The 61,377-nt window shown below is 35.4% G+C and overlaps 3 protein-coding genes and 2 pseudogenes across 6 annotated transcripts; 3 read left to right on the forward strand and 2 right to left on the reverse strand.

Moving 5' to 3' along the window:
• The first annotated feature begins 20,782 nt into the window (after window positions 1-20,782).
• LOC133861505 (plastidial pyruvate kinase 4, chloroplastic-like) lies at window positions 20,783-22,377 on the forward strand (annotated as a pseudogene).
• Window positions 22,378-22,498: 121 nt separating this feature from the next.
• Window positions 22,499-36,069, reverse strand: LOC133861514 (cyclic nucleotide-gated ion channel 1-like; annotated as a pseudogene).
• Window positions 36,070-37,439: 1,370 nt separating this feature from the next.
• On the forward strand, window positions 37,440-43,754 carry LOC133862317 (uncharacterized). Of its 2 annotated transcripts, none has more exons than XM_062298101.1 (8): window positions 37,440-37,717; window positions 42,104-42,148; window positions 42,235-42,307; window positions 42,419-42,476; window positions 42,815-42,922; window positions 43,109-43,273; window positions 43,503-43,562; window positions 43,661-43,754. In XM_062298101.1, exons 2-8 carry the CDS (start codon window positions 42,114-42,116, stop codon window positions 43,702-43,704), a joined length of 543 nt encoding a protein of 180 aa, XP_062154085.1. In that variant the 5' UTR covers window positions 37,440-37,717; window positions 42,104-42,113; the 3' UTR covers window positions 43,705-43,754. The 2 variants fall into 2 exon arrangements, with proteins under 2 accessions (XP_062154085.1, XP_062154094.1); XM_062298110.1 differs by having other exon boundaries at window positions 43,115-43,273.
• A 182-nt stretch (window positions 43,755-43,936) lies between these two features.
• On the forward strand, window positions 43,937-45,834 carry LOC133862330 (uncharacterized). Of its 3 annotated transcripts, none has more exons than XR_009899207.1 (3): window positions 43,937-44,036; window positions 44,297-44,403; window positions 45,613-45,834. XR_009899207.1 is itself a non-coding variant. In XM_062298121.1 (3 exons), exons 1-3 carry the CDS (start codon window positions 43,944-43,946, stop codon window positions 44,883-44,885), a joined length of 459 nt encoding a protein of 152 aa, XP_062154105.1. In that variant the 5' UTR covers window positions 43,937-43,943; the 3' UTR covers window positions 44,886-44,966. The 3 variants fall into 3 exon arrangements, 1 of the variants encoding a protein (XP_062154105.1); XR_009899206.1 differs by lacking the exon at window positions 45,613-45,834 and adding an exon at window positions 45,371-45,552; XM_062298121.1 differs by lacking the exon at window positions 45,613-45,834 and adding an exon at window positions 44,627-44,966.
• Window positions 45,835-54,611: 8,777 nt separating this feature from the next.
• On the reverse strand, window positions 54,612-57,984 carry LOC133862348 (cyclic nucleotide-gated ion channel 1-like). Its single transcript, XM_062298135.1, has 4 exons — window positions 57,911-57,984; window positions 56,394-56,639; window positions 55,000-55,600; window positions 54,612-54,903 (listed from the first exon to the last, which is right to left on the reverse strand). Exons 2-4 carry the CDS (start codon window positions 56,631-56,633, stop codon window positions 54,860-54,862), a joined length of 885 nt encoding a protein of 294 aa, XP_062154119.1. The 5' UTR covers window positions 56,634-56,639; window positions 57,911-57,984; the 3' UTR covers window positions 54,612-54,859.
• Between the last annotated feature and the right edge of the window lie 3,393 nt (window positions 57,985-61,377).

Genomic DNA, 61,377 nt, shown 5'->3' on the forward strand with positions numbered 1-61,377 from the left:
TTTTTTTTGTTCTTTTTATATACTATATTTTTATCATTCATGATGTTTAATTTTAGTATTGGGTTGGGTTTTCTTAGTTCAACACCAGCCCAAATTTGAGGATAATTTCTATTTTTTAAGGGTCTATTGCCGCTGGGTTGAGGCTGGGTTAAGCTGTCTTGATTTTTTTTTCCTAAGCAAATACAGGAAAATGAATATTTTGATTTAATTTGTAGGGCCGGGGCTTGTAGCCTTGTAGAGGCATTATTGTAGACGCAGAATAAAGTTTAAATTAAAAAATTATATAATCTTTTTTTTCCAGACATTTAGGAGGGCGGGCACCCTTGCCATCCCCCCTTTATCTCCGCCACTAGCTAGATTAATATGACTAGTAAATTATAAGTTATTGGCTACATGAGATGTCCATACCACGTCAGGCAAAGTAAAGATCACGTTGATCGAGTTGCTATTAATTAATTTGCTTGGATTTATTATTATAATTAGCATAGTTTTTGGGGTTTTAGTTGGGGATCGAGATTATCCAATCTTGCAGGCTGCAATTGATAAAGAGTGTGAAGTGTAGGTTGAGCGCTTCTAGCTATATATTGTACGTTGGACTTGTGACAGATAACGGAAACGGAGGCCTTTGATATGGTTGTAGACTCCAAATTTAGATAGACTATATCCACATTTACAGAAACAATATGCATATATAATGCATATTGCATACGCCTAGCTTGTACTATTTAAGGAAGCTTAATAACCTATTTTTGGGTCTCAAAGGCTTATTCCCCATTTAGAGAAATATTTTTAATTTCTTTTCTTCAGTCTCTTAGTTTGTGTTCTCCGAAGTAATTCTTGAACTAAATCAGCATGTCTTTTTTCCAATAGAAGTAAAGCATAAATTTAAAAATTGAACTATATATAGTTTGACCTTGACGATCTAGCGGCCTAAAACTGTTTGCTCTTTAATTTGAATGGTATATATTTTTGCACCCATTTACGGTGCTTAAGAAAAAAGAACCTCATGTTGTTGAGCCATGTGAATTACATCGGTTGTTATGGCATGTTGCTCTACTGATGAGCCGCCCCTTCTCCTTTGTACACCTAAGAAGGCATCTCTACCGCAGGTTTGGTTCTATTCATTGAGGCCATCTTTGATGTTCCATATACAGAAAATAACAATCTGTTGAAATTCAACAATTTTTATAAATTAACAAGTTGTACGTTCCATCATTTCCTAATTCTACCTTCACCATTCAGAATTCAGACAACTAGCAAACTCTAACTAACGGACAACCCAGTGGAGTATACAACTTAATACTGATACAAAGACCTTCTGAACAAACTACTGCTTTTCAACACCAGTGGGTGGCAGTACTGCTGGTCTTGAATTATCCAAATGATCGCTAGTACTGTTTTGCTTAGCCATTTTAGGAGAATTTTCATTCTTATTTTCCGTAAGGTGCTGGAAAACTCCTTGTAGAAAGCCTTTTGCAGCAGAAGCTGCTCGGGCATGCATGGGAACTAGATTTTTCAAGTCATTGGCCGTCAGAGCAAAGGCTTCAACTTTTGAGTGGGTTTTGACTGTTTTGGTGGAGGTTGGGACCCATTTTTTGTGTGAGGGGGAGCGGTTGAATCTCCACTCTAGAAGTTCTTCTCCGTAGAGCTCAAATTTTTCAATAGACTGATCAGCACCGTCTGCAACGGTTCCTTCACCATTCTCACCACTACTGGTTTTGAAGCACCATACACTGCTTTGCGTGATGAAGAGCATCGCAGTAAGTGGTTCTCCCTCCCGGAGAATGTAGATGTACGTCCTCGTTGTAGTACTTTAGCTTGAGAGATTCGCAGATCGGTTCCAACAGATTTTCACCATGATTTTCAAGATTTGGAACCACCTAGCTTGCAAACAATCGATCGAGAAGAATAATGAGAAGAAGTCCAATATAGAAATGATCGATTAGATGTGGGTGTATGCATGGATATTCAACTGTCAAGCACTAAAACAACTTGCAATGGTCAAGCCACTTCTATCATCAAGCATCAGTTACTTTAAAAAAAAAAAAAAAAAAAGAATGTCAACGGTCTTCAACATCAATGCTAAAATAAAATCATATTGCCTATCCATTTTTATATACTAGTTTACATATTCCCAACTTTTTATATTATGCTTTCTTTCTTTTTTTCTTTTTACATTTCTTCCCAGGAAAAATAATTATTATAGTTTTGAATTGAACGCAACTATATATTTTGCTTAAAAGGAAACAATCTGTTGATAAGCATTATACGTGTACATGTATGTGTGTATACATAAACATACATATGCATGTAAATGTGTTAAGTATATGTGGTTAACAATGACAATAAGATATAGTAATAATAAATAAACAAGATAAGACGCAAACCTATAACTAATGACTAATCTAATAATAACTTAAGGTGTTTAGCTAGCTTTAGAAGCGAGTGACGTGACGTGACGTGACGTGACGTGACGTGACATGTGAGCATGCGGGTAGTTTATGTGTCATAGAGTATAGAATTCCATAGCATAGTCTAACGTTATAAGTATTTGCAGGAGCGTGTCATAGTTGGAGACTTCAACGGGTTCTCCAATGTAGAGTTTGAGTCGGGAGTCCAATGCAGCCAAGGTGGGTATTCCACTCACTGAGAAAATATATATTTTTATACGTATTGGATTGATAAAAATATATATATTGTTTATGAAACCGAACCAACCATATGATGAAATGTATATACTTTGAGATTATTTGATTAGTTTCGATTATGTTTAAACTATATCAATGATGTTTAAGAAATAGTGCAAGAGTGAAAATTATTGAATTGATTTAAGTGTTAAGTTCTGTGATTGGGATTTAAATTATGCAAAATTGTTTGAGAACATGTCATGTTGAAACTGTTTATGTTTTATGAAACGATGTTTTGAATTTGAGAACATGTCATGTTGAAATTGTTTAGATTTTATGCAGAAACTAAGTTTTGAATGATTTCAAAGTGTTAGATAAAATGTTAGATTTGTTTAGTTTTAAGAGAACGTGATTTAGCAACTGCATGATTTCAGCATGATATAGTAGTGAAAAATATACTGGTCAGCACGGAACATAGAGCATGTAGAATAGAGCATACATACCAGCAGTATCAGTATATCAGCAGCATAACAGTATCCGCAACATATCAGTATCAGCAGCATAACAGTATTAGCAGCATATTAGTATTAGCAGCATAACAGTATCAGCAGCATATCAGTATCAGCAGCATTATTAGCCCCAGTTCATGCATAGCATGTATAGCATAGTTTTATGAGTGATGTTTTTATGTTATGAGTAGTTTTTACTAGACGTGTTGATATGCATAAGTGTTTTAAATGAAAAGCGCTTATGTATGTTTCTATCAGATAGTCATGTATTAAGATGTCATACATTGAACTTGAAAGTACATGGATACATGATTGCCCATACGCGAGTAATGACATGTCTATGAGTAAGAAAGTTGACTGTTATTGTTCTTCAGGATAGACGTGTTAGCATGATTGAGTTTAACTCTAGTGCTCTCATGATCTACTGACGTTCAAGGCATGACGTTGAAATACGGTTAGAGATGGTGTTGTGAGTGTTTTGTTGAAGGATGTTATCCTAGTATGGAAGAGTAAGATGCCATGTTCCTTGCTTAAGACTTATGTGTATACGTGATATCTGTGATGGAGTGATCGTGTGCACATATGTCTGAGCGACCAATGAAAAGTATTATCATAGAGGGGTCTGTATGTGGAAACTTCTAAGGAGGGATGACTAGAACTTCTACATATTTTTCCAGTTATTTAGTATGTTTTAAATGTGTTCTAAATAGTCGGTGTTTGCTGCATTAGCTATTGGTAAATTGTGGCTAATATAGTGCTCGCACGACTAAAAATAAAATAGAGGTTGGTTCTTTGTGAAAACTCAGTTAGTCTTATACCACTGAGGTCTTAGTATGTTTCATGCTAAGGCGGTGAACTCATTCTTTCACCTATACGGATGTGGATACCACCACAACCGTATAGATAATGTTTCTTTGGCTGCAGGTACTTCGGTATAATTGATGGGTTGGTAGCAGTGTACTTGAGATATTATGGCTAAAGCCTGCAGCGACGGTTGTAATTGTCGGACCACGGGTTGTCCACTATTTTATAGGTTTGGTATAACTTGTGACGTTTGTGTCACTTATTCTTTGTAAAGCTATAGTTGTTTTGTAATTATTGTGTTAATAAGACTCAGACAGATAAATGTTAAATGGCTCTTTGTTGTAATTAATTTGTGATAGATGTATAAGTTGTAATTTCCACTATTCAGATTTATGTTTTCCGCTGCATAGATAGATATATGTTATACTCTGATTATCAGGTGCATGTTATGGGGCATATGCCATATGTTGGCTTGCAACATATCGTCGTGCCACTGTGAGGGCTCGTTTTACATTTTGTATAAAAAAAAAAAAAAAAAAAGGGTCGTCACATCTCAGTTGCCTTCTTAACCTCCATCTCCAACTTCTCAGCTGCCTTCCTTCCATCTCCTTCTTTTTAGCTTCCATCTCTACCTTCTTAGCTGCCTTCTTAGCTTCCATCTTCGGCTTTTTTTGGCTTCCTTCTCAGTTGCCATCTGCATGTATGTCTATTGCACAAGTTCGATTAATTTATCAAATTACAGAAAAATGATGAATTTAATCATTTATATTAATATATACGATTGACTTTCTCATAACTAATATTGTATATAGTCTATTAAAAACTTTTAACTATCAAAATTACTATATATTAATAAAATTTGTTGTCGAATTTCCGAAATTTTTGAATCTACTAGACACCTACACAAAAATTAGTCTATGTAGTTAACTTTCAACTCTTATTAGCCTTTCAAAAAATAGAAATAGCACAAATTACATAGTCGAAACATAAAAAGAAATTTTTAATGTCTTTTCCCAATGGAGAAGGCCGACCATTTTTTGCTAGTTCGTGCCTTGTCCTCCCTTGTAACAGCTTGTTACTAAGCTGTGGCAGTATCTTCCTTAAAACAATAATTGATCTTAATTGGAACAATCTACGTATATACGTAAGAAAAACTTGAACCAAGTATAGTACTGTAGCAAGGTATAAAGAGGAAAAGAAAAAGAAAAAACGTATAGGATGAGTAGAAAAAAAGTGGTAAAAGTAAAAAAGAGGAGGTTCAAAGGTATCATTTAAAGAGGAAATTTCGGAATCCTTTTAATCATGTAAACAAAAGTCCATGTCAGGACTGATATATCTTGAAGAAAAGAATCTTCTTTGTCCAGAAATAAGGGTAAATAATTTTATAAATCTATACTATATTTAAAAATTGTTTTTATTTTTTCCTCTTATATTTATTTGTTCACTAATTTTTATAAACATTAATAACTAAGTGCTAGAACTATTAACTATACGCCAAAGGACGAAATTGATTTCTCAATATGTTAATTAATTGTAAGAATTATATATCGAATTGTAGGAGAGGGTCAACTTTGTTGGCATCGTAAAGGAGTTTGTGTCCATAGGCCATACCATCTCATGCATTAATAAGCATGTACAGAGATGAGGAGGGGATGGTTTGATAATGGATTTGTATAATTTTTCTGAATTTTAAGAAAAGAGAAAAAAAAAAAAAAAAAATGTCGAGCACCAACCTGAGCTTTACCGATCAAGTACAAAAGAAGTAGCAAACCACATATCGAAATAAAAATTGCGAAGCAGTTTTCCCAGAAGTAAGTGCTTGTTTGAAGGTTTTGACCAAGAGAATTGCAAAAATTGGACAACTATATTAATGTAACATGACATGTGTATTGATAACATGCAAACACTGATAAAAACTATTCGATCTGGAGTGACAAAGAGTCTAATATATGCGCAAACCTCAAATTTCGGAGGCCCCACCAAAAACAGTACAAGATCTTTTGCGGAATAGTTGTGGACGACACAGTATCAGATTGAAGAGCTTCGAGGAATATTCCAAAATTAACGAGCGTTGTATTTGGTGTGTGTATAGGACAATTATCATCTAAAAATGTGTAATTCCCTAAATTGTGACCACAACTAAAAGAAATTGGGGTACATCCAATATGATTTTCACAAGCTTCATGCCAGCAAGTCATCTCTCGTTGGATAGAAAAAAAGTACCAAAGGGCACCAAATACCTAAAAGACCAGCAAGACAGTTATGAAATAATGTAGACAGTTATGATTGGAAAATGAGAAATCCTTCTATTCGGATGGGCTGTAAAACTGAAGTTTTACAGCTTCCAATAATAGGGTGACACATCATTTAAAAACACCAAACATAATATACGTAATAAACATAAAAACACTCGATCATAAGACAAATTTTCCCCTTCCAAAAGACCCCACCGGATCTATTCAGTAGCTCTGTTCGTGGGTGGCGGTGGCCTTCGGCGCAATCCGGCGGTGGCGTTGGGCTGAGGAGGGTGATGGGCTGTGGGCCGGGGTGGTTTGTTCTGTGGTGGGCTGAAGCTTAGGCAGTGCATCACAACTTACTCTCGGCGCGCTGCCATGGAAATTTTCCTGTGGAGATCTGAACCTCAGTTTTTAATTTAACTGCAGTTCCTCCTACGCAAATTTTTTGGGACACCTTCGGTCTTTTCGTAAAAGCTAGGCGGTGGATTTCTCTAGAATTCATTTGACTGTTGTTCGGACTGCATAATAATTTTAAGTGGTGAAACAATTTCTGGAATACACTTGAACAATCTACACTGCACTACAGTCTCCAAGTACACGTGTATTGCCCTTGAGAAATATGTGCCTTCCATAGGGTGCTTGGGGGGATCATATAATGGGAACCAGTCTTTTGGTTTTGTGGAGGGGGGAGAGACGGCAGCGGGGTTTGAATGGGCAAGTGTTTGCAATGAGAAAGTGGTGGCGACTGTGATGAGGACGGAGATCGATCTTGGCAATCTGAGTGGTGCGTTTGTTGGGGCCATAAAAAATGGGTTTGTGCTTGATTGGAAGCCGCTTCAAGATGTTATGAACTTAGTTGATTTAGAAGTAAAGAAGTCGGATCTCCGACCAAGGCCATAACACAAGATTGCGGTACCTGTGACAGCTCCGGTGGGTATTGTGGGTTCAAAAGTATAGGCGATCGAGGACGCCAAGTTCCTGTGCTGTTGCGAGGATGCATGGCAGCATCAGTGGTGAAAGTTGCAAAGGTGGCTCTGTTTGTGGGTGGCAGTGGCTTTCGGTGGAATCCCTCGGCGGAGTTGGGCTGAGGAGGCGACGGTTTTTTAGTGACGGATGGGCTCTTGAAAGGGAAACTGTGATTTTCTTTGTACTGACTTTTTTTTTTATTTTAAATAAGATTTTGTGCTTTCATGATTATTATATTTAATCCTTTTAAATGATGTGTCAATTTTTTGTTGGAAGCTATAAAACATCACTTTTACTGCCATTATAGAAGGGGTTATCTTGAAAAATCCTTAAAAGAATTTGAATATGAATTCTATTATGTTGACCAAATTTCAATAGTTCTTCAAAGGGGCAGACTTACAACACGATTTCTAAATTGGGTTCAGCTCCTGTATAGTCTCGCTCGTGTGTCACAATCTCATTTTTTGCGTTTAGGCTTTAGAGAGGAGAGGGCGTGCATGGTATCACGTATATACCGGACCCAAATTTGTAGGGTTTCAACGGGTTTCATAAGCATAAGCCGTTGGAAATTCCATATATGATCCTAATGGTACATCAATAAATATGACTTATTCTAACTGCATCAGATCACAGGAGATCATTCGGATCATGGGAATCATTTATTGTGATAGTTTGCTGATTTTTCTCCTTGATGGGAGGAGAAAAATCAGTCATCACTCACCAAATTCTTCATTGAAGAGTTACCTGATCTAGCCTATAAATACATAGCATGTGTACTTTATCAGTATGACATTCAGATAGACACAGATCAGAAGACTCTCTCTAAAACTTCTTTTGTAGAATTTCTTATTATTGTTAAAGGTTTCTTCATACGTACGTTTGAGCAAAGAATGGCTGGATGTAATTATGGTCAATTATTTTGCTTACATTATTAATTAGCATTTTAGTTTTATAATATGCTAATTAACATAAGTTACAATTATACATGGATAAAAAAATAGTAATATTATTTAGTAGACTAGTGTTATAGGTTCTTAAAAAAAAAAAAAAAAAAAAGAGAAAAAGACCAGTGTTATAGGACTAAACTAACATATAACTGAAAAGATGTGGCAATAAAAACTAGTCATTAATTATTTTTATTTATTTATTTATTTTTTAAATGCTCATCAAAATGTTAATTTTCACCGCCACATCATCAAATTGTTTGAAAATAATATAGCAATTTTCTAAATAGCATTATTCAAAAATGAATAAGCACAATGCATGCTTCATGCTTGTGATTAATTATCAAGGTATTTTCATCTGAAATGTAAAGTTTTATAAAGAAATTCAGCGAAACTTTAAAAAAAAAAAAAAAAAATTATTATTAAAGCAAAACTGAAATAATTATAAGCATTAAAATAATTAAGATATATGGGACAATCAAACTTACATTGCTGAAAAGGATATATTGAAAAATTTTGAATGTAGCCCATACTCTTTTAGAGAATTTTCTGGAACTTTTGTAATATTCCCTCCATGATAGGTAGATTCGAAGACCTCTTGGCACATATTGCAGGAGAACAAAGAGGCATAGGATCCTCATGTCCAAAATTTTTGATCTTGTCATTTTAGAAAAAATAATTGGAATGAAAACCTGGACAAATTACAACGAGCATGCGTAAGATCACGTGTCTAACCAAATTGCTGAAAAAGAAAAGGGATTTGATTATTGCACTACACCATCACAACAATTGCACAATAACCCTTCACATTAAACATAAGATAAAAATGTTATTTATTTTTTTAATTATATTTTGAATGTAATATATATATATATATATAAAATAAGTAATTAGTGAAGCATTAATCAAAGTTAGATGGGAGAGCAAACTTTTTATTAGAATTAAAAGGACTTGACCGTATGTATTAGGAATTATTATAATTTTATGAATAATATTTTTGTCATTAAGGGATATTGACAGTTTTTGGTAATTTACAAGAGACATTAACATAATTGATAGTTTGAGAATATTGACAATGAGGTGATAGTTTGAATGAAATATGTGTATTTTCTCTGGTTAATTTAATGAATAAACTTAGTAGACATGTTGGTTTTAAAGTTCAGACAAAATTATGAGTTTAGTTAATGTTTTAGAGGTGCCATTAATGTGGGATTTAATTTTTTATAAAGTCTCAATATCTTGTAATTTAATTTTTTCTAATGCTTTTTTTTAATCTTAATTTCGGCCTTACTTAAAGAGCATCGACTATCTTTACTATAATTGGGGCATTAAAATTTTATTTTCAAATCTTATAGAAGGGAACTTAATTAATTAAACTATTACTATTTGGGGCTTTAGGTGAAAAATATCACTTCCCGACACACGGATATTTGACACCTCAAAAATGCCAACTTTTTTGTGTTTTTTTTTTTTTGACATGTCCACACAAGAAGGGGAAGGGGAAATTCGAACTAGTGACCTCCGCTTCATGAGGCGTGGTCCACAATTGATTGAATTACTCCTTAAAAACACTTTTCTATGTGTTTATTGACCAAATCTTTCTTTTTTTTTGGTGATGATAGGGCTTGCGCGTCTTGTGAGTCCATGCTAAATTGTCCCAGTGTATGGGGTTTATCCTCATGTGAGGGGTTGTTGTACAATTATTGTATTGGTGTTGTAAATTTAACATTTTCCAAAAGAAAATCATAAAAACAAAACTGCAGTTTAGAAGCAGAAAGGTCTCCCTTACCTGTGGGATTGGAAGAATAGCAAAGATGTCAATTGCGAATTCGTACGGCCTCAAGGAGTACTTCTTTTTCTTTTTCATTGTTCGTCCAAATCTACGACTGTTGTATCCCAAAATGATATTTGCAACATAAATCATATCGAAAACAGATCGTAAACAAATAGCAGTGATCATTAATCTTCTATCTAACGCAAGACACTTGTCATCTTGGTTGATCACAGGAAAGTAAAAGAACAATGGGTCCACGCATTGTACTGCAATCACACACGACACTAGAAACATTACATTCCACTTAAACATGAAATCTCCCTTTGGGTCAAGAATTTTGTTTATGCAACCAACTCCATCATCCTGGCCATGAAATTGCCTCTCAATATCTAAAATATTCCTGATTGAGCAGAATATAACAAGCAAAAAATCATTAGGGAAAAAAAAAAAAAGAAAGAAAAAAAGGCAAAATTAAAGTACTTTTTTATAGTCCCTTGGAGGCTTATGCCACTACTAGATGATTGTATTGGGGTTTCTCGGCCTCTTTTTCTTCTCTTGTGGTTGGGCTCACAAGAGCCAAAAAAAAAGAAAAAGAAAAAAAACACTAGTGTTATAATTTTTCAAATTGTTAAATAACGCACTAAAAATAATAATATTACATTTTTTTAACATTTTCAATAATTTTAGAGTGGCTAAAATTGTTAAATAGTGTAAAATTTCCATCATATCTGGATGCATATACGTTCATTGATATGCACAAATTCCAATAAGAATGGTTAGTAAAAAGTATAATAAAAAATTAATATTTAATATATAAAATAATTTTAGGATGGTTAAATCTGTGACAAGTAGCATTTTATAACTATTATTTGTTGTTTAATGTTAGTATATTAGATCTATCTAACCATCACTATATATAGACGTTTGTTTAAATTTAATCAATTCCTTTATAACATTTATTTTCTTTTTTTTTTAATATTATTTTTATTTATGTTTTTAGCTTTTTTTTTTTTAGAGTGTTTTAACAAAAATATATTTTGTAAGATGCCATAATGGGATCTTGCTTGCATGCCGTAGACTTTCTGCTATTATTTTAATCTACGGTCCCGATTAAAACATTCATCTTTTCAACCTCAACGACGTAGGTTTAAAGAGAATTAACGGAAATGTTTTAAACGCCGTTTTTTGCTTGTCCTCCTCTTCCTTCTTCACACACTTTCACATTCTCTCTCTTTCTGCAAATTCTTCATAACCATTTTCAGCAAAACAACTACGAATCACCCCCCAAATTAAACCCAACCGAAAATTATACTTCCAAATCGATCTTTTAAAACTGAAATCAAGAACAAATAGAATTACCCCCAACTAAAGACCCAAAATAACCTCATCCCTGATTCACAACAAAACCAACAAAATTCCTCTTAATCGGCCATCACAACCAAAATCACCAAATAGAGTAACCCAACACAAATTCTCAACAAAAAATACAACTAGAACCGAAATCGAAACCCACACATTTGATCAATCACCCATAGCCACCGAACCCCAAAATTAAAGCCCCAATTCGGAAATCCTAAACCCATCATCAATCCAAAAAATGCTCAGTAAATCATCACCAAATTCAGTTTCTTCATAGAGATCCCAAAACCCATCAACGCGACGAGATGCTTAGTGTTAGGAAATTTGTTTTACTGTGCAATATGACTTGTTGCCATTTTGCTGAAAATGGTTACGAAGAATTTGCAAAAAGAGAGAGAAAGTGAAAGTGAGTGAAGAAGGAGAGGAGGACAAGTAGCAACAGTGTTTAGAAAACTTCGGTTAGTTTAATTTAAAATTACGTCAGTTGAAAATCGGGAGTTTTAATCTAAACCGTAGATTAAAACAACTGCAGATAGTGCTATTATTTTTTTTACAGCATGCAAGCCGGATCCGTCATAATGGTGCCTTTCAGCCATACAGAATTAGTGAAAAATGTTTACAATAATAATTATTATATAAATGTAGAGATAGTTAATTATATAGCACATACGTACCCATTCTCTTGCTCATGCCTGTGTTGACTCATATCTAAAGCTTATCGATCGGTGATATAATAATGTCCAAACTGAAGAATCAACCTCCAAAATACTACTTTTAAAAAAACCTCCAAAATATATACTTCCTTTAGTGCCACAAAAAGTTGAATTCTGGTTCCTAAAAAAAATGGAAAATTGATTAGACAATCGACACACCATTTTTCATCAATTAATTCTAAGAGCAATCACCCCATATTTTGCACGGCTATAGCTAGGAATTTTTTCAGAGCAGAAGCAAAAATAATTTTCACTGTAAATCTGTGTAGCATATATAAGACATGATGATGAAAAAACAAAGGTTAATTTTTTTAAAAAAAAGTTACTTCTACCAGTTTCAAATGGTCAAAGCAAGAAAATAATGCGCGCTAGATATTAGATGGATATTTAATTTGTAATAGGAAAACCCAAAAATAATAATTTTTAAAAAATAAAAAATAAAAAAAATCCATTATCATACATTGCAATATATAAATATATAGCATATATGTGGGAAGTTACGAAATAAAAAAAAATAAAAATAAAAAATAAAAAAAGTAAAAACGTAAAAAATCCAACCTCGAGTATACTTACTAGCTAGTTGATTAAAAGTAAAATAAAATCAGTTCCTGTTCATATTAAAGAATAATTTAAAAGTAATCGTACGGAATGGTTGTAGCATTGTCTATATCCATTTGTTCTATAATAATAAAGTACCATTTAATTAATTTCAAATAGAATATTGTATAAGATAGAAAAACTACAGAGCTCGCAAAAATAAAAGAAAAAAAGAACAACTGCGAAAACAATAAAATCTTTAATTATCTGATCATCACTTTGATTTTCTTTTATTTCAGCATTTCTTCTGATTCATATATATATATATATATATATATATATATATATATATATATTTAACTGTGAACTGCGCACATGCAGCAGAAGAGATTATCAGAATTACATATACCAAATATAATAAGAGTAAACAATAAATAGTTATAAATATGTGTTTCTTTTAGAGAGAAAGAGAGAATGTGTATATATATAAGAGTGAATTGAACCTGATAAAGTCGAGGGACCGAGTGAGCCAGAGCAAAGAGTGGCTGAGATCGAGTGGATTCGTTGTAGGATTGTAGAAATGAAAATTCAAGGAATTCGGTAATTCAAGGAATTTGGTAATTGACAAAGGGTAAGATATAGAAGTTCACATGAAAAAAAATCACGTGTGGAGCACGTGAGGCCCTTTCTGTCAGAGCAGACAGAAATTATTAACGGATTGGCCACATTGAAAAATTTGAAAACTTTGTTATGACACATTACAAATTAATTTATTGGAAAGTCACGTTGGTAAGCTAAACCCCAAGGGGTTGGCTTGATGGTTAACGCCTAGGACAATAGGGCATCTCTCCTATCTGATCTTAGGTTAGAAGCTTGAAGGAACAACTCCTCCTCTTGGAGCCAGCCATCGGGTGTAACCAGTGATTTAAGGCCCATTGCTTGAAGTGGCATCAGACATTGGGCCAGGAATCAGTCTGTGGCTCTTGGCATAAGGCCTCTGTACTCGGTTATACTACCACTGTGTGTGAAATAGTGCTGGGTTGAGGCACGTCTGACTATAGGATCGTGGGATATCCTATATCAAACTAAAAAAAAAGAAAAGAAGAAGCTAAACATATGTCCACATCCCACATCGGCGAGGCATAATGATTAAACATCTATAATTATTTAATTAATATTGTAATATCCACAACCTATCTTATGTTTACTGTATGGATTAAATCAAATTTTAAGGTTGCATGAATTTAAATTTAGTAATTAAACTCATACTTTCCAATTTGAAGAGAGAGAAAAAATTATGTCGTCAATAATTAATAGTGAATGCCACATAATATAATTAAAAAGGTAAAAGCATGCTAACAAATTTTAAGAATTTGAAGATCGCTTGGGTAATATGATCACACAAGTTTTTCTACAATTAGGCAAGAAGTAAGACGAAACCACGGAAACATATATATAATCTGAAGGAAAGAGATTGCTAACAGGATGGAATCCTCCTTGCAGTTAAACTTGAAACAACATTCGCAAAACAATTCAGAAGTACGCAGAAAAGTGTCACTTACCTGTGGGAGGGGAAGAATATATACCGAGAAGCCGAGAACATCAATTATATAGTACCGCGAGAAGCTTTGCTATTTGCCGAGGATCATTAACGTACTACGTACGTACCTTAGTTCGTCCAAGCTTAAGAGAGGCCTAGTTGATGTAAGGACAAATAAATTGCAAAATGATATCCAAAAGATAAATCAAATTCAATCTTTTATCTAACCACAGGCATTTGTTATCTTCCATTAATGACGATATATAGGAAGGTAAAAGAATAAAGGGTCTACCTTTATTCGAAGCAGCCGCCGTAGGTCAAGAATTGTTTTTGTTCTTCTTCTCTTTCGTCAGTTTTGGAAACTTGTCCCCGATATCTTGATCCCAGAACACACTACATATATAACAAGAAAAGAATATTCAAATTAATGATTGATACGACATCTTTTTACTTTCTCCTTTCAAGTCATATGATGTAATAGAGGGACCATGTCTTGTGACAAAATTAAATTTGGGAATTTTTAATAAAGCAGAAAATAGTATAATAAAAAAAACACAATCACACTAAATATTAAGATTTAAGTAATTTGACTTAATAAGTTTACATTTATGCGGAAACGACCCGTAGAATATTTATTAACAAAAGGTAAAGTACAAAGAGTAATATAAAGAAAAATTACTCAAATCCAAAAGCTTCAATATACTCATATCACATTCATTCAAAAGAGAAAAATATACAAAAAAGAGAAACTCCATTTTTCTCTAAGTGCCTTACGGCACCTCAAACATGAAAAAACACAAGTAAAAATGTGTATTCTGCAACTCAAATTTCTGCCTCTCTGCATCTCAAAATGACTGAATGTGTCTTCAATATATATATTATCTACGTCGGTTAAAATACTTCACCATGACGGAAAGTAAAAAAACATCTAAGAGAGAACCTGGCATGGCTAAGGAAAAAATCACAATACACCTACCATGAAATGGGCCCACCAGAAGACTTGTGAAATACAAGTCATTCTCGCTACACCATGTAAACGAAACTTGTTTTTCTATTCTTCAATCTAGTTGCCAATTCGAATTTGCCTGGCTCTGAAAATATACAGAAAATATAGAAGTTTATATTGATTCACAAGAAGTTATAGAAGTTTTCACTAATCCATTATTCACCATAGAAAATATACAGAAAAACACAAAAGATCTTCAGGTGTGTTACAACACTTTTGCTTTCTTTCTCTCATTTCCTCTTTTTCTTTTTCTTTCCTTTTTTTTTTTTTTTTTTTTCTCTTTTAAAGTTCATATATTAAGGAAAAAGTCACCGTGGTCCGTATATATCTCCTTAAAAGCTCAAACCATCACTCAAGAGATATCAAGATATAGAGCCGTTTATAAGATTGAGAATTGGAGACTTACTAGTAAATATCAAGAGATAGCTTATGTGAATAGGATGAGTTTTCTAGGCCAACATGTGCTGCTCATAGAATAGTTTGTTCTTTTGGCCTTCTATTTGATTCTGTCAAACTTGGAGATCCTGTAGAGAAATACGGTGTCCAAATATTAGGAACAACCGATTCTCAAGTAGTGCAACAAAGTTACACTAGCCCAAGGACTCACAACCAAAAGTAGAAGAATGATCAAAACTAAATGGAAAATGTACTTCTTATTTATGAAATAATACAACAATAGAAAAAACTTGGGTTGGACAACACTTGCACAAGATAGAAGAAGGTTTTGGTGGGATATGATGGAATGAGAGACTTGAAAGCATGGCTAGGGTATATATAAGGGTTAGGGAAGGGTTCTAGAGTATTCTTACACTTAACTTAAGAAGATAAGAATGACTTTTCATGTGACCAAGGAAGAACAACGAATTTGTACATGAAATGATAATAATGTTCCTTGGGAAGGTATAAGGTTGTATTGAAAGATGAAATGGGTTGAATGAGGGTAGTGATGGTTAGATGACCAAGGTAGAAGATGGTAGGGTGGAAAGGCTAAGAAGGAGAGAATGACATGTGTCATCCATCATGTGCAAGTAAGTCCCCCCACATTTAAAATTACATTAATTCCTCACTACATCACTCAAAACAAGAAAATTAATAACTATGGATTCTAGAAAATACACTTTAAAATTTAACACTCCCCCTTAAAGTGATTTTCTAGAAATGATACTAAGCTTCTCTCTTAGGGATTCAAACGGACCTTTGGAAAGCGACTTGGTGAAGATGTCAGCAATGTTCTCCTTACTTCTCACCTCCAAAACTTCAATTAAACCCATTAACACCTTTTCACGAATAAAATGATGCTCAATCTCAATATGCTTCGTCCTTGCGTGACAAACCGGATTTGTTGCGAGCTTTAAAGCACTTTGATTGTCACCATAGATAATTGTTGGTTTGTGAATTGGTGAATAAATATCCTCGATCAGCCGACGTAGCCAAACACATTCTTGTGCAGCAAGAGAAGCCGCTTTGTACTCTGCTTCAGTTGTTGAAAGAGATACTGAATCTTGTTTCTTACTACACCAAGAAATATAAGATGAACCACATGAGAAAGCATAACCGGATGTAGACTTCCGGTCATCCAAGTCACCACCCAAATCAGCATCGAAAAATCCATGTAGCTCAAAGGCACCTCCATTCTTGAAGAAAAGACCCATATCAATTGTAGAATATACATACTTCAAGATACGTTTTGCCGCCTCCAAATGTGGTTTTCGTGGCTCTTGCATGTAACGACTAACAAGGCCAACCGAGAATGCAATGTCGGGTCTTGTAATAGTTAAGTAAATCAAACTTCCTACAAGAGCCCGATAAGGGTGAGGATCGGGAAGAAGCTTGCCCTCTTCACGCCTTAGCTTAATGTTTGTATCAAGAGGAGTGGAGCACCACTTGCTTTGGTTCAACCCAAATCTTCCCACAAGCTTCTTTGCATAACTTTGTTGTGACACAAATATTCCACCCTTGAGAGAGCTAACTTCCAAACCAAGAAAGTGACTAAGCTCCCCCAAATCTTTCATCTCAAACCGAATAGAAAGTTCAGCTCGAAGCTTTGCAATTTCTTCATCATCGTTGCCGGTAACAATCATGTCATCAACGTACAAGAGACCAATGACATGCACCTTGCTTTGCTTCTTAACAAACAAACTAGAATCTGAATTAGAAGCAAAATAGCCACAAAATTGTAAGTATTCGGCAATCTTACCATACCAGGCTCTAGGTGCTTGCTTTAATCCATATAAGGCCTTCTTCAGCTTGCATACATATTCTGGGTGCAACTGAGAAACATAACCATCAGGCTGCTCCATGTAGATATCTTTGTCAATTTCACCATATAAAAAAGCATTTTTTACATCAAGCTGCCATAGCTTCCATTCATGATGTGCTGCCAAGGAAATAACAACTCTAACGGAAATCATCTTTGCAACCGGACTAAATGTCTCATCATAATCCTCCCCATACTTTTGAGAGAATCCGCGAGCAACTAGCCTTGCCTTGTATCTATCAACACTGCCATCTGCCTTACGTTTGATTTTGTAAACCCATTTGCAAGTGATAGGCTTCACTTCCTTAGGCTTTGGCACAAGATCCCATGTTTGATTTTTTATGAGAGCATTCATTTCATCATTCATAGCACTATCCCACTCCTTAACACCTGTGGCTTCATCAAAACAAGAAGGTTCACAATCATCAATAGGATTAGCAAGAAAACATGAGTGCATGCTCACAAAATTTCCATCCCTATATCGAGTCGGCAATACGACTTTCCTCTTAGATCTCCTAAGAGGTGGTACATTTTCTACTTCCTCATCAACATTTTGTCCTTCCAGCTCACGGCAATCAACACTACTCCCCCTATTGGATTGCTCATCTGTAGGTGAAAAAGAAGAAGACGAAGAGCTGTCTGATGGCATAGGAGCATTAGACGATACTGGTAAACTGATTTCTGTATGCGGCTGATTGTGAACACTAGTGTCACCACCAGTACTCCCAATAATAGCACCTTCCGCCTTATAATATGAAGAGACTTCATCAAATACAACATCTCGAGAAACAATAAATTTATGGGTCTCGGGATCCATGCACTTCCACCCTTTTTTTCTTTCATCATATCCAATAAAGATGCATTTATGAGCCTTGGCATCCAATTTAGTTCTTTTTGCATCCGGCACATGAACATAACAAATAGAGCCAAAAACCTTGAAGTGCTTGACACTAGGCTTTTCTTCAAACATTAGCTCATATGGTGATTTCATGTTTATCGGGCTAAGAGGCACCCGATTAATCACATAAGCAGCACATGCCATACCCTCCGCCCATAAGGCTTTGGGTAAGTTCTTTGCATAAAGCCAACTCTTGCAAGTCTCCACCAAGTGCCGAATCTTCCTTTCTGCAACACCATTTTGTTGCGGTGTATATGCACATGAAAGTTCCCTTCGAATGCCGTGCTCCTGACAAAAATTGTGAAAATTGATAAAAGTGAACTCTCCCCCATTATCGGTTCGAAACCTTTTAATCTTCTTGTTGAGCACACTTTCCACAGTTGCTTTGAACTCTTTGAACCTGGAGAATACTTCGGATTTCTCTTTCATAAAATATACCCACGTAAATCGTGTATAATCATCAACAAGAACAAGCATATAAAGAGAACCCGAGTATGATGGTGTAGTAGAAGGCCCCATCAAATCACCATGAATAAGTTCTAAAGATGATTTGCACCGTGACAAAGATTTGTCAAATGGAAGACGATGTGCTCTTCCATATTGACAACCCTCGCATACTTCATCCTTACCAAAAGTAGTCAACATGGGCAACCCATTCACCAAATTTTTTAGAACCATAACTTTTAATTTATCCATGCTAAGATGTCCCAATCTAGCATGCCAAATTGATGCTCCATCATTTGTACTCATTTTATCAATATAAGAAACTGTAGATGCTAAAACAAATAAGTCTTTAATTCTCTTACCCGTATGAACGACATCTGCATCTAAGATTCTGATATTCTGAAGAAACTTCACATCCTTTGGCCCAAACAAGACATAATGACCAGCATCAACAGCATTGACCACTGAAAAGAGGTTCTTTTTCATCCCGGGAACTTGAAACACACTTTTAAGTGTGATTTGTTCATCTCCATCGCCTTTGATAGTCACGACCCCTTCCTTCTCAACAGGATGAATGGAATTGTCCGCTATGACGATTGCATCATTTCCTTTGTAATCTCGAAAGCTTGAGAATTTGGATTCGTCGCCAGTGAGATGATGCCCGCAACCTGAATCAACGACCCAATCATTTTTATAATCGATTGATGACAAGGCATCAATCGTAGTGGTTCCTGCCATAAAGCACTTTCCCCACTCTTCTTCATGTTCAGGTTCACCGTCCTTCTTGGCTACATATCCTCCTTTGAGTTTCACGCGGCAATTCTTCTTTATGTGTCCAAGTTTACCACATCGATAACACTTGACACCTTTTTTATTTACATATCGCTTCTCGAACGATTCTCCACCATCTTCATGCTTGCTAGAACCATCGTTTTTACTTTTGCTGAAATTTTTCTTTTTATTGGAAAAGAGCGCATCTCCTTCATTTCCCGAAATGGAGCATCCCGCCATTTGTCGAGCCAATGATTCTTGTGATGTGAGAAGACTTTCAAACTCTACCAAGGTGGGTTGAACAGCCCATCCTTGGATAGACGTAACATAGGGGATATATTCCCTTTTTAAACCACGAATAATATGACGCTTCATTCGTGCCTCCGATATAGGTTCTTCTGGATCAAGGGCTGAAATCTCCGAACAAAGATTTTTAATCTTCAAGAAAAACTGAGAAATAGAGAGATCGCCTTGAGTTGTATTTGCCAACTCATTCTCCATTAGTTGCAATCGAGCCACATCCTTTTTATTGAACAACCCATCAAGGGTAGTCCAAATATCTCCGGCCGACTTACACCTAATGATATGCTCAAATAGCCCATGGGAAATAGATCTCTTCAAGATAGATTCTGCCTTTGCATTCGCTATCCGCCATTTCTTCAAGTTATCAACGTTCTCTGGAGCATCTTCCGGAGGATTCACATCACCACCACCAACAACCTCCCATAAGTCTTCTCCAACAAGATAAGACTCCATGCATGATCTCCATATCTTGTAGTTAGAATGGTTGAGCACCTCAACCCCAAAATCGTTAAACTGTCCACCCGAATCCATTTCCACACCACCAATTGATCTTCTTCACCAAGGATGAATCACCACCACCCTTGAAGCTCTGATACCATGTAGAGAAATACGGTGTCCAAATATTAGGAACAACCGATTCTCAAGTAGTGCAACAAAGTTACACTAGCCCAAGGACTCACAACCAAAAGTAGAAGAATGATCAAAACTAAATGGAAAATGTACTTCTTATTTATGAAATAATACAACAATAGAAAAAACTTGGGTTGGACAACACTTGCACAAGATAGAAGAATGTTTTGGTGGGATATGATGGAATGAGAGACTTGAAAGCATGGCTAGGGTATATATAAGGGTTAGGGAAGGGTTCTAGAGTATTCTTACACTTAACTTAAGAAGATAAGAATGACTTTTCATGTGACCAAGGAAGAACAACGAATTTGTACATGAAATGATAATAATGTTCCTTGGGAAGGTATAAGGTTGTATTGAAAGATGAAATGGGTTGAATGAGGGTAGTGATGGTTAGATGACCAAGGTAGAAGATGGTAGGGTGGAAAGGCTAAGAAGGAGAGAATGACATGTGTCATCCATCATGTGCAAGTGAGTCCCCCCACATTTAAAATTACATTAATTCCTCACTACATCACTCAAAACAAGAAAATTAATAACTATGGATTCTAGAAAATACACTTTAAAATTTAACAGATCCCATTGCTTTTGATGATGGAAAGATTTGGGGAGTAACCCAGGGAACTAGTATCTCCGACATTATTGTCTCAATCACTCATGCTGGTCCAAGAGGTGCTAAGCTTGGATTTGAGAAATCCATCTACTTTCCAGAGTTGGAGATCCCATTGCTTTTGATGATGGAAAGATTTGGGGAGTAACCCAGGGAACTAGTATCTCCGACATTATTGTCTCAATCACTCATGCTGGTCCAAGAGGTGCTAAGCTTGGATTTGAGAAATCCATCTACTTTCCAGAGAGCAATGTATGGGTTGAAGGCCTCACTTCCAAGGATCTTATGGATCTTGATTTTGTTGCCGCTCATGCTGACATGGTTGGGGTTTCATTTGTCCGAGATGTTCATGATATTGTCTTGCACCACCAAGAATTGGAGAAGCGGAAGCTTCGGAACCTAGGAATTGTTCTCGAGATTGAGACAAAGAGTGCATTTGAGAAATTGCCTCTCTTGCTGTTGGAGGCAATGAAGTCTCCCATTCCTCTCGGGGTGATGATTACTAGAGGAGATCTTGCGGTTGAGTGTGGGTAGGAAAAGTTGGCTGATATGCAAGAGGAAATTCTATCTATTTGTGGCGCTGCGCATGTGCCAGTCATTTGGGCAAGTCAAGTCCTGGAGTCACTTGTCAAGTCTGGTGTGCCTGCCAGAACTGAGATAACTAATGTGGCCAATGGAAGGAGGTAAGGGTGACTTAATATTTCATTTACTGGTCTCGACTTACTCTAAAGTTGCATGAGTATTATTGATTTCTTCTTTGTGAATGTTTGGTGACTGTAGATACTGTTATTTGTGACACATACAGCTAAACTTTGAATATGTTAGCCTTTAGATGGCAATATTGATAACTTCCTAGAGATTACACTACTGTTCTTCTAGTCCATCGCTTTGGTTGGTCCCAGAGCCTACATTGCTACGTCAAACATTCATTTTCAATAGTCGTATGAATCACCTACTCCTTATTCAATGCTGGGCAATTATTACTATAATTCTCTCGAGTCTCATAACAGTTGTCAGCGGATTTCTTTTAATCCTCTATTTCGGGTGTGTCTGCACGTGTGCATGCATGTGTGTTTTGTTTTCTTTCCTCCCTGCTTTTTGCAGGGTAGAAATGCACATGAATAATAAATGTTGAGTGGATTAAATTAAGGGCTTGGGATTTGCTATGCAGGGCAAGTTGCATCATATTGAACAAAGGAAAACATATTGTGAAGGCTGTTTCATTCTTGAATGGGATCTTACACAGCAGCTCCATAAAGATGAAGGCAGAATTGAAGCCTCTTGTACTGTCCAGCCACCTGTTTTAGTGTAAGCCCATCTCTGCTCATACTCAGTAAATAATTCTCCTTGTATTATATGCAGCAACATTAGAGGGTCTCAAGATGTTGATGTGTTAATTAGTTGAACTTGTGGAGTATACAACTTAACACAAAGACCTTCAGAACAAACTACTGCTTTTCAACAACAATACTGCTATGCTAAGCCATTTTGAGAGAATTTAATTTCATTCATCTTTTCATTAAGGCGCCCACGAGTTGCTTGTGCAAACCATTTTGCAATGGAAGCTGCTCACCTAGAAACTAGAATTTTCCATTTGTCGGCCGTTAGAGCAAAGGCTTCAACTTTTGTTAGGGTTTTGACAGTTTTGGTGGAGATTGGGAGGTTCGATTCCCACTCTAGAAGTTCTTCTCCGTAGAACTCACCTTTATCAATACACTGAGGGCTTGAGGCGGTTCCCTCATCATTCTCACCATTATTGGTTTTGAAGCACCATAAACTACCTTGCGTGATGAAGATCATCGCATTAAGTGGTTCTCCCTCTCGGAAAATGTAGTTGTTTTCATTGTAGTACAATGGCTTGAGAGATTCTCAGATCAATAGCAGCAGATATTCACTTTCATTATTAAGGATTTGCACCTAGATTGCAAAGAACGAGGATAATAATGAGAAGAAGTCCAATATAAAAATGAGTAAATGAGGGTGCATGGATTATTGATCGTAAAGAACTAAAACAACTTGCAATGTCCAAGGCCAGTTCTATCATCGACTTTTGTTTACTTTTTTCAAATCAAAGAATGTGCCAACTCTTAACATATCACAAAGTTAGTCTCCCATTAAAAAGATTAATTATTCACATGGAAAGTGGATGAATTATAAAGAGCTCGTAGGTATTGAGTCTCATACTAGTTATTTATTAGATAAGTTTGGGCTTTATAATTAATTCTAATTAGAAAGCTTGAATTACAACTTACTAATCTTTTTAGAGTGATAAAGCAAATGTGGTTAATACTTTCTCTAATTCGTGGTCTTCAATAGGAATGCTAAAATGGGGTTCTTGCTTAATGAACAACTGCACCCGAAATATCTAATTCAATTCATTTAAAATAAAATCATATTGTCTATCCATTTTTATACTAGTTCACATATTTTCAACTTTTTATTTTATTTTTTCTTTTTTCTTTTTTCTTTTACATTTCTTCACAAGAAAAATAATATAGTTTTCAATTGAACGTCTATTTTACTCTATTCGAAAGATTAAAAAGAAAAGAAAAAAAAAAGACTCACTTTTCATAGCAGGGTTAAGCAAAGATGACGTTTAATCTCATTTTTTGCAAGATAATTGGGAAATTGAGAGATTGGTTTCTCCATAACAAAATCTTAATTTTCTTCCAATCTGTGTTGTATGTAGGAGACGATATGTCCTATCATATCAGAAGGGAGCTGGTTTCTAGTTATCCAAAATTTTATAGGTTTCATTTTGCATTTAATCACCTCCGACTTCTCAGCTTCCATTTTTAACATTTTTAAATTCACAGCTGCCATTTTTAAATTCACAACTTCAATTTCTAACTTCTCAGCTTCTGTCTCTGACTTTTTACACAACAAGTTTAGTTTATCAAATTATAGAAAAATAATGAATTTAATCATTTATTTTACTGAGTTATGCTATATATTATGCCGCATCCCATCAATATCCCACTACGCTGATGTGATACTGTCGATTCACCTTTAGATTAACCATTGTTTTTTTAATATTTTTTTAAAAAAAAAATAAATAAATAAGTAAATTAGCAATGGTAAACATATTAGAATAGTGGCAAAATGTGAGTGTAGTATATAAGATTACTCATATACAGTTGGCCTTCTCATAACTAATATTGTGGTCTATAAAAAACTTTTAAACATCAAAATTACTAATTAATAAAACCTTCTGTCGAATTTAAGAAATTTTTTAATGTACAAGACTTCTACGGTTCTACCCAAAAACTAGTCCATGTAGAAAACTTTCAACTCTTATTAACCTTTCCAAAAATAGAAATGACACAAAATTACGTACTCTAAACTTATATTAAAAAAGAAAGAAAAAAAAAAAAGATGTCGAGAACCAACCTGCACATGACCGATGAAGTACAAAAACAATAGCAAACCAAAGATCGTAATAAAAACTGCAAAGCAGTTTTCCTAAAAATAGGCACTTGTTTGAAGGTTTTGACCCAGAGAACTACAAAAATTGGACAATTATATTAATGTATATATGAGATAATAACCTAATTCAATTAATGTGTAACAAGACATGGTTATTAATAACATGCAAGCACTTATAGAAATTATTCGATCTGGAGCAACAAATTAACAGTCTAATATATATGTGCAAACCTCAAATTTCGGAGGTCCCACCAGAAGTAGTGCATGATCTTTTGTGGAATATTTGTGGACGATATAGTACTAGATTGAAGGGCTTCAAGGAACATTCCAAAATCAACGAGTGTTGCATTTGGTGTTTGTATAGAGCAAACATCATCTAGAAATGTGTAATTTCCTAAACTGCGACCACATTTAAAAGAACTTGGGCTACTTCCAATATGATTTTCACAAGCTCTATGCCAGCAAGACATCTATCGTTCGATAGAGAAAAAGTACCAAGAGGCACCAAATACCTAAAAGTGTGATCATGTGACATATATAAAGAATGAGTGCAATGCATTCTTGTGATTAATTCCCAAGGTATTTTCATTTGAAATGTAAAGTTTAGGAAAAACTTTACGTATAGCCCCTAATCTTTCATTACTTTTGCATTTAAATACTCAAACCTTTAAAAGTGTCAATTTATGGTATCAATCTTTCATTTTATTTTATTTCAATTTTAATTTCAATCATCTATTAGAATTTTTCGTTAAATCCAGTCAAAATTCTCAAAATACCTCTCTTTTCTTTTCTTCTTCTTCTTTTTTTTTTTTTAAATTTTTTTTTTATTTTTATTTTTAAGGAAAAAAAATTGCAAGGATTTAGCCATTTAAGTGTTGGTAAGAATTTAAAAGAATTTGTAAAAATACTTATGCTTGAATTTTTGAAAAATTTTATAATTTTTTTTAAGGGGTATTTTGAGAATTTTGATAGAATTTAACGAAAAATTCTAACGGATTGTTGAAATTGAAACAAATTAGAAGATGAATACCCTAAATTAACACTTTTAGAGCTAGCTTGTATACTTATTTGTAAAAATGATGAAAGATCAGAGGTTATAAGTAAAGTTTTCGTAAAGTTTTATTAAAGCAAAACTGAAATAAACATTAAAAAAATTAAGATGGGTTAATCAAACTTACATGGTTGGCAAGGATATATATAAAAAAAATTGAATGCAGCTTTAATCCATACTCTTCTAACGAGTTTTCCGGAAATTTCGATATGCATCTTCCATGATAGGTAGATTCGAAGGACTCTTGGCACATATTGCAGAACAACACATGCGTTTAGGAACTTCCTTACTTCAAAAAATTCCGAGCTTGTCATTTTTGAAACAATAATTGGAACTAAAACCTGGGCAAATTACAATGAACAAGCATGTGTAGTAAGATCTACTTCATTAATATAGGGGAAGAAATTGCTGAAAAAAACCCACTGACCTCATTGTGAGAAATGCTAAATCATAGACTTTTCTACAACTACCATACGACTCTGATGTGAAAGTAAAATTCAGACCTTAGATCAGTATTTGGATTTTTTTTTTATTTTTTATTTTTATTAGTGTTAATCTAAGGGCTGTTTTTTACTGTCACGGCATCCAGTTGTATGACAAACCTAAATCATAGACCTAAAGTTAGCTCGACTCACCGATTTAGATTGGGATATTAAAATGTAACTATATAGGGGTGGACACGAGGGTAAGAGTCGTCACCCCCAAAAATTTGGAAATTTCTCTTCAAATATGTAAATTTTTAATTTTGTCCCCCCCAAAAAATTTGTTTTTGTCCCCCTTAAAAAAATATTTTTACATTTTAACCTCATATTTTGTCCCCCCCCCCCCCCCCCCCCCCCCCCCCCCCCACGATCTCACGCACTTCTCACTTTACGTGTATGTTACCTTTTCAGTTTTTTTTTTTTTTTTTTTTTTTTTTGCCTTTTTTACCCTTTTTACCTTTGAAAAACAATTCCACCCATCTCCTTTTTCAGCTTTCCCTCCTTTCCCCCACGTAGGATTAGGATCCACGGCAAATTGCTGGATCCCAATTTTAACAATCTGGGGTGTTCGTTACATCGAACTGCCTAGAAAATGACACGTGTTAAACATTTTGATTTTTAAAATTTTGAACCAGTACCCTTGGACAAAAACCACTCGCCTGCTCAGTTTATCTTCCATCTCTCTCTCATTCTCCTGCTCCCTCTCTCCATTTTTTCCATTGCAAACAATTCACGCCACAATCAATTCACAGTGGTGAGCTTTTCTCTCTCTTTATTTATTTATTTTATTTTTTCCTCTTTGGTTTCCTTTTGATCTGATTTTTTCTTTTTTGGTTTATGGGTTTTTAACTTTTTCTTAGATTCTCTCTCATTCTCTAAAAATTTTAAGGCCTTCCTTTAGATATGATTTTTTTCCACAAACCTTTTTTATTTGAATTTTTCGCCGACTATTTTTCTTGTTGCAAAACAACTGATTTTCTTGAGAGATGAAGGGCTGATTTGAGGCACTGTAAAATTGTCGTCACTCCATTTTCGGCTGCTCATTTTCTCATTAGTTGCTAATTCGTTAAATCCAATATCCAATATATCAGAAAATCAGTCTGGTGAAGAAGACACAAAAGAAATGGGGGGTTGAGGTGAAACTTGAGTACCCAGGGTGCCAAATCGACTCTCAAAGCTACCCTATTTCTTGAACCCTATAAATTGTTAGTTTATTTTACTAGTAGTTTATACTATTGTGTTTGTGATATTATGAAAAATTGAAATCATAATTTTGAAACGAATGGATGAATGGGTACTTTGATGTAAAAAAATTATACAAGTTTGTCACCCCTTACCAAAAATCCTGATATAAAGTCTCCCTTACCTGTGGGATGGGAAGAATAGCAAGGATGTCAATTATGCAGTAGGAGCTCAAGTACCTCTTTGCTATTTGCGGAGCACCTATAATTAACACAATTCGTTCGCATCTACGACCAGCGTCCTCTTCTTTATAAGGACAAGGAAATCCCAAAATGATATTTACAAGATAAATCAAATCGAAGACCGATCGGATACAAACAGCAGTGACCTTTAATCTTCTATCTAACGCAAGAAACTTGTGATCTTGGTTGATCACAGGAAGGTAAAAGAACAAAGGGTCCACACATAGTACTGCAATCACACCCGGCCGGCGCTACAAACATCGCATGCCGGCCAGTACTTAAAAATGATCCCCCCCGACGTTGGATCGACTCCATAATTTTGGGGACTTGATTGCTGCTCAATATCCGAATTCCTGATCGAGCATAATGTAATTAACAAGCAAAGAATCGAATTAATATTTGCATGTATATTGTCATTTTCTTTCTTCAACTCATGCAATAGTGGGACCATATATAGAATGTGTGAAAGCCTATATAATCTAAGGTGCTAATTACAATTAATATATAACAAACAAATTGATTATACTTTGTAATTATAAGATGCTATAATGGTGCCTTTCAGCCGTACAGAATCAGTGAAATTTATATAGATGTGAGTAATTAATTAGCACATCTAGAGGATTAGGAAGAAGAAGATGCTAACCTCTCCTCATTCTTTTGCTGTCGCCCGCGTTGACGCATAACTGACCTAGTCCGTTATATAATTAATATCCAAAATGAAGAATATTCAACCTCCAAATTATTAATTAGTAGACACCACGAACTTCTTTTGGTGCCACAAAAGGCTGAAATTTGGTTCCTAAAAAAATGGGAAATATTTGATTAAACACACCATTTTTCATCTATTCTAAGTGCAACTTCCCCATGTACGTTGTGCATCATAGGAATTTTTACTAGTTGATTAAAAGTAAATATCAGTTCGTGTTCATATTAAAAAATAATTTAAAAGTAAACGGAATCGTTGTAGCATGGTCTATATCCGTATAAAAAAAAAAAACTGCAGAAACAATAAATCCTTGACTATATATCTGATCAGCACTTGATTTTCTTTAATTTTAGGCATTTCTTCCTGCTCATATTCTCTTCTAGAAAATGAAGAAGATAATTATCTTAATTTTCTCCAAATTGAGGAATCAAAATTCCTAGAAAATGAAAAAAAAAAAAAAAAAAAAAAAAAAAAAAAAAAGAAGAAGAAGAAGAAGAAGAAGAAGAAATTTTTCAGTGCAGAAGCAAAAATATTTGAGTAATGCTACACATCATCCCCTTGTCCTCTTTTTCCTAAAATTGATGTGACTCTTAAAATTACCATTGGATCAAAATCTAAGAGTAATATATCAAAAATTCAATGGTGATTTTAAGAGCCACCTCAATTTTGAAGAGACAAAAGGAGAAAAAAGGGATGATGTGTAGCATTACTCTTTTTTAATTTATTTTCTTTTCTTGTGTACATAATTAAGAAAGTTTAATTAACTTGTTACAAAGTCAACACGGCCACCTAAAATAGGCGGTGTAAATAGCTAGCTAGGACAAATGCTTAAATCCAATATGTTATTAATTAAAGGAGGGGTTGGATTGGGAGACACTATGGATATATGAGGTGATGCGAGCATGTGGATCTCCATGGTGGCTCAAGGAAAACTGAGGCCCAACGCAAAAAAGTTAAAATGAGGTTTTTAATTTTAAATATATATTATTATAATAAATTTTATATAATGAATATTAAAAAATATTTTTCTAGCCTTTTGAGATGTAAAATTACTAATAAAAATTTTAAAATTGTAACTAAGATTTAGTTAATTTTGTTCTAAAATCAATGGCATGGTGATGATAAACAATCGAAACTCGTAACAATAACCCATTAAAATTAATGGCGCCTAATAGTAAGCATGAAATATGAAATATTAAAGAAATGAAAAAAAATTATAGAACCAAGAAATAAGAGACTAAAAGTGATGAAACAAAATAAAAGGGAAAAAAAAATACAAAAAGAAAGTAGGTCCTGCTTTAATTTGGAATTTTACTCCAAGAATGGTGATCATTATACTTTGACTCGAAAGTGGTGCTTTATCGAAGTGAGAGTCGTCTGAGCCTGGGGGTGCATGGAATCAGGCCGACTGAATATATTTCGAGGCCTAAGAATATAATTTTAGATGAGGTATTTTTATATTTAATAAGTTTTTTTTTTAAAAAAAAAATAATTTTTATATTATATTTAAATATAAAATTTAATTTTTTTTTTTCAATTTTTAGATACAACTTTATCATATTGATAGTAATAAATTTGTTAAAAATTATTTTTTAGATTCAATTAATTTTTTATTATTTTATTTTTAACGTTTTTCATATCTAACGCATATTTTTAGTTAACATTTATAAATAAAAATTTTACCCTAGAAAATAATTGAACCTGGTTTATCAGCTTAATTTCATAACAAAATAATACAACACTTTAGACCTGCCTAATAATTTGTAATCCGCGCATTAATTAATAATTGACTAGAATCATTTCATCTTGCTAATATTAATTTAGGAATTTAAGTTTTTATTGACAAAAATAAAACATAATACTATTTTATAAAAATATAAAAATGTAAAATGTATTGTTTATGTTTATGAATAATAACACTTCAATAACCCCTTTTACGTAATTACATCTTTAATATTAATTTGCTAATTTAATTTTTATTGACAAAAATAACATAATACTATTTTATAAAAATAAAAAATAAAAATAAAGTGTGGCTATTAACACAGCCACAAATGACATTGAAAAGTTACTAAAAAAAAAGAATACAATTTAATAAAATTAATACCATTTTGAAATGATTGTATCGCCTTAAGCCTCCAAATCCTTCTTCCTTGTCAGCTTTCTATTGTTTCCATCACTTCAGCCCACTTCACGCACTGCTCGATGCTAGACTATTTGAACACTCAAACTCAAATCCGAACGTCCACCTGCTACTCTCTTCTTCTTATCTCTCTTTTTTCTCGTCTTCTTTCTTCCTCTTACAAAACTGAAAGCTTACGTACAGTGCGAGAGATTTTCAAAAGGGGAGGCGGAGAGGCTGACGCGAGAGTTGGCCGGCTGTGGTCAAGCGAGCGAGCTCGTAGCGGTGGTTATACGTATCTTACTTTCTGATTGTCGGGGAAAATTGCAATGCATTTTAGAGAGTTATTTTGGTAATTTGCTAGAGAGAGACCGTTGATTTGTGTGTTTGTCTTTTTTTAAAAAAAGTATATATTTGTGTTATTGGATTCTAATAGTTGATTTTTTTTTTCTATGTTGGAGTTCTTGAGTCGCCGAATGGGCAATGATTTTTTTTTTACAAAATCATTGTGTTCCAAACAAATAATGGTTGGTTTTTCTATGTGGGAGTTATAGAGTCTGCAGAGAGATAAATCTCTTTTTTTTTTTTTTTTTGCAAAATTATGTTTATGAGCCTTGATTGTTGGTTTTCTCGTGAAGAAATAAAGCACCTGTTCTATTTCATTTACAAAATCCTTTGTGTATTGTAAATTGGGCCTTTTTTTTCCTCTCCCTCTCCTCATTGGAAAAATAAACGGGCCATTTTTAATTTTTTTACTACCTTGTTCCTTTTTTTTTTTTTTTTTTTTTATTTCTACTAATATAAATTTTATTATTGGGGCTTTCTTCTCTTGGGAGCCTTAGACGACCGCTTAAGTCGCCTAAGGGTAGAGCCGGGCCAATGTGGATTTATTATAGGGCAGCTCATGATGTTCATATTAGTTGTTTAGTGTATAAGCAGTTATTTAGTGGCCACACCAAAAGGTATGTACGGTAGAGGTTGGTTGAATTAAGATGATGTTATGCAGCATTCAAAACCAACCTTGAAGTGAATGAATTAAAAAAGAATGAAGAAGGCCGGCCTCTTCAACGCGCGCATAATATTGAGAATACTCATTGAATGAGCAATTCAGTAAGGGGAACCTTAACTGGGCCGATTATCCAACCCCATACGGAGATGCCTTCATGCCTAGAGAAGGAGTAGGAGTCATTTTTTTTTTTCATCCTAAACTCTCATAGCATTTCAAACGGTCTCCTCTCATTTTATTTTTTCTCAGGCATTTCACTTTTTTATTTTTATTTGTTTGGACAAATTTAATATAAAAAGCTTTTTTTTAGGGGGCTTTTATAAATTGAGGGGCGTTAGGCGATAGGCGATAGGCGGATTCCTAGTTGGCTTATCATTGAACCGGCCTAGCAGTTAACCAATTCCTTAGGCAAATTGTGGCTAGTCGAATGAGAATAATTTTTGTTACAAGACTAACCAAAAAAGCTAATAGGCTATAAAGGACGCCAGCTCCTGTAGGGTCTGAGCCCTCCCTACATGCAGGGGCAAAATAAGGATTTGAGATGATGGGGCGAAACTAAAAATAAAGATATTTAAAGGTAAACAATTAATTTTTAGGGGCCAAACTCATTAAAAACATGAAATTTAAGAGAATTTAAAAAAAAATTGGGGGGACTTCTGTCCCTCAAGCTCAAGGGCATTTCCACTCTTGCCTACGTGCTAAACTAGGCCCTATACATTGGACAATCTTTATTTGTAAATAAAATTAAAAAAAAATTAAGAACATTTCAAAGCATAAAAGTTTTTAAGAGTATTAGTAACAGTTACTCTAAAATAGTTCCCCTCCTTAGATCTAAGAAAAATTTCAGAAAATACGTCAAAAAAAACACTCCACATCAAACACCCTATATATACATATTTTGATTCCCAACTTATTATTTTAATAAAAAAAAAACCATCTCTCTCCTCTCTCCTCCCAAAGCCCACCGGCTGTTCCTTTATTCCGGCGAATACAAATGTCGAAGACGAGCGTTGAGTAGCCGCCGATCCGTGCAATCCAATGCTCGGCGAAACCAAATGACCAAGTTACCCTGAGAACGTGCAAGAATTGCAATACCCAGTACGACCCCGCTCTCAATCACCCTCGCGCCTGCAGCTTCGTGCTTGCCCGGCGAATCCTTCGATTTGAACGGAGATCAGTCGATTGAGCCCCATCCAACCAGTAACGACGGGATTTACCTCTCACCCGCTTCTTCCTATGGCTTTCTAACATGCATGGATCAAATTAGCTGTAGCTATCTCTCTCCTTTTAGCCTGTAGTCATCTTGCCGAAACTGAAACAGTCATTGAAGTAGAGCTCAAGATCGAAGAATCTCCCCGAAACAACTTGGCTACCATTTGGATAACTGGAAACAAAACAAAACGAAAACAAACCGCCATTTGGTGTGACGGAGAAGATGAGAGAGCAATTGTGAGAAGAAAATAAATGAATAAAAAAATAAAAGTAGGAAACAGAAAAAATAATAGAATAAGAGTAAAAAAAAAAGTATTTAATTGGTATAGGAAAAATTAAGAGAGTCTATTTTGGAGATTTTTTTTTATAGGAAAGTAAAAAAATAATTTTGTTTCCTAAATATAAGAAAAACGGTTAAAAAATTGCTACTAGTTCTCTAAGTTATGGTCCATTAACCAATTTAATAAACTAAGGCTAACTTATAAATAGGCCTACACACACTAATACCCAAAATAGTAAGCTTAACTAAGGTCCAACATTTTCTGAGACGTAATACTTACATGTTTGGACAGAGTGGGGGAGCAAGCAAGATCAGGATTTGGACAAAGCAAAGAATGGCAGAGAGTGGCTTTAAAAATTCAACAATGTATCATAAATTTAATTATAATTTTAAAAGTCATATTAGTTGTAAAAAAAATATATATATATTTGAATAACGTTTAGCATTACTCTCCCAACTATATATATGCTTGTCCATTTTATTGAGATTGCATGCGACAAGCTAACCAGTTTCTTCATTTTTTTCACCACTAGGTAGTCTGATCATATTGGCGGTTCACCTTATTTAATGAAAAAACACTATCAGTTTCTCTTCATTTTAAAGTATTAGAATGGATTTCTTGCCATGTTTTTCAATATAATAGATAGATTTTTTTATTATTATTATTAATTCGTTTGTTTCGACGTAAAATGTTTTTCGCCGTAAAATATTTTCTAGCATTTGGCTCGTACGAAAAAATCACCAACAGCGTAAAACAAAATCCGTCAACCGTTGCCGGAATCTGGCAACGTCTGGCCATTGCTGCCAGATTTTGGCGAACCGGATTTCGGCCAAACTAGTTGGAATTCGGCCAGTTTGGCTGAAATCCGACTGTACTGGCTAGATTCCACTTTGGCCGGAATTTGGTATGCTGGAATTCGAACAAAATGTATAGAATCTGACTGTACTAGCTGGTTTCCGATCGACCGTATTGGTAAGATTTTAGTTAGTTTGGCCGGAATCTGGTCCGCCGAAATTCGACTAGTACTGCCGAATTCCGGCAATCGGATACAAAAATTTAGGGATCTTTGGCGATAGAGTTGGCTTACCAACAAACTCCAGTACCCGACGGTGGTGGATTCCCACACACGTGCATGAAAATATAAAGAGTTTAAACCTAGAAAATGATTTACTGCTTTTAAAACTGTAAATTGTTTCAAAAAATTAAAGAGGCCTTTACAGTCAAACTAAAAATAATTTCCGTTGACCATTATTTTCGCTCCTACCAAACACCGAAAAATGCTGAAAATATTTTTCAGAAAACAATTTACGCCGAAACGAAGCATTAAGTATTGTCCTTTTCTTTTTTCTTTTTTATAAGTGATTTTTTTTTTTTTTTTAACACGAGTAAGAACGTTCATTATTGAAAAGAGCCCCAAAGAGAAATACACTTGGCCAAAAGCCAACACTTACATAGGCACAAAAGGCTAATATAAAGCCCGAAGGCGAAATCTCATCTGCCCGAAGGCCATCACAGTGGCTAGAGATGAGGAATCTCTACCCACTAAATTAGGGAAATCCTGACTTAAAAGTAGCTACCAACGGTAGACTGTGATAAAAATTAAGAATATACAAAAACAACAGCTATCCAGATCATAAACAAATGTTACAAAGAGCACATAACAGATCCCCATAATGTCTGAAAATTACAAAGGTACACTGTTAAAAAACACAAGCAGAAACACAACTTCGAGCCGACAATGACAGAAAAATCACCTCGGAGGAGGCGCGTGTTTTACAGGAGTCCCCTTCTGTAGCCGAAACTCCAGCTGATCCGAAAACACCCACAACCCGGCTGGAAAAATTGGATCATGGGCCTCACACCCAGCCTCAACCAAGACGTGTACAAGCCACGCTACGAGCATTGAGGTCCAACACCACCGATAGTTGAGGTGGTGAAATCAGAGGTTGACGGCGAGCAACAAAAAGGGGAACGTGTCGCAATATTTTCGGCGTATCAACTCAGTTCTACTCAAAAAATGACTGGAAAAATCACAAAACGGTCACTCCCCCTTGGACGTCTCAAAAGATATGTTTTGCACCAAAACACAAATACAAAGCAAATAACCAAGCTCCATAGCTTCGAAAAGCTGGAGACCAACTACCTCCACCGGATCTAACCGGGAGGACCAAAAACTCTATAACCCAAAAGTTGGGAGAACAAACAGCACCTACCACTCGAACCAGTGAGGTGAACAAAAACCACACTAGCCCATAAAGACTAGGTAGAAAACCAGGGCCGGCTTCCCCTCCGGGCGAACACACACTTTCTGGAGAGTTTCTAGATGAGAGAGAAAAGGAGTTCGCCAAGAGTTTCGGGTGGAGCTGCTCTAGTTGGTCGCTTGACCATAATCTTTTTTTGTAAGTGAATTATTTAAGCAGGTAGGGACCTAAAAGTTTAATTTTAGAGGTCAGGCTCCATTAAAATTTTTCAGAAGCCAAAGTAAAGAAAATAAATACCTAACTTTTTAATAAAAATTAAAAGCTAAAAAGTTTTTGAAGAAATTTTGTTTGGTGGGAGGCTGGAGGAATGAATCCATCGTAATACTTGGGAAAAGTCCACAAAGATAAAAGGAGAAATTACACTTTATCTTTTTTAAGTTGACAGTAATTTGTAATTTACTTACCAATATTTTAATTTCATTAATTGGACCTCATAAAATTGTAAAGATTTTTAATGTACCCCTTCTGTCCATTATTGCTGTTCGAAGAGACGGAAGTGACTCACGTGCACGGCGCTTGCAATTTTTTAGACATATGTAGACAAAAATACCCTCCTTTCTATTTAAAACGCAGCGTTTTCTAACCTTTCTTAAAACACTTGTACTCGTCCATTGTACTCCACGTCGTCTTCGTCCGCGTGTGGCTTCGGTGTTTCACTCTACCGTGCACGTTTGTACCGTAACACCGACGGCCACGATTCTGAGTCTTTCAGCATCTTGCTCGTACACAAGACGGATTCTAGGATCCTATTCCCTCTTCTAGAGTCCATACTTCTCGAGAGAATCATTAAACACCCACGTGGGTGAGCCTTGAAAAGGCTCTCCATCGCCAAGAACTCTCTCCTTCTGAACGACCCCGCCCGTGAAATCCACGTCATGAAGAACCGAACCTCGTAGTCACGGTTGAAAAACTCCAGAACGCAACCGTGCATGAAACAGCTGTGTAATGTTGTTTGGCTTGAATATCTCAAACTTCGGCAGCTTTTGCCGCAACCAAGCAATTCTTTCTCCTTCTCGGACATTGACGGCTAGTAGCCGTTGCTCGGTGTAGTTCTTCACGAAAGAACCCACCCAGCAAAACCCACTGAGCAAGTGGCAAGTTGTTACCTGTTGCTTCGCCAATTGGGGATCATCTCCAGCAAAACCAACAATTTTTTGTACCAAATGCATGATGATGACAGGTTTTGTAACATCAAAAGTAGCATGTTGTGGGCAAGGGCCCTTCAACGGGATAGGACAATGTAACCCATTGTCAAACCTCTGCCCAACCGGAGCATTTACGCGTTTTGGAACGCTTTTTGTTGGTACAGTTTTCGGTATGGTGTGAATCTGTACGCTCTTCTAATGTTCTTCGTGCTTCTCAATAATTTTGCAAAACAACAAAAATTAGGGATCCTTCCGGGGATCCCGCTCCGATGCCTAAGTTAGCTTCTGTGAGAAAATAATGTTCTATGTATGAAATTGAGTCTTAGTTTATACCTGGAGTATGGACCTATTTATAGGCAAAGAGGTGGAGTTAAAACTGGATTAGAATTCCTGCTCCTTATCGATCTAGAACTGTTGTCAGAGTTCTAATCGAGATCTAGAATTGATGTCAGAGTTCTAATTGGACTCTGATCTTTTATTAGACTTCTAATCTGATATCTTCTTAGACTTCTGATCTGATCATTCTTCTTATCTGATTGGACCATAAGTCTTATCCCAATTCTACCAGAGATAGGACTACTGATCAAACTATACTTTGGCTAATTAGAGTCCTATCCCAATTTACTGAGATAACTGATACCTGCTTTTCCTGAAGTAGTTGCTAAATGTCTATCTCCTCCTTGGATCGGGTTGAGTGGAATTTATCCCCAACACTTTTCATCCAACCGAATGTGCACTCCGGCTCATCATCCAGCAGATCATGACTGGCTCTACCAACTACATGAACCCATTGAACCTAAGCACCCTTATGGCCATGGCTTCCAACAACAACTAATTTATATATCTTGGCCTAGAGTATTATAAAAAGAGCGAATTGCCCTTACCCAGTGCATTTTCTTAGAGACATGTGGTTTTACCATTATGCCTTTCATCTTTCTTCATTGGAGTTAAACCAGGCAGGGCTATTTATGTCTTTCGTCATTAGAATTTACGGTTCTGCCCTTATTCTTTCTTCTTTAGAGGTAAATCAGGCAGGGTTACTTTTGTCTTTCAGCATTTTCTTAGATTGTTGACATTACTATGTTACCCTTCTCTGCCCTTCGATTGGCTAAAAACTTGTTGGGTATTTTGGTCTTTTACTTTGATATTACCAATTTGCTATTTGAGTTTGCAACGAGCCGAGTTTTTTTAAGGAATATTTTGGTCTTTTTATCCCTCGCGTGTTTACCTTTTTGCCCTTATTAGTTTTCTTTCAAATTAGATATTTACCTAGTTTTTTAGACATTTCACACTCCTTTCTTTTTGGTTTTTCTAGCAGCTTCTCTTCTCCTCCCTCGACAGAAACAAGGACGAATAGAAGAAAAAAAAAAAAAAAACTCGGATTACCAACCTTTTCCTTCTCATCTTTAGATTTTATCTCCCAACTCTTCCACCGTAGACTCTCTCCTTTTTCTCCATTTTTTTGGGGATTTCTAATACCATTGATGCTTCAGAGATGTAGAGTACCAACCCTATCAGAGAGCCGGCTGGATTTTCTCCCAAAAATTTCGCCCTTTCGCTCGATTAAGAGACATAGAGACTAGTATAGAGGAGTTAAAAATTAGTGCCCTCGTGTGTATCTCTCCAATCGGTCAAGAGATGGAGCTGTTCTTCAGAAAATTCTCCATTCAAGGTCCGTTTTCAGTTATTTCTTCTTCTATCCTTTGGGTTTCAGAATAACAATCCTTGCTTTTGTTTTTATGTTTTTCTGTTGGAAGAGACCTGCTTCTAAGCCATCTTTTTTATTTTCCCTGTATTGGGCCTCAATGTTTGTTGGTACAGTTTCCGGTATGGTGTGAATCGGCACGCTCCTTTGATGTTCTTCACGCCTCTCAATAACTCTGCAAAACAACAAAACCTAGGGACCCTTCCGGGGGGTCCCGCTCCGATGCCTAAGTTAGCTTCTGTGAGAAAATAATACTCTATGCATAAAATTGAGTCTTAGTTTATACCTGGGGTATGAGCCTATTTATAGGCATAGAGGTAGAGTCAAACCTGGATTAGGACTCCTGCTCCTTGTTGATCTAGAACTGCTGTCAGAGTTCTAATTGGACTTTAATCCTTTATTAGACTTCTAATTGGATATCTTCTTAGACTTCCAATCTGATATCTTCTTAGACTTCTGATCTGATATCTTCTTATCTGTTTGGACCTTATTTGACTTTTGAATCTCCTCTTTGGATCGGGTTGAGTGGGATTTATCCCCAACAGTTACCCCCCAATTCCCTTATTCGAAGCTTGCTTGAAAAATGGGAATTCCATGTCTAAGGAAACCCGATCTTTGTCTCCTTCTGAAAACTTGCTAACCTGCAAAACTTGAGGGTTAAATCTTACCCCCCATTACCTTATTGTTTTTTCTTAGGGTTTTCTCCCTGTCTATTGAAACGGCTAACTCCTGAAAAACATGGAAAACTCGAGGGTTAAATCCGACCCCCCTGACTCTCTTTATTTATTTCTCTCGTCAATGATTGGTCCGAGAATGCTTTCTTGTTGCTCTCGGCAAGGACTGATCCGAGAGGCTTTGCTTCTTGCTCTTGGCTAGGACTGGTCCGAGAAGTTTTTTCTTCGTGCTCTCGGCTAGGACTGATCCGAGAGGCTCCTTCTCGGCTAGGACTGATCCGAGAAGTTTCTTCTTGGACTCGGCTAGGACTGACCCGAGAGTTTTTCTTCGTGCTCTCTGCTAGGACTGATCCGAGAGGCTCCTTCTCGGCTAGGACTGATCCGAGAAGTTTCTTCTTGGACTCGGCTAGGATTGATCCGAGACTCTCGGCTAGGACTGATCCGAGAGTTTTTCTTCTTGCTCTCGACTAGGACTGATCCGAGAGTTTTTCTTCTTGCTCTCGGCTAGGACTGATCCGAGAGGCTCCTTCTCGGCTAGGACTGATCCGAGAAGTTTTTTCTTGCTCTCGGCTAAGACTGATACGAGAGGCTCCTTCTCTGCTAGGACTGATCCGAGAAGTTTTTTATTGCTCTCAGCTAGGACTGATCCGAGAGGCTCCTTCTCGGCTAGGACTGATCCGAGAAGTTTCTTCTTGCTCTCGGCTAGGACTGATCCGAGAGGCTTCTTCTCGGCTAGGACTGATCCGAGAGGCTCCTTCTCGGCTAGTACTGATCCAAGAAGTTTCTTCTTGCTCTCGGCTAGGACTGATCCGAGAGGCTCCTTCTCGGCTAGGACTGATCCGAGAAGTTTTTTTCTTGCTCTCGGCTAGGACTGATCATAGAAGTTTCTTCTTATTCTCGGCTAGGACTGATTCGAGAGTTTTTGCCTGCAAAAGAAGCGACATCAACGGGTTCCCGGTCCCTAGACCGGGAACACTCCGATGCTTAAGTCAGCTTTATTCATTTATTCTGAAAATACTTATTCCCAAAATCGGGGGAATTTTCTGTCTAGTCTGAATTAAAAATAAAAGTCTAGTTCTTTGCAAATATAAATACTAAAAAATAAAAGCAAGCCTGAAATTCCCGAGAGTCCTTTTTATGGGATCACGGGCAGATACTGTTGTTGCCTCGGCTCTCTATGCCTAGGGCTTCTGCTTCCTCGGTCTTCTCTTCTTTCTATGTCATTTCGGGGAGCATTCTCTTGATGCCTCTCGCCTAGTTGAGGACGGTCTCGGGGATAGTAATCCCGTGGCTGCTGATCTCGGGGCTGATAGTCCTGATGATTCCGAGGCCTGTTATTTCCTTGATGGTTCCGTCGCTCTCCCAAGAACCGACCTAGCTTGCCATTCTTTATGAATTCTTCTATTAACAACCTTAGGGTTACGCACCCCTCGGTGTAATGACCTGCTTGTTTATGGAAATCACAATACTTCCCTGCATTCCTATAAGGAGGATTACCTGGTATCTTTTGCGGTTCCCGAAACGCCGGATCTCTCTTGATCTCCATGAGGACTTCTGATATCTCGGCATTGAGAGGTGTAAAGTTGTAATCTTTGAACTTCTTTACCTGCCTCTGCTCTTCCCCATCAGCTTTCCTGAATTCTTTCCTTTTCTTTTCTAGGGCTGTCTCTCGGGGTAGTCTAGAACTGGCCATAGACTTCAGCGTCTCTTCCTGATTAATGAATTCTTCTACCTTATCCATGAGGCCATGCAAGGTACTCGGTTGCTTCCGGATCAACTTCTTCATCAAAGGCTCCTCGGGTGAAATTCCCTGATAAATGGCAGCAAAGATCATATCCTCGGTCGGATCTTCGACCGTAGCCTTCTCTCGGTTGAACCGAGCCATAAACTCCTTAAGACTCTCATTGCCCTGCTGGTGCAATGATAGCAAATATCCCGAAGGCTTCTTCCTTGTCCGGAAAGCCAAGAACTCCGTTAGAAATATCTTGGACAATTCTTTGAACAGATCAACAGAATTCGGGGGCAACTTCCTGAACCAGTCTCGGGCATTTCCCGAAAGAGTAAGAGGGAAGGCCCGACATGCTACTTCATCGGGTGTCCCGTGAAGGTCTAGATGAGCTTTGAAATTCTCTAGGTGATCCAAGGGATCTCTGTCTTCTGCATAACTTAGAATTTGGGGTACCTTAAACTTATCGGGAAGCTGATAGTCTGCCACCCGTCTGGTGAAGGGTGAGTCTGTACCCATTAGGAGCTTGTCCACCATTACGGATCTGCTTTTGTCCTTTCTTTCCATCTCCATGTACGTGCACCTTCTCTCCAGCTCGGCAATAACTCTGCTCAGATCTCCTTGGCGGTCATCCTCCCTCCGAGGATTAGTGTTGCTGTTGTGATCTTCTTCCTCTTGCTCATCCCTGTTCATCTCGGGATTGGGCTGTTCCGGCCTCCTGCGCAGCCACTCGGCATTCCGCTGTGTTAAGGATTCAATCTGGGCTTCCAACGCTGCTATGCGATCTTGATCTCCACCCCCCGGGGGAGGGTTCGGTGGAGGCTGCTGATTATTCTGAATACCTGGCTCCATTCGGACTATGGGCTCTCGGTTGGTCTGGCTTCCGAACGTGTGTTCATCACCATGCTGGATCTTATTTTTCTTTATGAGGAACGAAAAATCGTTTCCCACAGACGGCGCCAAACTGTTGGTACAGTTTCCGGTATGGTGTGAATCGGCACGCTCCTTTGATGTTCTTCACGCCTCTCAATAACTCTGCAAAACAACAAAACCTAGGGACCCTTCCGGGGGTCTCGCTCCGATGCCTAAGTTAGCTTCTGTGAGAAAATAATGCTCTATGCATAAAATTGAGTCTTAGTTTATACCTGGGGTATGAGCCTATTTATAGGCATAGAGGTAGAGTCAAACCTGGATTAGGACTCCTGCTCCTTGTTGATCTAGAACTGCTGTCAGAGTTCTAATTGGACTTTAATCCTTTATTAGACTTCTAATTGGATATCTTCTTAGACTTCCAATCTGATATCTTCTTAGACTTCTGATCTGATATCTTCTTATCTGTTTGGACTTTATTTGACTTTTGAATCTCCTCTTTGGATCGGGTTGAGTGGGATTTATCCCCAACAATGTTTTTTTTTTTTGGCCGCTTAATGCACTTTTTCTTGGGCTTGTTTTGTTCTTCTAATCAACATATGTTGTTTATCTTGGTATTGGAAATCTATATGGTCCGTTGCAAATGGATAAAAAAGAAAAAGAAAAAAAAAAGTGTTGTTTACTTGCATCAATTTAAGTCTAGCAGTGAGGTCAGATCCATTATATGGCTATGTTATTTTTGATTGCCGTGCGACCGCGGATTATAAATGTAACCAAAAGAAAAAATGCTGAATGATTTGTTTGATAGTAATTTTTCTACACATTTAAAATTGCAATATTTGATACCGTACATATTGTGAACAACCAAATAGAGGTTCGAGAATTATTAATCGTTTTTGGTTGTTTGTGTTGATTGAGATAGCAGCATTAAGAGAAATGGATTAAAATGATGAGATAGCAGCATTAAGAGAAATGGATTAAAATGATTTTCTTGCATAATTTTATGGGTAATTAATGTGCCCCGTGTCTATGTTACTGTTAAAATTGAGAGGTTTCTTATAGCATTGGTTGAAATGGGTGCAGGCTGTGGGTTATGGAGTTCATAAGCTCTGGGAATACAACGTTGGGGTATGACATCTGTTGTGTTAATATTTTATCCTTTCTTCTTTTTTTTTTAATTACTCTTACATGCTTGAATGTGATGTGTCTGACAGAGAAGATGAGCTTCGTGTACAAGCACTGTCTATGAGTAATGGCTCTAGCAAGAGATCTAAGATTTCCATAAAGGTAGACAGTTTTGATGAGTGGAAGTTCTTAGTTATTGTTCATGCTCCCTGATTGTCTCTTTTTAACCCCCTTTTTTTTGAAAAAAAATAAAAATAAAAAATCATTGTACAGTTTTTTGATGATTGCAATGGCGTTGATCATGCCTCTGTTCTGAGAAAGCTACGGTCGAGTGTGTGGTTAGCCAATTTTCTAATTATTAATTTGTTATTTTATTTATTTATTTATTTATTTTCACTTCCCTGGTTTATGATTGTTAGTGTAAGTTATGTTCCAATGCATAAATCTTAGTGGGTTGATTCATCGGGAGAATCTGTTGCAGCTCTTTTTCCATATATATATACATGACCAAAATGATAATTTCTTGCGTGAATCTTTATTGACATGGTGTTTGCATTGCATAAATGATGAATATCGAAATTTCAGGTTCATGGAGGTCCAGTATCACTTTTTTTCTTATGCATAGGTTTAGTTCCCATGTTTTCATATATTTGAAATCTTGATTGCCAGGGAATGAGAAAAAATTAGCTTTTTGCAAGAAACTTGGAGCTGATGTGTGCATCAATTACAAGAGGCAGGATTTTGTTAAACGGGTGAAGGAAGAAACGGGTGGACAAGGTATTTTTTCCACTATTAAAACCTTACTTTTCCCAATTTTTTATAGAGGGGCGGCTCACGTTTTTAATGAGATTGGCTTATTACTTATCATTTTTTTTTTTTTTTTAACAAATAAAGATTGATATGCTTGTATTATTCTTTGTGAAATGATTATTTGGAGAGAAGAAACAACTCACTAATGTTCAATGGCAGGCGTTGATGTTATTCTGGATCCGATGGGAGCATCCTGCTTGATGCGAAACATTGAGAGCTTAAATGTTGATGGGAGGCTTTTTATTTTTGGCACTATGGGTGGTTCAGATGCAAAAATTGATCTCCGTGTTCTTCTTGCAAGGCGCCTCACAGTGCAATGTATGACAGTTTATACTGGGTTTTAAGTACCATAGCTTTGGAGTTGGATGAATTCAATTTTCTCTCATCCAAGGTTTTTTTTTTGGTTGTTCTTGTTGTCTTATAATATGCACCTGCTGGATCATTCATTCCTGATCATAAATAAATAAATTTATGTGCATGGATTGGGAAACTGTAACTGATTATTTGTTCTATTTGTTCTATATACTTCTGCTTTACTCCTTTACAGTCACTGCTATTTGCTGCGGGCTTGCGACCGACCCATGCCCAAGCAACTGCTGTGAGTTGGGTAAGTTTTCATTACTTGGATCAATTGATTTGTGGATGTGTCTAATTCTGACTGTGTGCTTGTTAAGAATTTTTTATGTCTCTTTTGTTGGCATGCAGATTCTAAAGGATGGGATGCAGCATGTGGAGAAGCTCATTTGTAGCAACTTGGGCGCTAGAATGGATTCGGAGCCTAAAAGTTGGAGAATTCTGGGTATGCATCTTTGGCTCTAGAACATTGCTTTTTATGTTTCTGATTTTCTGCCCTTTTGTCTTTATGTTGAATGTGCATTAGAGTTGTGTTATCTAATATTCTTTTTTTTTTCAGCAAGTATTATATACTAATTTTATAATGTGCCTAACTGGCATGAGCCTTCCATCTTGCAGCTGATGTACGTACTAAATGACTTGGGCACCGGCTTGGCGGCTTGGAAGTACTTTCTCCCTTATATCCAGTCTATTTCTTGAAATGGCAGGCTTGGGCAATTTTGCAAATGTATACTCTCTTCCATAATATATTCTTTATATAGAAATATAGATGCCTTTTCTTTTCTTGAAAAGAAAAAAATTATATTCTGTCTTTATCGATTTTATTTAGTTACTTATAATGTGTGTGTGATTTTCTACTGTTTTTAGAAGTTTTAATTTCATTTCGATAAAAATTTATTATATCCAAATGTATAGTATATTATATTGGTACTTGTAGACTTGTAGTGGACCTTATAACAATCCTTTTCTCTGCCTTTGAGTTAATAGGGGATGGCGGTTGTTGCAGCAAGAGCAACAAGATTACCTATAATTAGCATCTACTATTTGTTCATCGGTGCAAGGAAAGGTAGTCATATCAATGCCTATAAAAAAAGGTGGTCATATCAATGTTTGATTTCCGGAATCTCAGCATAGTTTGTTTTATTTAATCGCATTCATAATATTGGGATTGCACTTTCTGATACTCTTTCTTTTTAAGACTATCATGAAATGAAAATTTTAATGGTATACATGACTGGAAAACCTGAAGAATGAGAGTTCATATTCTATGGTAAATTCAATAGTCTGTTACATTGAAATGTGGACCATTTTTTACAGGAAAAAAAAAATGGAAGTAACACAACAATTTGGAGTTAGAGAAGAAAGGATGTATGCTGTGGCCTGTGGACTGAGAAGAAAGTTTGGCTTGATTAAGTTAGTTGCATGCTTGGATGGTGGTATGCTTTTTGTAGTGTTTATGTACAACTTATTAGGATTGTTGAAACGGAAATATAAAACTAGATATGTGGTTATTGTGATAATTCATACAATATGCTTTTTGAAGTTTTGCTATTCATGGCAATATGGTTTACTATAAACATCATAGCTTTTCAAGGTCCATGATGCATTATGAATTTATAATGAAGAAACTGTTGTTGGAATTATAATTTTATGTGCCTATAAGTTGGTTGAGATAAACACAATGAACTTGAATGTTTCACATGTTTTTAAATACCTTTGATTTGAAGTAACAACATATAATTCTTGTTTTCTTTTGGTATATTTATTAATATATACTCGTTTAGTATTCTAGATATTAAATCTATTCTACAATATTATATATATATATATAAAATGTTAATAATTATAGTGATACATAACACCAAGAATTAAGCATGTGCATTTCACATGCCATCCAACTAGTGTGTATATATATATAATAGGAGCTTCAAATACTAGTACTTTTATTGAATTCCGATGTCGTCGCTAGTAAGTGTGGAGAACTTGTGGCAGTGCAGTTATGAATAAGAAGTTTACGTTGCAATGGGGGTACCTTACACGAAAGAACAATATTTTTTACAGCTGGTGGGCACCTTACACGGACACAATGAGTCCACGTCCATAATGGGAAATGAAAGGTTGGAGAGTCCTAATTCCCCAATTTGACATGTAGGCCTCAAAACAGTGACAACTAGTCAATGTGTTCGTGTACCCCAAAAGCTTGCAGTTTTGAAAAAGCTCTACCAACACTGCGAGTAACAAAGGCTGGAGTGTTACTCTGGAAAAAATCAGCCTTTGGCCTCTCACTTTCTGATTTCCAACAGATGGAAGATCTCATCGCAGCAGCCCACATATCCAACCGTATTCTCAAGAGAACGAAGATGGATGGCTTGAACATGAACGTGCTGATCGATCGGTGCGGGAGATGGAACCCCAATTGGTGAAGCAACAGGCAACAACTTGCCACTTGCTCAGTGGGTTTTGTTGGGTGGGTTCTTTCGTGAAGAACTACACCGAGCAACATAGCTGTTACTCGGCTGGTTTCTCTTCAAGTTGCTCGGCTGGTTTCTCTTCAACGGCTAGTAGCCGTTGCTCGGTGTAGTTCCTCACGAAAGAACTGATCATGGACGGTTGAGATCAAGTGTCGGTCACGTACATGTACAGTTGCGTTCCATGCAAGAGTGATGGTCCTCTGAAATTTTTCAAAAACCTATAGGCTATAGCACAATACAGATTTCTCCTGGTGCTGAGTTTGTCGGGAAGTGTAACAAGGATCCAAGTACTCAATAGTGCTGGCGGCTTGACTCGGCAAGTCGAGTCAAAGAAGAACACCGAGTCCGAAATCTGTCAGCTTCGCATTCCGGTTTGAATTCAACAAAATGTTTGCCGACTTGATATCCCTATGGATGACCGAAGGCTTCACGAGTCCCCTCGTGAAGAAAGTGGACCGCCCGGGCGATTTGCATGGTGGACGACAACAGGATGTTACACATCACAGAAGCTTTTATCACCTGCCACGCTACTATTCACTCCTTTCTTTCTTGTCCAAATTACATCGTTGGCAAATTAACGTGTAGTGCTAGGGAACATGCAAATTAACATGTACAAGCTCAAACATTCCCATTCATTTACACCACATAAACTATTATAAATGGAAGAGAGCAGAGCTTCTTTTTTTTTTTTTTTTTTAAAAAATTTTTAAAATTTTTAAATTTTTAAATTTTATTATTATTATTATTATTTTAATTTTTTTTTATCACCGGGACTAGCTCCTTTGTTCACCTCTGTTTTCATGTTCTAAAACAGAGGTGAACATGAAAACAGAGGTGAACAGAGCTTCATTCTTGCACATCGTGTAACTCCCTCCCATTTCACATGTTCAACAACCGACGTGTATAGAAAGTCCCAAGCAAAGGCCCTTTGTTTAGTAGTCTCAACTCATGTCCACCGTCAACAAATTATGGCGACGCCTCCCCATCTATAACAGTAATTCTAACAATAATCTTCCTTGTTTTATTTTTCCAAGGCTTCTTCTCTGTATATTTCTGTAGGCGTTTCCTTAAAAACGTTTCTAACTCGTGACATATCCGACGAATGCCCTTCGACAATAACATTAGCGCAACCAATGCATCTGTCATTAATGGCCTTGATCTTTCTCTAATACAATCCTTTACCAAATTTTTATATTCAAGCGTAAAAAATTTTCGCAAAGAAAAATACGGTCTAGAGTGCGCAATCTGCTCGGCTGTTACCATGTTTTCCATCAAGAATGGATCGACCTCTGGCTTGAATCTCACAAGACGTGCATGGTTTGTCACCGGAACCTTGATTTGCCCCCTGACGGCTCATTGAAAAAGTCCTGTTGCGAGCTCCAATGAGCGAGTCTGACATCGCTGGGTTCTCCTCTCAGACCAGCGTCTACAGGGCGGGCATGGACGTACGAAAGAGGGTTGTCGTCGAGTGTTTTCCAAAAAGCCGAGTGTCATATCCAACAAATGAGTATTTTTGTCGACATTTGTCTAAAAAACGCACGTGCCGCATACGTGGGTCAGTCTCTTCAGACAGTAACAATGGACAGAGGGAATACATTGAAAATTTTTTCAACTTTATAGACTGGAATTGATGAAATTGAAACTTTGGTAGGTGAATTGCAAATTATTGTCAACTTCAAGAGATAAAGTGTAATTTTCCTAAAATAAAAAGTTAAACCGTAGTAAAACTTGCTCGTTGATCAAAACCTAAACTTGATGCGTTTGAGTATTGAATTTTTGAAACTAGAAATTCTTATTTGGTGTGCAAATTTCGAAGTTTGACTTTTTAGAAAAAGTTGAATAAAATATGATTTGTTTTTTAAAAAATGAATAAAATATTATTTATTTTTGAAAAAATTGAATAAAATATGATTTGTTTTTGAAAAAAATAAAATCAAAATCATATTATTTTTTAGAATTTTGTTGCCAAACACATAATAATTGAGAACAAGCCAATCAACCTCTCTCTCTCTCTCTCTCTCTCTCTCTAAGTAAGTTGACAATTTTATTTAAAACAAGAAAATAAAATATAAAGGTAAACAATTTTAGACATCATACTCGATCATGTCCCTCTTGCGTTCATCTAATGATAATGTAACTTTTAAAATTATAATTTGATCAAAATTCAATAATAATCAATAACAAGTCCAATGGTAATTTTAAAAGCCACATCATTATTAGAGGGATACAAGAAAGACATGGTTATGACGCTTCCAGAATTACTCCATCTTTAAAGTTCGAAACTACTGAAAATAACATATGAAAAACACACACACACACACACATATATATATATATATATATATATATATATATATATATATATATGGTCCTGATTAAAACACTCATCTTTTCAACCAAAACGACGTAGCTTTAAAGAGAATTAACGAAAAATTTTTAAATGCCATTTTTGCTTGTCCTCCTCTTCCTTCTTCGCACACTTTTACTTTCTCTCTCTTTCTGCAAATCCTTCATAACTATTTTCAGCAAAACAACAACGAATCACCCCCCAAATTAAACCCAACCAAAAATTATACTTTCAAAGCGATCTTTCAAAACTGAAATCAATTCAAATAGAATCACCCCCAACTGAAGACCCAAAATAACCTCATCACTGATTCACAACAAAACCCACAAAATTTCTTTTAATCAGCCATCACAACCAAAATCACAAAATAGAGTAACCCAACTTAAATTCTTAACAAAAAATACAACTAGAACCGAAATCGAAACCCACACATTTGATCAATCACCCATAGTCACTAAACCCCAAAATTAAAGCCCCAATTCGGAAATCCCAAACCTATAAACAATCACAAAAATGCTCAGTAAATCATCAACAAATTCAGTTTCATCATAGAGATCCCAAAACCCATCAACGCGACGAGATGCTTGGTGTTAGGAAATTTGTTTTACTGTGCAATTTAACTTGTTGCCATTTTGCTGAAAATGGTTACGAAAAATTTGCAAAAAGAGAGAGAAAGTGAAAGTTAGTGAAGAAGGAGATGAGGACAAGTAAAAACAGTGTTTAGAAAACTTCCGTTAATTGAATTTAAAGTTACGTCGTTTAGGTTGAAAATTGGGAGTTTTAATTTAGACTGTAGATTAAAATAACAGCAGATAGCGCTGTTATTTTTTTACAGCATGCAAGCCGGATCGGCCATAATGGTGCCTTTCAGCCATACAGAATCAGTGAAAAATGTTTACAATGATAATTATCATATGAATGTAGAGATAGTTAATTATATAGCACATATGTACCTATTTTCTTGCTGCCGCTCGCGTTCACTTCCATTTAAGTTTATCTCCCCATTCTCTTGCTGCCGCTCGCGTTCATTGCCATTTAAGCTTATCTCCCCATTCTTGTTCTGCTGCTCGCATTCGCTCCCAATTATGCTTATCTCCCAATTCTCTTTCTGATAGCAGCATTGACTCATATCTAAAGCTTCTCGATCGGTGATATAATAATGTCCAAAATGAAGAATCAATCCCCAAAATACTAATTTCAAAAAAACCTCCAAAATACTTCTTTTAGTGCCACAAAAAGCTGAATTTTGGTTCCTAAAAAAAATGGAAAATTGATTAGACAATTGACAGACCATTTTTCATCAATTAATTCTAAGAGCAATCACCCCATATTGTGCATAGCCATAGGAAATTTTTCAGAGCAGAAGCAAAAATAATTGTCACTGTAAATCTGTGCAGAATATATAAGACATGATAATGAAAAAACAAAGGTTAATATATTTTTATTTATTTTTTAAAAAAGTTACTTGTACCAATTTCAAATGGTCAAAACAAGAAAACAATGTCAAATATTAGCTAGATGGATATTTAATTTGTAATAGAAACCCAAAAAATCCATTATCGATCATACATTGCTTGTTGATTAAAAGTAAAATAATATTAGTACGTTTCTGTTTGTTAGAATATTTTATATTTACCGTATAATGTCTTTCGAATTAGAGTTTATTTCTTACCTTATGTAGTTTTGGATTTCTTTCTCACTATTTATTGTCTCTTTAAAAATAGAGACCTATGTAATATTATTAGATACATTACTTCAACACAATGTAGTACATCCATTATATATTTCCACTCTTTCTCTCTTTTATATATTTCTCCAATATATTTAACATAGTATTAGAGCTACTTTCTTGTGGCCTTCAGAGACTGCCGTCTCGCCTTGCACCACTCCCTTCAACCGATTAGCCTGGTTGCAGCTCCACTCCATAGATCCGCCGCAAAGCTGTCTAGCGACATACAAAACGCAGCCAACAGACGTCCCACGCGCCGCCGCGCGTTGAGCAAAGCTTCCAGCTTTTTGGCCAATGCACCTGCAGTATTCCTCTCTTCTGCCACATCAGTCTTAGCGCTTTGTCCGGTCTTGTCATCGTGGTCAAGTCGGTCCCCAACTGCTCTTAGATCGTGGGGACGCCTTCCTAAGTAGTAGCAATCGTGTAGGTAGTGGGCTTTCTTCCCTGGTTGGTACGAGGTCGGTAATTTACCGTCCTTGACCTTAACGTGGCATCGGTAAATTACCGACTTTAAGTACGCATTCTCTGAAATTAGCCGAGAATGATTCTGATGGGCTGTGATTCTGGCCCATTGGGCAGGATCGGGATTATTTCCCAACAGGACTAATACACAAGCATAAATAATACAAAATTCATATAGTTCGATCGATAAGACAAATGCACTATGATAGATAGGATGTTCGATCGAGCCTTCAATTGTGTCAAGTTTGATCAATCAAACTGATGCGTGAGGATCAATCAAATTGATATTATCATGTCAAGTACTTCGATCAATTAAACTGATGTGAGAGGATCAATCAGATTGATCTTATCATTATTGATCAAACTAATGCATAAGAATAAATTAATAAAAAAATAGAAATAGAAAATATTAATTCATAAGATTATAAAATAGGAAAAAAAAAAAAAAACACCTGATGCGTGAGGATCAATCAAATTGATCAGACTAATGCACAAGGATAAATTAAAAAAAAAAAAAATACTAATAACATAAAAATCATTAATTTTTTGTAGGTGTTATTTTTTTTTTTCTTGCCACCTCTTCCTTATTATTATTTTTTTTTAATTTTTTGTATATATGTATATCTATTTCTTATTTTCCTCATTTGTATGTTTTTTTATGAGACATATGACCATGTGGCAGGTTTTGATTGGTTTGACATGAAGTTCCGTTTATGATACAAAATAGGACCTAACTATAAAAAAATGAAGTCGTTAAAACGCAAAGATTGAAATGGCATTTAACCCAAAAATTAAAAATTAAAAAAAAATAGAAAAACTTTACTAATAATATAAAAAGAAGTATTTTTTTCTATAGGTTTCAAATTTATTTTTTATTTTTTTTAAAAAAAGTTTAATAGGTTTATATGATTTTTTTTTTTTTTTTTTTTGTTATACAAGATCATTAGTGTCGACCAAAAGTGGACGCTGATAAGATGTTATTAGCGTCGACATGCGGGAGTGGACGCTGATAACCTATTATTAGCATCCACTTTTAGGTTGACACTAATACTTTTCAATTTTTTCAAAAAAAAAAAAAAAATTATACATGATCATTAGCGTCGACTTAAAGTGGACGTTGATAATAAGTTATTAGCGTCAACTTGCCGGCATCGAAGCTAATGTTTTTTGATCCTTTTTTTTTTTAAAAAAAAAACAAAAACAAAACAAAAAACTGCTTGAAAAAAGATCCCTACCACCGCTTATCTGCATGTACACCACGGCGGCTGTGCCACGGTCGCCACCTTACGGTAGTGCCGCTGGCCTACTAGCGCGTGTGGGCACTACAGCCACCCTCTGCGACTGAGCACTAGTGGTATTGCCTCTATGCGTGGCGGCACTACCACTTCTCTGGCAATAGTGCCAATGCCTATACAATATTCTAATGGCAAATGCATATTTTACAAATTAAATAAAAAACACAAAAACAATTAACATGGCGATGATACGACTGTTAGAAATATAATCATAATTGCGGAATAAATTATTGTTATGCTCTTACTGTCTGAGTGTCTGAAGAGGAAGTGAAGCTGCGTGAAGCATACAGCCGAGTGCATATGTGAGTGGAGGATTAGCCCCTCGAAGAGCTATATTATTATTAATTATTTAGGTTCATATCAATTATTCAATACTTTTGATGTACCAAAATGAATTTGATCTTACATAGTTGTTCTATATACTTTGTTCTTTAATTATTCTCTTAGTGTCTTCCACATGCTGTCATATGTTTTTCTCAGAGACATTTTTCTATCTCCGTCATCTGTCTCTTATCTTTTCCTATATCCAACAACTGCCGCATGGCATTGTTTATATAATACATCATATATGTAACTGTCAAACGGTTACAAGTTGAGTAGAAATTGTCAGATGCCCAAAGTGAGCGTCACTTCACTTCTACACTCCAAAATCTGTTCAATGTTATTCGTTATCCTTCAAGTCGATCCTTTACATGCCAAACTAAGGCCTTTAAGCAAGCTAGATCACGATTTGGACTTAAAGCAAAGAATGGCAAAGAGTACTGGCTTTGTTGTTGGATTTTAGAAGTTTGTAAATGCAGATGTAAGTAATGAACAACAGTCTATCTCTCGATCAAGTCTTTCTTTAATTCTTTTTTGTCGTTCTTAGGAACCGATCGATGAAAAATTAATTCATCTCAAAGTCACGTCGTTGGTCAGCTAAAATGGCAGTGTAAACATGTACTTTTTTATTAGATATATAGTGTAAACATGTATTGGACAAAGCAAACTTGGTAGGCTTCCCAATAAGCAAACTTGCTTATTGACGAAGACCTCAATATTAATTGCAATAGCAAGTGGGAAGTAGTGATAAGTAAAATGCAAAAGAAATGAAGTCAACTATAATATATATGCATATGAGTTGTGACAAGCCAACCGGTTTTTACTGTTATAATTGAGATTGCATGTGACAAGCAAACCAGTTTCATCATTTTTTACTATTAGGTAGTCAGATCATGTTGGCGGTTCACCTAATTTCAAGAATAAACATTAATTATATTTCTCTTCATTTTAAATTTTTAGAATGGATTTCTTTGCTGTGTTTTTCAATATAATAGATAGATATTTTTCTGTTTAAGTATTATCTTATTTAACAAACCTCATACTCCATTAATGCAATACAAGGGGAAGTCAAGAGATTAAAAGTCAAAGCAAAAAAGAAAAATCAAAAAATCAAACCGTAGTAAAACTTGTACATTGATCAAAACACTTGATATTTGAGGTTTGCATACGACAAGCCAATTATCACTCTGAGTCCTTTTTTTTTTTTTTCTTGGCCATTTGCCTTATAAATACTTGATCTAGCTTATACACCCATTTACAATGGGGTGTTTATGATCAGGTAGAAGAACAACACATAACAAGAGGAGGAAAGTTATACGTATGTATGTTTATGTATAAGATTTTCGCTTGCATGATTTTTATGTTAAATTATATTTTGAATTGTCCTGATAATTAGTACATGTTTAAAATAGTAAATTCAGCTAATTACAAATTAATTAATATAAATGGTGGCACTATAGGTAATACTCTAAATTAATTATTTTAATTAGTTAATTTTAGACGTATATATTACACACCAAGCTGCTAGCATATATGTATCCTCTAATCCAAGTTGGAGCCGGTGATGTGGCTGAGCTTGCTAAATTTCCACCAATTTTGGTAGTATATTTTGTAGATAGGTAGTCGTTAGAGAAGAAACTTCAAGAAGTACTCCGTTCTAGGAGTTCTCTAGCCTTTTCAAAGTGGGAATAGAGTTTTGAGTTCGATCAATAATGTTATATTAATTACTCACTGCGGTAGATTCTATTTCTTTAATGTTTGTTAGCCATCAGAAAAATAAAGTAGCTTGATTTATTGTATAAAGACATGCATTCTACATCAAGCTAGCTACAACAATGAAAAATTAAAGACACATTCAACAAATAACAATCTGTTGTAAATCAACAGTTTTATTAATTAACAATTTCTTCATTTCCTAATTCTACCTTCACCATTCGGAATTCAAACAACTAGCAACTATATCACGGGCAAACTAGTGGACTATACAACTTAATTAACACAAAGACCTTCAAAACAAATTACTGCTTTTCAACAACGTGCGGCACTGCTAGTCTTGAAGCACCAAGAGCATGACAGCTCGTTCTGTTCTGCACGCTTAGCCATTTTGGAAGAATTTTGTGCTGCTTGTCCCACTACAAAAAAAAATTGCAAGTCGCCACTTGCGAGTTGTCACGTGTATGGGGCCCATTCATGTGGCTAATAGTTTGCTACGTGTAATTGGCGACGTGTGGACAGCGTGGTAAATCCAGTTGTTGCAAAATGTGCAATTAACAATGTGTCTATGCTGTCCACATTGCTACTGTACCACGTGTCATTCGAACCACGACGCAACAAGTCAGCCACATGTAATAAACACGTGGCTGACATTTCAACCACGTGACCTTGATCCACATGGCACATTGGTCACATGGATTATGGTATACGTGGCCCACAATCAGTCACGTGGATTACAATCCACTTTGCCAACTGTAGGCCACGTGGATGTTGGTCCATGTGGCTGACTGTTGATTTGGCATCTGCCACGTGGCTAAATGCAATTTTCATTTTTAATTTTTTAATTTTTTTTTTTTTTTACAAAAAAAAAAATAAAAGAAAATAAAAACCACAATATACATATATAAAAAAAATCCATTTTTTGCCTAAAAATATCACAAAAATATTAGGACAACATTTGAAATTTACTATAAACACAAAATCAAATTACGAACAGCAATAATTATAAATCCAACACAATGATAGATTATTTACCAATAAACGATATTGTTATTAACTAAACAAAGTTACACAAAATATCTATAAATCTGAAGGCCGTCGTCCCTGCGAATCACGAGTTCCCGTACCAGGCATGTACTCGCCAACAGGCGATTGCTGCGCAATGGACGGTGTAGCAAGCGATGGTGTCCCGACGGAGGAGTGTTGGCTTAGCTATCGTCCAATAGGCGACAACGGACTAATTGTTGTCGCATTAACTGCAAGTAATAAAAACAATTAAAAAATTTGATTATATACATATAAAGTCTATAACATTGATTAAAAATAAGCAGTTTACATAATATTAATCATACCTGCAGGTGCACTACTAACAAACGACGTACTACCTCCGTTTACAGATGAAGACTGCTGAACACCAGGGCTCGCGTGTAATACTCCTATGGAGGTGCGAATAGCCTCAAGGTGCTGCTCCAAGGTGTCATTCTTCATGGTCTGAGCCTGTAGTAATGTCTCCATTGTTGCAAATCTGTCCTCATGTATGTAGTAGCGCCAAGATGTACTCTGGGATGGTCCTGAGACTTTTGCAGTAGAAAGTAGAAATTTCCAGTCGTTGGCCGTAAGAGCAAAGGCTTCAACTTTTGTAAGGGTTTTAACAGTTTTAGAAATTGGGAGGTTGGATAGTTTGGGTGAGGGGGAGCAGTTGAACCCCCACTGTAGAAGTTCTTCTCCGTAGAACTCACCTTTTTCAATACACTGAGGGCTTGAGGCGGTTCCCTCACCATTCTCACAATTGTTGGTTTTGAAGCACCATAAACTGCCTTGTGTGATGAAGATCATCGCATTGAGTGGTTCTCCCTCCCGGAAAATGTAGCTATTCTCATTGTAGTACAATGGCTTGAGATATTCACAGATCAATTGCAGCAGATATTCACTTTTATTATTAAGGATTTGCCCCTAGATTGCAAACAACGAGAATAATAATGGGAAGAAGTCCAATATAGAAATGATTATATGAGGGTGTATGAATATTTATAGTCAAGAACTAAAACAACTTGCAATGGCCAAGGCCACTTCTATTATCAACTTTTGTTTACTTTCTTCAAATCAAAGAATGTACCAACCCTTAATATATCACCAAGTTAGTCTCACATTAAAAAAATTAATTATTCACATGGAGTGAATGAATTATAAAGAGCTCATTAGTACTGAGTCTCATCTTAGTTGTATATTAGGTAAATCTAGACTTTATAATTAATTCTAATTAAGGAGCTTCAATTACAACTTGACTAATCTTTTTAGAGTGATAAAGCAAATGTAACTAGTATTTTTTCTAATTCGTTACACCAACTGCCTTCAACATGAATGCTAAAATGGGGTTCTTGGATAAAGAACAACTGCACCCTAAATATCTATTCAATTCATTTAAAATAAAATCAAATTGTCTATCCATTTTTATACTAGTTTAAATATTTCCTACTTTTTATGTTATTTTTTCTTTTTACATTTCTTCATAAGAAAAATAATATAGTTTTCAATTGAACGACTATTTTACTCCGTCCGAAAAATTAACCTTAAATATCAATTCAATTCATTTAAAATAAAATCATACCATCTATCCATTTTTATACTAGTTTAAATACTTCCAACCTTTTATTTTATCTTTCTGCGTTTTTTCCCAAGAAGAATAATTATATAGTTTTCAATTGAATGGCTATCTATTTTCTTAGAAGGAAACAAAAAGACTCACTACTTTTAGCAAGGCAAGTGAACAAAGATGACGCTTTATCTCTGTCATAAGCTTTGCATCTTTGGAAATATAAGATATCGGGTTATCCATATCAAAATCTTTATTTTCTTCCGGTCCATCTCGTATGCAGGTGATGATCGACTCTTTCATATTGTCAGGGAGCTGGTTTGTAGCCATCCAGGACTCTATTTTTGTTTTTATAAGCCTCATTTTCTGGGCCTTCTCATTTGCCATCTGCATGTATGTCTATTGCACAAGTTTGGTTTATCAAATTACTGTAAAATGTTGAATTTATTCATTTATAGTACTAATAATATATACAATTGACCTTCTCATAACTAATATTGTACAACGTCTAGAAAAAAAAAAACTTTTAACTATCAAAATTATTGATTAGTAAAATCTGTTTTCGAATTTAAGAAAATTTTGAATCTACAAGATCGACTGCTTCTACCCAAAAACTAGTCCATGTAGAAAACTTTCAACTCCTATTAACCTTTCAAAATATAGAAATGACACAAAATTTCATAGTCTAAACTTGTATTAAAAAAAAAAAAAAAAAAAAAACAAACAAACAAACAAACTTTAATGCGTTTTCCCAATTAATTGAGAAGGCTGAACATTTTTTGCTAGTTCGTGCCTTAATTATCCTCCCTCGTAACAGCTTGCACAAGTAACCAATGAAGTTATAGTTGTGGCCGTACGTGTTTTCCTTAAAACAATAAGGAAAACTTGAACCAAGTACATGTACTGTAGCAAGGTATAGAAGGAAAAGAACAAACGTAATGGATGAGTAAAAAAGGTGGGGGGGGGGGGGGGGGGGGGGGGGGCGGGGTTGGGTGGTAAAAAAGAGGAGGTTCGAAGATACATATCATTTAAAATAATTTAAACAAAAAGTCCATGTCAGGACTGATATATCTCGAAGAAAACATATATATATTTTTTTGTTTTGTCCAGAAATAAGGGTAATTAATTTTATAAATATATACTATATTTGAAAATTGTTTTTTATTCTTGTATTTAATTGTTCACTAGTTTTTATAAACACTAATAACTAAGTACTAGAACTATTAACTATACATGCAGTACCATAAAGGAGTTTGTGTAAATAGTTCATACCATCTCATGCATTCATAAGCATAACTTTAATTTTTAACCGCTAAACTTTAATTTCTATATATAGTAGTTACTACTTACAGCAACTATCTGATCTAATGCTAACCACACACCTAATTAATATATGAATAAGGGTCTTATATCTTAAAAAATAAATAAAGATGTTGAGCACCAACCTGCGCATTACCAATGAACAATAAAAACATTATCAAACCATAGATCGAAATAAAAACTGCGAAGCAGTTTTCCCATAAATAAGTACTTGTTTGAAGGTTTGAACCATAAGAACTGCAAAAATTGGACAACTATATTAATGTATGAGATAATAACCCAATGCAATTAATGTGTAAAACAATTTGATCTGGAGCTTTAAATTAAGAGACCAATATATATGCACAAACCTCAAATTTCGAAGGCCCCACCAAAAACAGTACATGATCTTTTGTGGAATATTTGTTGACGACACAGTACCAGATTGAAGGGCTTCAAGGAATATTCCGAAATCAACGAGCGTTGTATTTGGTGTTTGTATAGGACATGCATCATTTATAAGTATATAATTTCCTAGACTACGACCACATTTAAAAGAACTCGGAGTACATCCAATATGATTTTCACAGGCTTGGTACCAGCAAGCCATCTCTCGTTGGATAGAGAAAAAGTACCAAAGGCCACCAATTACCTAAAAGACCAACAAGACTTTTAAAGATAAGTAAATTATGCATATATATATATATATGCTAGAAAAAAAGAAAAAAGCAAAAGAAAATGCTAGTTCCACATAAAAGGAAAATGGAAAAAAATAGTAATACCAGATGATTTTGAGAAGAGCTGGGCTCATAGGGAGTTGTAGTATTTAAAATCGGAATTTTATTGCGGTGTTGGTTTTGCTAGACTGCTGTAGTTTGTAGTGAGAATGTTATAGTTTTTTTTTAGAAAATTGATCATATATAGTTTTGTATTTCTCAATTTGCTATGAACTCAAGTTTTAGGTAGAAACATGAGTGTTGTAATCTCTATTTTATTACACAGGATTGATTTGATTTTTCATTTTATTTTTTTGTCTACAGTTAAAAGGATTTAATTTTCATGTAACTTTTATGTTTTCTTGTGTGTTTCTCTCTTGGTATTTGATTAATTGCTTGTGTGATTTTTCTTCTTCTATTTGTTTTGTTGCTTGAGATATTAAAAACTAGTCATCAAATTGTTTGAAAATAACATAGCAATTTACTAAATAACAATATTATTCAAAAATGAATAAGCACAATGCATACTTGTGATTAATTATCAAGGTATTTTCATCAGAAATGTAAAGTTTTATAAAGGAATTCAACGAAACTTTGAGAAAAACCAGAATTATTAAAGCAAATCTGAAATAATTATAAGCATTAAAATAATTAAGATATATGGGATCATCAAACTTACATGGCTGGCAAGGAGATATAGAAAAATATTGAATGCAACCTTAATCCATAGTTTTCTGGAACGATCAACAGCACAGAGTTTTATGAAACAATCGGGAAGTTGTGTTTTGGTATATTCCCTCCATGATTGGTAGAGTCGAAGAACTCTTAGCGCATATTGCAGGACAAAGAGAACAATAAAGAGGTTCACGAGCTTCCTTATGTCCAAAAATCTCGAACTTGTCATTTTCGATGAAATAATTGGAAGCAAAACCTGGACAAATTACAACGATCGAGCATGCGTAAGATCAACTTTAATACAGGGAAAGAAATCGCTGAAAAAGAAAACCCAGCCATTAACCAAATTGCTGAAAAGGACCCTTATGTTTGAAAACCAAATCCACGCACCCATTAAACCTTCGAAATGATAGACAGGGGACGGAAACGTCCCCTGTCCATCTTTTAATATTAAAATAATATATTATATATATATTTTTTTCATTTATTAAAAGGTGGACAAGGCAATCTAAACACATATGAAATCAACGAGTTGAATGTGGGTCACCTTATAATTTACGCTCTAATTAAAAGTGACCAAGGCTTTAATTAGAGAGTAGCCAAATGTGGAACTGAACATCAATAGCCCAAAGTCCTTTTGGAGTGGGAATGAATCCACGTATCTTATGCTCAAGCAGCTCAACATAGTGTAATATATATATATATATATATATATACATATATGAGTCTATGATAGAATTGCTCATTGCATAGTTAAACTTGAAAAAAAGAAAAAGAAAAAAAGAAAAAAAAAATCAAAGAAAGAAGTTTTGGAAGCAGAAAGGTCTTCCTTACCTCTGGGATTGGAAGAATAACGAGGATGTCAATTGCGAATTTGAAGTACGACATCAAATCCTTATGACTAATGTATTCCAAAATGATTTTTCCAACATAAATTATATCGAAGACCGATCGGAAACAAAGTGCTGTGACCATCAATCTTTTATCTAACGTAAGACACTTGTCATCTTGGTTGATCATAGGAACGTACAAGAACCAAGGGTCCACACATAGTACTACAATCACACATGACAATAGAAACATTATTGCATTCCAGTGCTTACTGCTATCAACTCCATCATCCTGGCCACCAGATTGATTCTCAATAACCGAATTCCTGATCGAGCAGAATATAACAAGCAAAGAATCATTAGACAAAAAAGTACTTTTTTATAGTCCCTTGGAGCTAGGCTTGTGCCACTACTAAATGATTGTATTAGGGTTTCTCGGCCTCCTTTTCTTCACTTATAGTTGGGCTCACAAAAGCCCAAAAAAAATAAAACCTTAATTATTAAATAATGCACTAAAGATAATAATATTTCATTCTATTTTATTTTTTATTTTACATTTTCAATAATTTTAGAGTGGCTAAAATTGTTAAATAGGTTAAAAATTTCCATCATATGTGTATACACGTTCCACAAATTCTAATAACAATGGCTAATAAAAAGTAGAATAAAAAATTAATATATAAAATAATTTTAGGATGGTTAAATCCGTGACAAAAAGCATTTTATAGCTTTTATTTATTTGTTAATGTTAGTTTATTTGATCTATGTAACCATGAACCATCAGTACTATAGGTCAGAAATCAACCTTTGTTGAAATTTAATCAATTCTTTTGTAACATTTATTTATTTATTATTATTATTATTATTATTATTATTTATGTTCTTTGCTATTCTTTTTTGAGTGTTTTAACAAAAATATAGTTTGTAAGATGCGCGCCATAATGATGCCTTTCAGCGATATAGAATCAGTGAAAAATGTTTAAAATGATAATTATCGATCATATGAATGTAGAGATATTTAATTAGCACATTTGTACCTATTATTCTCTTGCTGCCGCTCGCGTTTACTTGAACTCCCAGTTAAGCTCATCTCTTGCTGCCGCTCGTATTGACTCATAAGTAAAGCTTATCGGTCGGTGATATAATAATATTCAAAATGAAGAATCAACCTCCAAAATACTACTTTCAAAAAAACATCCAAAATACTTCTTTTAGTGCCACAAAAAGCTGAATTCTGGTTCCTAAAAAAAATGGAAAATTGATTAGACCATCAACACACCATTTTCATCAATTCTAAGTGCAATCATGCACCCCATATTGTGCACCATAGGAATTTTTTCAGAGCAGAAGCAAATGGTCAAACTGTGCAGCATACACAAGACATGATAATGAAAAAACAAAGGTTAATATTTTTTAAGAAAAAGTTACTTGTACCAATTTCAAATGGTCAAAGCAAGAAAACAATGCTAGATATATTAGATGGATATTTAATTTGTAATAGTAACCAAAAAATAATATATATATATATATATATATATATATATATATATATATATATATATATCCAGTATCATACTTTGCAATATATAAATATATAGCTTATATGTTGGAAGTTAC

Source organism: Alnus glutinosa, chromosome 1 (assembly GCF_958979055.1).
Source record: "Alnus glutinosa chromosome 1, dhAlnGlut1.1, whole genome shotgun sequence".
Classification (NCBI taxonomy): Eukaryota; Viridiplantae; Streptophyta; class Magnoliopsida; order Fagales; family Betulaceae; genus Alnus; species Alnus glutinosa.

Excerpts from the sequence above, each read along its gene's own strand:
- LOC133862348 (XM_062298135.1), bottom strand. The coding sequence starts at position 56,633 with ATGCAGATGGCAAATGAGAAGGCCCAGAAAATGAGGCTTATAAAAACA. Across the intron at positions 55,601-56,393 it reads CACTTGCCTTGCTAAAAGTA|GGGCAAATCCTTAATAATAA; the intron begins GTGAGTCTTTTT and ends TTTGCAATCTAG. Across the intron at positions 54,904-54,999 it reads TGTTAGTAGTGCACCTGCAG|TTAATGCGACAACAATTAGT; the intron begins GTATGATTAATA and ends TATTACTTGCAG.
- LOC133862317 (XM_062298101.1), top strand. The coding sequence starts at position 42,114 with ATGGAGTTCATAAGCTCTGGGAATACAACGTTGGG. Across the intron at positions 42,308-42,418 it reads GATCTAAGATTTCCATAAAG|TTTTTTGATGATTGCAATGG; the intron begins GTAGACAGTTTT and ends ATCATTGTACAG. Across the intron at positions 42,477-42,814 it reads TCTGAGAAAGCTACGGTCGA|GGAATGAGAAAAAATTAGCT; the intron begins GTGTGTGGTTAG and ends CTTGATTGCCAG.
- LOC133862330 (XM_062298121.1), top strand. The coding sequence starts at position 43,944 with ATGACTTGGGCACCGGCTTGGCGGCTTGGAAGTACTTTCTCCCTTATA. Across the intron at positions 44,037-44,296 it reads GCTTGGGCAATTTTGCAAAT|GGGATGGCGGTTGTTGCAGC; the intron begins GTATACTCTCTT and ends TTGAGTTAATAG. Across the intron at positions 44,404-44,626 it reads ATCAATGCCTATAAAAAAAG|GAAAAAAAAAATGGAAGTAA; the intron begins GTGGTCATATCA and ends CATTTTTTACAG.